The sequence below is a fragment of the Natator depressus genome, chromosome 8 (genome assembly GCF_965152275.1).
Source record: "Natator depressus isolate rNatDep1 chromosome 8, rNatDep2.hap1, whole genome shotgun sequence".
Classification (NCBI taxonomy): domain Eukaryota; kingdom Metazoa; phylum Chordata; order Testudines; family Cheloniidae; genus Natator; species Natator depressus.
This window is the reverse complement of record NC_134241.1, coordinates 100,840,406-100,909,501: the sequence shown is the minus strand read 5'-3', so window position 1 is coordinate 100,909,501 and position 69,096 is coordinate 100,840,406. Positions and strand designations below refer to the sequence as shown.

Genomic DNA, 69,096 nt, shown 5'->3' with positions numbered 1-69,096 from the left:
CACATTCAGAATGTCCCACAGCTTAGCGGTTGGAGCACCCACCTGAGAATTGGGAGACCCCTGCTCAAAGTTTTTCTCCCCGCCAGAAAGAGAGAGGAGGAATTGAAGTTGGGTCTTCCAAAGCCCAAGTGAGCGCTCTAACCACCTAAAAGCACCACCACAACCATGTCCTCCTCCTCCCAGATTCTGAATAGGACCTGATCCCGTCAGCAGCCTCTGAGCACGCCTACCAGATTGGACTCCATACACGGTTCGTGGACTGCTCAGGGGCTTAAGTGGGAGACAGGAATCTGGCCTAGAGGTAAGCCGCAATGCCCAGGCCCAGAGGCCAAAACGGAGGCACTGAGGGAATTTTACCCTGAACACTTAGGCGCCGAGTGCATTTAGGCACCTCCAGGGTTCGACGGGAGTTTTTTGGATCACCGTGTAGCCAAAACTGGGATGGAGGCACCTAAACTCCAGCCTTTGGTGCCTAAATCTGGGATTCAGGTGCCTAAGTACTTTGGTGAATCCTGCTCTAAGTCACACACCCACGGTGACACAGGAAGCCCAAGACAGAGTCATAAATCAAACCCAGGTCTCCTGAGTCTCCAGTTGCTGTTGAAGCCACTAGACCGTCCTTCCCCTCTTTTCACAGGGTCGCCATCTTGCATTAGCAGCTGGCCTTCTGCAAAGATCTGTACAGCCATGTACCTGCCACCCCCGTGCATCTCCTCACATTAGGAAAGCCAGCTTCCTTTCCAGTTTGCTCTGACTACACAATGGAGCACGCTTTGTGGTTGTGTCTGTGGCCCTGCCTGACCCAAATGTCCATTCAGTCATGGTGACCTTCCTGGAACACAGTGACATTCCTGATTAAATCCGTAATATCAGAGCTTCTGCAAACAAACACTAATTAGGCATTTGACATCAGGCCAAATCCCCAGTTTGACAGCAAGAACATAGATGAGTCACCACATCACTGGATCAGCCCTTCCAAAAGCTTCTTTATTGTTCTTAGATTGGGACTGGGCATCAAATGATCTTATTTCCCTTATGCAAAATGACATGCATCCTTCACGCCTGAATATTAAGGGTGGGGGAGTAAACCATGTAACAGTTTTGAACCATCTTGGCAAGTCTTCTTCTGCTTGCTGTGCTCTCTGTCTCAGCATACAGGCTGGAAAAGCACGAGCAACAGTTGCCTAGGGTTTCAGATTTCACACTTTTCCTTCTCGCATGCAGCACACAAGAAGTTTGTGTGGAGAAGCCAAGCAGTCTGTTTACAGGGGAGGAAATATTTGTCTAGTAATCAGAGCAGAGGAACGAGGTGTCAGGGACAACTAGGTTTTTTTATTCCCAGCTCTGCCACTGACTTGCTGTTTGAGCTAAGGAAGTCTGGTAACCTCTCTGCATCCCATCTGTAAAATGGAGGTAACAATACTCAGCTCCTCAGGACAGGGGTCCTCTTTTATTATAATACCTGTACTGCACTGGGTGCAACGGAGCTTCACCCTGGTTGGGCCTCCAGGGGATATCGCAAGATAAGTAGGTCATGCAGCTCCAGTGAGTTTTGCAAAGCGCTTTGTGATCCTCTGGGGGAAGGCGCATGGAAGTGAAAAGCAATTTTTTCCAGGTATTGCAAGAACTGTTCTTCACGTGTGGCTTTCAACAGTTAGATCTCCCACTCCTGGGAACACAGCCCCTGCTTCGGAAGACTGGAGAAAGCTCGTTTTTAGTGCCCAAACCCTCCGGAATGACTCTTAAATGGGAAACAGATTCCAGCGAAGGCGTGGGCAGGCCCCATTCTTGCCATTTCACCCTCGGCAGCTGTCAGCTGCTTCCGTGCAGAGGGAATCAAAACCTGCCACTGAGTCTGAAACTCACACAGCCTCAGCCTGAGTGAGCCAGGAATCTTCAAGAGGCTCGAGTCAATGGAAACATGCCAGTGACATACAGACAAACATTTTTCATCCAGCGACCGCACAGCACTCTACCAAGGTGGGTAAACAGCATAATCCCTGTTTTACAGAGGGGAAAAAATTGAGGCCCAGAGGTTACGTGATTTACATAGACCCTAGTCATACAGGGAGTCAGCATATGAGTTAGGAAGAGAACCCAGGCGTCCTGGCTCCAAGTGCTGTGCCCTGTTCATTGAATCATGCTACCTCCTTTACTTGCATTTCTCCTTGAGCACAGCACCCACCCACTCAGGTCTAGCCCCCTTTCCCCTAGCAACGCAGGCTCTTCGCATCGGTGTGCCTGCTATCTGAGAATTACACCGACAGCTGTTATCAATGTGTCTCCTCGCTCAGAGGGAATATTGATAAATGCAAGGGGTTCTTTAGAATAGAATTGTGACGGGACACGGGGGGAAATAGCACCCTAGGCAGACAAGTCTCCTGGGTTGTTTTCGCTCAAGAAAGCAACGCAAATAATGTCAACTCCGTATTTCTGGGAGTGCCTGCACCGTGCGAGACGGCGCACAAGCATAAAGTCTATCCCAGGTGTTATATGCTCCCCCAAACTCCCATAGTATCTGAGCACCTCACACTCTTTAACATCTTTACCTTCACAACACCCTTGTGAGGTAGGGCAGGGCTACTCTCCCCATTTTACAGAGCAGGAAGTGAGGCCAGGTAACTAAGGCCTGGTCTACACTAGAAAATGAGGTTGCTTTCGCTACGTTGGCCCCGGGTGTAAAAAATCCGCAGCGCGAGGGCAACGGAAGAATTCTTCCAGCAGCTCAGCGACTGCCTCTTGGGGAGGTGGCCGATGGGAGAATCCTTCCTGTCAGCGTAGGTCGCGTCTACATTGAAGCGCCACAGCGGTGCAGCTGTAGCGTTTTAAGTGTAGACAAGCCCTAACCCTCGGTCACACAGGAAGTCTGTAGAAGAGCACGGAATTGAACCGTGGTCTTCCAGGGCCCTGCCCTAACCACTGGACAATCCCTCCTCTCGGAAAACAAAGCACGGTCCTTGCCCATCTCAGTCCTGCAGTCAGCTCCACCCAAACAGGAAGATCTAGCCCTAAAGCAAGAGGGATCTTTTCACCTCTCGATGCAACAGCTCCTTCTTGCAGAGTCTTAAGTGCCAGGGAAGTTTCATCCATCTCCTCCCTCCTCTGATTAGCCACAGGACTGGTGACAGCTTGCTTTGTTAAGACAACTAGACTGTCCTTAATGGGGCAGATTTCCATGCATGCAAACATGGTCAAACTGGTGCCTACAGTTATAAAGCTAGATTCTGTCCTGAGATGCTGATCTTGGTGGGACCCTCTAGATCCCACTGTCATGCAAATAAAATTAAATAATAATAATAGTACACAGGCTTCAGCTGGTGTAGACCCTGCTGACCAGAGGACTGCTGGGAAAGGGAGGAAGAACAAAAGGGCTGCAACCTCCTTTTCACTGGTGGGCCTGCTGGCAGGTAGGGAGCCTGATAAGCAGCCATGTAGAAGGTCTGAGGGAGAGGTGATCATTCAGTGCACCATCTTCGGCAGTGCCTAGTCCTCAGTACACAGAGTTAACTCCACCTTCTCCGTGCCTCTCACTTGAATACCTTTACAACCAGAAGGGTTGTAAGAAGGGCTGCTGACGAGAGAGAGAACAGAATACCTTGGGTAGGGCCTTTTCAGCTCAGCTCCCTCTGCAAATTCATAGATTATCAAGCCAGAAGGGACTACTGTGACCACCTGGTCTGACCGCCTATATAACACAGGCCAGGCAACTTCCTGGAAATAATTCCTGTTTTACCAGAGCAGATCTTTTAGAAAAACGTCCATGCTGGATTTAAAAATTGCCTGTGATGGAGAATCCACCATGACCTTTGGCGAGTTGTCCCAATGGTTAATGACCCTCAATGTTAAAAATGTACACCTTATTTCCAGTCTGAGTTTGTCTAGTTTCCACTTCCAGCCACTGGCTTGTGATAGACCTTTCTCTGCTAGACTGAAGAGACTATTATCAAATATTTGTTCCCCTTTTAGGGGAACAAGCTGTGGTCAAGTCCCCACTTGACCATGTCTTTTGTTAAGCTGAATAGACAGAGTACTTTGTGTCTACCACTATAAAGTGTGTTTTCCGGTCCATTCAAGATACCGAAGAATGGTGTGACCTCCAGGCGAGGAAAATTTGCTGTGATAGAACCAAGAAAGGGGACATAAGGAACTATCTGTGGCTCTTCTGTGGCCACCATAACATAGCATCTGAGTACCTGGGAAGTACTATTAACCTGATTGTACAGATGGAGAATGGAGAGACAGACAGATTCAGGGACCTGCTCACGGTCACACAGGAAATCTGTGGAAGAGCAAGGAATTGAACCCCACTTCAGTGCCCTAACCACTGGGCCTTCCTTCTTTGTGCTGTGTTTCTAACTAGAGCCGGTCAAAACCTTCCCATCCAAAGGCTGACAGAATTTTCATTTCTGAACACCATGGAAGTTCTCCATGAGAAATGTGCTTCGTCAGAAGTTTTGTTTTTAAAAAAGAAACTCAAAATGAAAAATTTCCAAACACCTTTTGAATTTTTCTACAGATTTTCTCTCAGTGAGAAACTACCTCCTCTTTACCTCCCCCCCCCTTTTGCCAGTAAAAAAAGTGTATGTACCCCCTCGCCCCTCTGAAATAAACTTTTCATCAAAAAATGTTTTTGAATGAAATGAAAATTTCTCATTTCTCTCAAAAATTATGTATAAAATAGACTTATTTTCCCCCAACCCAGCTCTACTGATAAAGATTCTCTCCTGTTGAACAGACCCCAAGAGCTGTTATGTTTTGTGTCTGCTCAGTCATCTGGCCACCTTATAAATGTCTATGGACACCAGATATTGACAGTCTATGGACACTGACTATTCCTTTTCCCTGGGGGTGCTCAACCCCTGCTCTGCCCCAGGCCCCGTCCCTACCTCACCCCACCTCTTCCCGCTCCCACTCCACCCCAGGCCCTGCCCCCACTCCACCCCTTCTCTCTAGGCCACACCCTGCCCCACTTCTTCCCTCTCCCACTCCACCCCTCCCTGCCTCTTCCCATCCTCCTCCCACCAGTGCCTCCTGTACAGCGCGGAACAGCTAATCACGGCGGGCGGGGGAGGATCTGGCTGCCAGTGGGTGCTAAGCACCTGCTAATTTTTCCCGTGGGTGCTTCAGCCCTGGTGTACCCACAGAGTCGGCGCCTTATATCTATGGAACCTCAGATAGAGCTTAAAGCTACTCATGACCATGAGATTGAAAACCCGCAGGCAAGATGGCAGCTTTGCCACCATCCTGCGTCTGTCCCCTACTCTACTTGTGCTACATTGATGACATCTTCATCATCTGGACCCATGGAAAAGAAGCCCTTGAGGAATTCCACCATGATTTCAACAATTTCCATCCCACCATCAACCTCAGCCTAGACCAATCCACACAAGCGGTCCATTTCCTGGACACTACTGTGCTAATAAGCGATGGCCACATACACACGACAAACCTACTGACCGCTATACTTACCTACATGGCTCCAGCTTCCAACCAGGACACACCACATGATCCATTGTCTACAGCCAAGCTCTACGATACAACCACATTTGCTCCAACCCCTCAGACAGACACAAACACCTACAAGATCTCTATCAAGCATTCTTAAAACTACAATACCCACCTGCGGAAGTGTAAAAACAGATTGACAGAGCCAGAAGAGTACCCAGAAGTCACCTACTACAGGATAGGCCCAACAAAGAAAATAACAGAACGCCACGAGCCACCACCTTCAGCCCCCAACTAAAACCTCTCCAGCGCATCATCAAAGATTTACAACCTATCCTGAAAAATGATCCCTCACTCTCACAGATCTTGGGAGACAGACCAGTCCTCGCTTACAGACAGCCCCCCAACCTGAAGCAAATACTTACCAGCAATCACACACCACACAACAAAAATACTAACCCAGGAACCTATGCTTGCAACAAAGCCCAGTGCCAACTCTATCCACATATTTATTCAAGTGACACCATCATAGGACCTAATCACATTAACCACGCCATCAGGGGCTCGTTCACCTGCACATCTACCAATGTGATATATGCCATCATGTGCCAACAATGCCCCTCTGCCATGTACACTGGCCAAATCTGACAGTCTCTATGCAAAAGAATAAATGGACACACATCTGACATCAGGAATCCTAACATTCAAAAACCGGTAGGAGAACACTTCAACCTCTCTGGTTACTCAGTAACAGACTTAAAGGTGGCAATTTTGCAACAGAAAAGCTTCAAAAACAGACGCCACCGAGAAACTGCTGAGCTTGAATTACTGTGCAAACTAGATACCACTAACTTGGGTTTGAATAGAGACTGGGAGTGGCTGGGTCATTACACATATTGAATCTATTTCCTTAAGTTAAGTATCCCCACACCTTCTTGTCAACTGTCTAAATGGGCCATCTTGGTTATCACGACAAAAGTTTTTTCCTCCTGCTGATAATAGCTCATCTTAACTAATTAGCCTCTCACAGTTTGTATGGTAACTTCCAACTTATCTGTATGTATGTATATAGATAGATAGATAGATATCTCACTATATGTTCCATTCTATGCATCTGATGAAGTGAGCTGTAGGTCACGAAAGCTTATGCTCTAATAAATGGTGCCACAAGTCCTCCTTTTCTTTTTGTGGATACAGACTAACACGGTTGCTACTCAGAAACCTGTCCCCTTAAGGATACTGGGATGTATATGTTAGTATATAGATATTCAGGTCTGTCTGCAAAGGCCTGTACTCTAAGAATGCACCTAAATTCTTATCACTTGGCTAGTTCTAGAGGTATAAAAGAAAGAATCAAAATCACTGTCTGCTGGTGTAAGGGCCTTCTCTTACTGTGGCAGTCTGAGGCCCTGTGCTTAGGCTAAGGCCTTTGGCTAAGCAGCAGAGGCAGCCATAAGCTGGGAAGCGACCGGTCACCTCCTCACATTCCAAACTAGTCACATTGAAAGAAGGTGCTCTTGGGCTGTTAGGATACAATCCTGTCCTGATAGTGCCTGTCACCTCCAGAGAAAGGGAAGTGCCTAGAAGATGTAAAAGGAAACTTAATTTGATAGCATCCTGTCTGGCAAGAACTCACTTATCAATAGCTGGGATGTGAAATCCTCACTTCTGTATTGTTTTGTCATTATAGTTCCCACTTTGCTATGGTTTGTCTGTATAATCTCTGTCTGGTTCTGTGATTGTTCCTGTCCGCTGTATAATTAATTTTGCTGGGTGTAAACTAATTAAGGTGGTGGGATATAATTGGTTACATAATCATGTTACAATATGTTAGGATTGGTTAGTTAAATTTCAGGAAAATGATTGGTTAAGGTATAGCTAAGCAGCACTCAAGTTTTACTATATAGTCTGCAGTCAATCAGGAAGTGAGGGGGTGGGTGTGGGAGATGGGAACAGGGAATGGGGGTAAGGAAATTGGAATCATGTTTTGCTAAAGGGGGAAACAGGAACAGCGAATGGGAGTGGGGAAATTGGAATCATGTTTGGCTAAGGGCACGAATGGGAACAGGGACACAGGTGTAAGGCTCTGTGGTGTCAGAGCTGGGAAGGAGGATACTAAGGAAGGAAACTGGAATCATGCTTGCTGGAAGTTCACCCCAATAAACATCGAATTGTTTGCACCTTTGGACTTTGGGTATTGTTGCTCTCTGTTCATGCGAGAAGGACCAGGGCGGTAAGTGGGTGAAGGAATAAGCCCCCTTACAGTATAATTTGCCCCTCCATCCTGTGGCAGGGTTGAATCCAGCATAGAGACTGCCTGGTCCATCTATATGGCTTCTGTTTCTCACAGTTTATTCAGTTCATTTTGCGGTGGTTATTTTTAGCAACTTTTGAGCTCTACGTACTTAGCCCCCAAACCACCTGATTTTTGGACTTCTCTTTGTATATATGTAATGCCAACAGACCCCCAATGTTGCTGGGCAATATCGAACCTGGGACCTCTGAAATTTAGAGTATGAGCCTCTACTGCATAAGCTAAGAGCCACATGGCTCTTAGCTAAATCTGTAGCAGACTCATCAATCTGTAATCGGCCACTAGAGGGGGACAGAGCACCACACCAAGCAGGCAGGGTTTCCATATACATGTAGTACTGTTTCAAACAGCACTAATTAAAGCACACTAGGGAATCTTTAGAGCACACCAGCAGGGTCTACATGGCCCAATTAATGCGAAACACATTACTGCATTTTAGAAAGCATACCCCTGTAATCTGTATTATTGCTCCATGTAGACAAACCCTTAGATACAAGTGAAGGAGCAGTGACATTACTTATATAAACAAACTGCTCTGCAAAAGGGGTGACGTTAACATGAATTTAGTAACCATTTCTGCTGTTTGTCTAGTGTTTATTGCCTAAACATCAATTATTTTTATTGGGGGTATTTTATCTGGGTTTTTTAGTTAAACCCTAAAATCAGAAGCCTTCTTCATCTACCATAAAAGCAAGAATTAAGTATAATTTTATATACCACAATAAGAAAAATACAAGACAACCATGCAAGTGAAATAACACAGCAATAAAGAGCTTAAAAATTACAGGCAGCAATTTGCATCATAATATCCCCAAGAAGACACAGGCTCTTTATCTTGTAACAGTTTCTCTCTATCTTTAGTGCTAATGTAATTAGCCCTTCATTTCCCTGGAAGCCCTTTCTAAATTCCCACTGACTTCTGGTTTGCTCATCGGCAGGACTAAAGGTAATCAATCATCAGACACTCCCCCTCCCCCCTTCGCAGAGCTGAGCAGAAAGCTTGTAATGATTGCAGCAGATGTTATGGCTTTATAAGACAGGTTTCAGAGTAACAGCCGTGTTAGTCTGTATTCGCAAAAAGAAAAGGAGTACTTGTGGCACCTTAGAGACTAACCAATTTATTTGAGCATGAGCTTTCGTGAGCTACAGCTCACTTCATCGGATGCATACTGTGGAAATTGCACAAGACATTATATACACAGACACCATGAAACAATACCTCCTCCCACCCCACTCTCCTGCTGGTAACAGCTTATCTAAAGTGATCATCAAGTTGGGCCATTTCCAGCACAAATCCCGGTTTTCTCACCCTCCGCTCCCCCACAGACAAACTCACTCTCTTGCTGGTAATAGCCCATCCAAAGTGACCACTCTCTTCACAATGTGTATGATAATCAAGGTGGGCCATTTCCTGCAGAAATCCAGGTTCTCTCACCCCCTCACCCCCCTCCAAATACCACACACACAAACTCACTCTCCTGCTGGTAATAGCCTATCCAAAGTGACCACTCTCCTTACAACCTGCATGAAAATCAAGGTGGGCCATTTCCAGCACAAATACAGGTTTTCTCACCTCCCCCCCCCCCCCCATACACACACAAACTCACTCTCCTGCTGGCAGTAGCTCATCCAAACTGACCACTCTCCCCACAATGTGCATGACAATCAAGGTGGACCACTTCCAGCATAAATCCAAGTTTAACCAGAACGTCTGGGGGGGGGGGGGGGGGTAGGAAAAAACAAGGGGAAATAGGCTACCTTGCATAATGACCTAGCCACTCCCAGTCTCTATTTAAGCCTAAATTAATAGTATCCAATTTGCAAATGAATTCCAATTCAGCAGTTTCTCGCTGGAGTCTGGATTTGAAGTTTTTTTGTTGTAAGATAGCGACCTTCATGTCTCTGATTGCATGACCAGAGAGATTGAAATGTTCTCCGACTGGCTTATGAATGTTATAATTCTTGACATCTGATTTGTGTCCATTTATTCTTTTACGTAGAGACTGTCCAGTTTGACCAATGTACATGGCAGAGGGGCATTGCTGGCACATGATGGCATATATCACATTGGTGGATGTGCAGGTGAACGAGCCTCTGATAGTGTGGCTGATGTTATTAGGCCCTGTGATGGTGTCCCCTGAATAGATATGTGGGCTTTATAAGACTGGTTTTTCTATTCTGCCCTGAAGGGAATGAATGCCACAAACTTCAGGGCTGGAATTTTAACTCTTGGTAACCAAAGGTTAAATAAATAAATGGTCGCCAAGATTATTTTAATAATGGACCTCTACAATTGTCTTAAATCCTGGTCCTAGCTGAGTAACTTGTAGCAGGGTGCTGACCTTTTAAGGCCAGAGGAGGCGACCTGGGAGGCCAGTTACCCTGTTCCAGGTGTCCCAGGAAGGCAAATGAAGGCCAAAGGAACAACTGAAACAGACAATGAGTAAGAGGAAGATGGTCGCAGGGAGCAGTTAGTGTCTGAAAGGGGGAGGAACAAGAAAACCCAGGTTATGGTGCTGTAAAGGACCAGGACGGGGAGGCAGGCTCCTTCTACTCTCAGACAGGGTTTGGGGTAATTTACCCTCCTGAGGTGAGTTTAAGGTGTGGTCAGGTGACTGGGAGGGTGAATCAAACAGAGTAAGAGGAAGGACTTAGCCAGGTCAGTCCCCAGAAAGAGGCCTGTGAAAACTTTGAACTTAAGAGGAGAGAGTTTGGGGGCTGGGGAGGCCATGGACAGCCCCGAGAAGGACAACTGTTGAGCCCCCAGCGTAAGTGGGGGACAAAACGGGGCTCTTTTTGGGAGCCAGGGATACTTAATAAGCTAGACCCCAGGAGAGAGGCAGTATTCTAAAGTCTCTGGATGTGAGTGCAGTACTCCTGAAACTCATAGGGGAAATGAAGGCAGGGGACGGCAGTGGCATGCCACACCACGAGGCGGGCATGCTCAAAGACTGCCTCTCTCCGAGACTAACATATCGTGGTCTTTCCTAGGATAGTAGTTAGTGAACACAATGCAGCTGAATCCAGATAGCACCCCAGCAGAGGAATAAATGGCTGACCACTTGAACAGCTGCTCTCCCGGTGGGGGTCAGTGGGGTGTGGGCAGTGATGCCTAGTGGTTGGACTAGTCAGGAACCAGGCAGGTTGCCAAGGGTCAGAGCCAGTGTCAGGAACTAAGAGGTGAGGAGCAAGGCTGGAGCAGGACTGGGAGGCAAGGCCGGTGCAGGAGCAATCACAACTGCAGGCATAAGCATTGAGCAGCTGTTGAGCTTAAAAGCTGGCTGACAGGATCCAGCTGGCCAATCAGGCAGTCTGGCCAGCAGGGCAGTTCTGGTGTAGCTCAGCTGTGTTCATTAGTCTGCCTGCAGACCGGGCTAACTAGTCCCAGGCTCAGCTGCAGGCCCTCATTCCTGCCACCTGGGCCTAACACTAACCACTAGGGGTGACGTTCATGCCCCACCAACACAAAACCCAAGTCAATGGGGTTTGAGTGTCAGGAGTTCTGCAGTGGTAGCGGGGGGTGGGAGGGATGGACTCCAGTCCCTAATCTGCAGGCAGGGCACAGGGTAAATTTCCAGTTCCCCTGCAGCTTCTCCTGACTTTTGTACACACCCGACACGAGGGCCCAGCATAACTGAAGACCCAGCAGCCACGTCCTCAGCCCACCCTTAACAGCCCTTCCATGCTACGTGACTTCCTTGGACAGCACCCGGCTAACACGGCGTCCTGCCACACAGCCACTCCCCAGCGCACAACTGCTCTCAGATTCCTCTGTCAGTCCCAAGCTCGGGACAGGTTCAGAGAAAGGGTTGCCAAGGTTCACGAACCCTTATGTCAAGCCCGGGCCGCACTCCAAGCTCACCGAGGCCAATTTGTAGCTTTGGGTGGAAGCCATGAAGAACTCAGCCTTTCCACCAGCTTTCCACTCGTGCTGCGTTCCGGGATTCCCGACTCCATGCGAAGCTCAAGGAAGGGCTGTGAAGGAAGCCAACCCGTAAAGACCTGAACCAAACAGGTCCCAGGCTTCACCCAACACCCTGCTGTGGAATCCCGCTTCCCCAGGAGCCAAAACCAAACCAGTTTTATACAACCCTGTGGTGAATTCATCCGTCAGGGGAAAAATCAGATTCCCACAGGAGTGCATGAGAGGCTGAATTCCGTCACAGCGAGGAGCAGGAGGCCCAAAAATAAGCGGGACTTGCCCCATACATCATTGTGGCTGCCATTAGCACACCAGTATTCACCAGGCATTACCACACTCTGGTGTCTGAGATCCCCTAGCCAAGCAGGGCAGTGTGGACCTGATGATAAGCCACTTAGCGAGCTAAGTTCTAGTCATAACCTGTTGTGTGACCTTAAGCCAGTCATGACCTCTTTCTCTGCCTCCCTTTCCCCCATTCTGTACGGTGGAGATAGCTACTCTTCCTAAAGTTGCTTTATAAGGTAATTTGAACCTTTTTCCAGGCCTTCAGAGAACAAGTTAGGTCTATTTACCAATGTGTAACTCAGCCCCATTTCCATATCACCTGTGAATTTGCCCCAAATAGCCAACTTACTTGAGCAATGGCTGCGGCCTTAGGATAATACTAAAGAATATAACAGCGGCACAAACCAAACACCACCAGTTCTCCTTTCCAGCAGGAGAACATGCTAAACTCTTGATAGAAAGGTATCCCTGTGGGCAGGGCCCAGAGGTCGGACAACAAGGGAAACCAAGCTGATGAATCATTCAGAGGGTCAAGACTCACACTCGGAGGCTAGAGGGTTGTCGATCTCTTCACACCATGTTGCAAGTGAAATTGTAGTGACGGGGACCTAATCTAAGACTCGCACAGCTGTTGTGCTGGGACGGGGATAAACTCTCAGGGCCTGTTTGCTGTCTTGCAAAGGGTAAAAGAAGATACAAATGTCAACAACACTGTCTGTTCCATAAACCACTCCTCTGTCAGAGGGCTTTTTATGGCTAAATGTCTTAAAGAAGGTGAGATGCTCAGATACTCTGGGAATGGGGGACATATAAGTACCTCAGAGAGAAGATATTTATATATATATATATTTATGTAGCCTATAGGACTAACCTGCTTGCTTGTATTTATCTATCTATCTTTTCTTATAGTTTAAGTATTTATTGTAATAGGTTTATAGATTTGTAAATTCTGTGGAGCCTGATTCGGGACAAGAACTTTCATCTTCTGATCAAACAGATTGGCAAGCCTAGGACCCATACGAATTAATATTCATAATTAATTATTATTAATACGATTAATTACTTAAATTAAAATCGATAAATTAAATTAATATTATTATTAACACCCTAAATCAGGCTACACAGCGGAGGTACTTCCAGGAAGCGCAGCTGCTTTGCCGGTGGTGATAAAGAGCGGGGCAATTCCAAGCGGCAGTCTGTGAATTCCACGCTGAAGTCACGATCAAATCTGGGAACCTCAGCGGCAAAATCGTAGGTCTCTAGCATCAGCGCTAGAGAAAGCCACCACGAGCTATGTGGTCGTGGTAGACTTAAGTCGCTGGAAGCTGCCACGGGAGCGAGACCATCACAAGCAATCACAGTATATTAAACAACACCCCTGGGAGCAAGCGTGAAGGGGGTCACGCACCGCTGGCGGCCCCCCAGAGGTCAGGCAGGCCTTGGCAGGCCCTCGTCGTTTCTAGCACCCCTGTTGACAGCCACGGTCTTCCCCTTCCACTACTCAGCCCGCCAGCCAGGTCACGTGTTTTATGTCTGGCCCTTTCCAGGTACATAAAGAGTCCCACACTGGGGTAACTCTCTGGGTTAGGTGGGTGTCTCCAGTCTCCCACTGGGTTGAGGCCTCAGGTCTTGCCCTTTCAGTCCTCAGGGCCTTTTCTGCCCTAGACTCCCCACATTAAGTGTCTGTTCCTACCTTCAGCGCCCCCCAGGAGTTGGCGGGGGAACCCAGGACCACCCTCTCCACCGGGCCCAGTGTAAGCAGCTAAGACCTGTCCCACCAAAATGCTATACTGCTGCCTGCCTGGATCGCTTCCTACATCCCCTCTTTCCCCACAGGTAAAGTAAAGCCCATAAATACCTGGAAATCAAAGAAAAAGTCTCAGACCTTCTGAGAATCCCAAGTCTCTTTCCTTTGGGTTTGGTCCCCCTCGCTGTAGCCAGGCAGGCAGGAGGACTGCTTGCAAGGCTCCAGTTCACCTCCACTGTCTGCTGGCCTGTTCTCCTTTTGAATTTCTCCTCCAAGCCATGCTTGCTTTGCAGGTGTGGGGTGCCTGGGACCACCTGCTTAACCCTTTCCTTACTGGTGCAGGGTTGGGTATACCCCATCACAGGGAGGTGCATCAAATCCCTATTTTGGGATGGGGAAAATAAAAAGAGAGGTTACGACTGGTCCAGTGCCTTTGAGGGAATCCAGGTCGCTGGAGGGATTAGAACTCCAGAATGACTGGTAGATAGCGATAGGTTTATAATACCAGATCTCCCTCACCTATCTGTGTTAGGATATAGATATTCAGGCCTGTCTGTAAAGGCCTATACTCTAAGAATTTAGGTGTATTCTTATCACTTGGCTAGTTATAGAGGTATAAAAGAAAGAATCAAAGTCACTGTCTGCCGGTGTAAGAGCCTTCTCTTACTGTAAAAAGAAAAGGAGGACTTGTGGCACCTTAGAGACTAACCAATTTATTTTTATTTATTTCATCGGTTGCATCCGATGAAGTGAGCTGTAGCTCACGAAAGCTCATGCTCAAATAAATTGGTTAGTCTCTAAGGTGCCACAAGTCCTCCTTTTCTTTTTGCGAATAGACTAACATGGCTGCTACTCTGAAACTTCTCTTACTGTGACAGTCTGAGGCCCTGTTCTTAGGCTAAGGCCTTTGGCTAAGCAACAGAAGCAGCCATAAGCTGGGAAACGACCGGTCACCTCCTCACATTCCAAACTAGTCACATTGAAATAAGGTGCTCTTGGGCTGTTAGGATACAATCCTGTCCTGATAGTGCCTATCACCTCCAGAGAAAGGGAAGTGCCTAGAAAATGTAAAAGGAAACTTAGTTTGATAGCATCCTGTCTGGCAAGAACTCACTTATCAATAGCTGGGATGTGAAATCCTCACTTCTGTATTGTTTTGTCCTTATAGTTCCCATAGTTGCATCCGATGAAGTGAGCTGTAGCTCACGAAAGCTTACGCTCAAATAAACTGGTTAGGCTCTAAGGTTCCACAAGTCCTCCTTTTCACTTTGCTATCGTTAGTCTGTATAATCTCTGTCTGGTTCTGTGATTGTTCCTGTCCGCTGTATAATTAATTTTGTTGGGTGTAAACTATTTAAGGTGGTGGGATATAATTGGTTACATAATCATGTTACAATATGTTAGGATTGGTTAGTTAAATTTCAGGAAAATGATTGGTTAAGGTATAGCTAAGCAGCACTCAAGTTTTACTATATAGTCTGCAGTCAATCAGGAAGTGGGTGGGTGAGGGAAATGGGAACAGGGAATGGGGGTGGGAAAATTGGAATCATGTTTGGCTAAGGGCAGGAATGGGAACAGGACACAGGTAAGGCTCTGTGGTGTCAGAGCTGGGAAGGGGGACACTAAGGAAGGAAACTGGAATCATGCTTGCTGGAAGTTCACCCCAATAAACATCGAATTGTTTGCACCTTTGGACTTTGGGTATTGTTGCTCTCTGTTCATGCGAGAAGGACCAGGGCAGTAAGTGGGTGAAGGAATAAGCCCCCTAACAATGTGTATTTACAGACTACATAGCTCTTCACTGGGACCCAACCACGCAGCTTCTCCTGTGTTACTCCAGGGTAACCTGTGCTCTCTTGATGTCAGTGCTGATACTCCAGATTTACACCAGTGTAACTGAGCGGAGAATTTGTCTAACGGGTTTTTGTGGCTAAATAAAATAATAATGCAACTGTTCTCCACACCCAGAAAAACTGCTCCCCAAGATTTGCATAGGGCCCGATTTCCAGAAATTCTGAGCGTCTTCGAAATCCGCTGACGTCAACAGGCAGTGCACGTGCTCAGCGTGCCTTTGCAAGTCAGGCTAACACAGCGTTCGCCCCCCGATCCTGCAAAGCCTTATGCGCTGTCTTCATGTTACCAGCGGAGTCGTCCCACAGAACCCCATGGCACCATGCACGGGCTGCAAAGCTAAGCCCAAGCAGGGCCTAAGTTTTGTACGTTGGAAAAAGTAACACCAATTCTTTCCAGCTTTTTCTTTTAAAAGGACATTTTCCCCAGTGTTTTGATGCATGCATGAGCTCACTGGGACACGGGGTGCATCCATTGTGAGGCACCTAACACATTCTCCCATCAAGTAGAGCAATCAGTGATAAATAATACAGCTAACAAGTAATGTAAAAAAATTCACCACCGGCCATAATCCAAGGGCTAACTTCCGATGGCATGTTAGCTTGACGGGCTCAATATCAAAATTTGCCTCTATTTCCAATTCACATAAGCGAAATAGAACACAGTAAACTTAAAGGCCTGGGTACACTATGTTGATTTTAGAAAAAACACAGAGGGCTTCATGCGACCCAGTTACAATGCTTTTGTCTCCTAACCTAGTTCCAACATTGTTAACATATGCCATCTGAATGGAACCTAGCTGTGCTGTAACTGGGTCAAGCCAATGGGCTATATTCGTGGAATTAAATGATACTTAACTCCTTTATTGCCCTTTTCATTCATAGATCTCAAAGTGCTTTACAAAAGATAGGTAAGTAAAAGTCTGGATAATTCCAAGAAACACAAAATAGGCTTGACTCTGCTCTGCTACCCCTATGTAAACGCCAACGAGTTGCTCTGGATTTACACTGAGGTAACAGAAATCCAGATCCAGCCTTGTCTCTTACATTCATTTTAAATAATACATCGGGCCAGAAACCCTTACCCTTGTTAAACTCGGGTTTAAATCAAAATCAAAACAGGTGAGGTTCCCAGTCTGCAACCTTGTAAAAGCTTATGCACATGAGTAACTAAGCACATGAGTAGTTCCCCTGAGAACAACGGGATTATCACATGCTTAAAATTGAGCATGTACCTTAGCATTTGCAGGACTGGAGCCTTAATCTTCCCTTTCTCAGCCAGTCCCTCATGTGATTTGTTTGCATCGTGCACTAATTTTCCATCAGTTATACTCCAAGCCGATTATCAGCCGTGGTTTGGGAGTCTTTTTTACCATACCGCTTTTCTGACCCAGAGAGTTGCCAGGTTCACTGAAATCAGTGGGAGTCAGGACCTCTGGATCAGGTCCATTGTTTGAATTATCCCAGTTTCTGATAACCCTACTACTACAAGTTAACCAGTGAAAATTGGAAAACACCAGTTTGTTCGTGTTTCTTTAATTCGTAACAAAATGAGAACATTTGACATTTTATCAGTTATTTTACGCATAAAATATTGGAGTGGCACTTTCCCCCCTTTTTGCTCCTTTTTTCTTTCTTGTTTCTATGTAAAAAATACACATCTGGTATACAAGATTTAAAAAATAAAGTAAGTGCTTTGAGCACACAAATCTGCCGGTGCACTTGAATACTGGCTTTAACATTTCAGTTTCATAAGCAAAAAAACAGTACAGCACACGCTATAAATATTGACGCCATGTAATGTATAAAACCTCTACAGAGAAAGGCCGGAAGACACAAACTTAACTATACTGTGGCTCAGATCATTCAATATATAACAAACAAAAAAACCCAAGAAATCACTTCACCTCTTGCCCAAAGGCCAGTGTAACACAGCACTCATTAGTAGGTATTACAAGCATGATATGGGGAATTTCTAACGTGTGATTTTACCAGCCCATCTGAGTTTAAATGGTAAGATCCTCCAAGGTGCAAGATTTGATTCCGATAAGGAGACCACATCCAGTAGCAGTGTCTGAGGATTTCAAAGCCGAGAGAGCTTGTCCGAAAATATTGATGGTTTTTCCCTTTGTGATTTCCCACCTTCACTTTGTATCACGACATGCGCTACTTGTCATGCAACGAGCGTCTCCAAAGCAAAGAACATTCCTCTGATGGAACATTCCCAGAGAGTTAGAAACAACACAGAACGTATATTTCTCTGGTGAAATATTCCCCCCCGCCCCCGCACACGCAACATGGGGAAACCTGCTTGCTGTTAGCCTTCCAGAAGCAGTATGCATCCGATGAAGTGAGCTGTAGCTCATGAAAGCTCATGCTCAAATAAATTGGTTAGTCTCTAAGGTGCCACAAGTCCTCCTTTTCTTTTTGCGAATACAGACTAACACGGCTGCTACTCTGAAACCAGTAACAGGAAGATGACTCATCATTCAGTGCCACACTGCTCTGTTCCTTTCTGTAAATCGTTTGTCCTTCATTTTTGCCCTAAGTCCTTCATAGAGCATTTCAAAGGAAGGGTTTATTTATATACACAAAGGGAGAAGAAACCATGACAATACTTGCAAAAATGACACTGGCCGGATTGGAATGCATCTGTCACCAAGGCCATCTATACCTGATGCTCCAAGACCCATTTAGAATAGCTCAGACTGATGAAGTTATCTTCACTGAGGGAGAAGAGGGGAAATATTGCTCCTTGAAAAAATGGTCCCTGTGGGGAGGCAGCAACTGGTGGGTTGGTTAGTGTGGAAGAAGGGTGATGCATGACTATAATGACTATGTGTAAAAATGCTGCATGGGGTTTTAACCACATGAAGTCCGTGGGAATTGCATGGCCCTGAAAATGTAGGGATGGGGATGGTGGTGCGATATTTTATTGCAACTGTAAACACATTAACGATCCTTTACCCAAAAAGGGCCACGTTCAGCGAGTTCAGTGGAGTTGCCCCCGCAGTGAATTTGGCCCTGAAACCAGAAGCTACTGGATTGTAAACTCCTAGATAAGAGCAGTGTGAAACTTCATGCAAATCTTGCCATCACCTGCAGCTGCCTGGTTGTTGGAGTTTTGATAAAGACTTGGAGCCTGAACACGAGGTGGGTCAGCCCTCAATGCTCACAGACGTCACAGATTGGCCTGGGGATGCTCATCTCGCAGCATCAGACCCTTGAAATGCAGCCCTGGCTTACCAGAGATTTGCAAAGCTTTCTGGGGAAAGCAGGCCTGGTCTTGAGGGAGCTGGGGCTTACTTTAGGGGCTGCAGGAGGACTCGCAGTTTCATATGGTTTCACATCCAAATTGAATGAAAAACTCAGCAGTTTTGAGTGAGTTTTGATGTCAGTTTGGGGGCTCTGCTCAACCCCCAGACTCACGGATTCTGAACCCCCAAAACAGAGCCAGAACTAGTGGGGACGGTTTTTGTTCCCATGAAAAATCCTGTTTTCATCTCCATTTTCCTTTAAAAGTTTTGGGGGTTTTGTAAAAAAAAAAAAAACCAACAACCCACCCCCCAAATAGAGGCCAGAAGGGACCACTGTGATCAGCTAGTCTGACTTCCTGTATAACACAGGCCAGAGAACGTCCCTGAAATAATTCCTGTTTGAACCAGAGCAGATCTTTTAGGAAGACAACCGATCTTGATTTAGAATTGCTAGTGATGTAGAACCAACTGCAACCCTTAGTAAGCCGGTCCGATGGCTAATGATGCTCACCGTTAAAAATATATGCTTTCTTTCCAGTCTGAACATGTCCAGCATCAACTTCCAGCCGTTGGATCTTGTTACACCTCTGCTACATTAAAGAGCCAACAAACTGAAAAATCTTCAATTGAAAACTGAAGATATGGGGGGATTTGGCCAAAGCGTTTCAGTTTTTGGATACTGGGGGAGGAAGTGGGGGAGAAATCAATCCCATGGAAATTTCCATTTTGAGGAACAAGCCATTGTTCGGTGCAAAACTGTTTCAACCGTCAGTTTTGACCAGCTCTAGTCAGATTGACTCCGGTTCCCACAATCCCCTTCGCCTTCCCTACTGCAAACCACATCAGCTGAACTTCACCCAGCCCTGTTACACGGTTGTATTTGTAGCCAACCTTCCGGGTTTGGAAGGAAGAGCTCTCAGTGACCCATCACCGAACAGACCAGGATGAGCGTGGGTGTAATTCATCCCTGGTGTAACACTACTGACTTCACTGGAATGTCAAACAGGGTCCCAGAAGTTTTCATTAAGCACAAGATTCACAGCCCAACTAAGGGAATCCACGAGAACTGGGATTAGACCCAGCTCTGTATTCAGATAATGAGCACCTCCATTTGACCTTTGGAGATCACAGAGGAAATCAGTTCTCTTGGTGCTAGTCATTATGTGCGCCCCTGCTCTGCAGCTCCCCTTTGCCTGGCTGAAGCCGGGGGGGGGGGGCGGTGCAGGGCGAATGTGATTCTTGGTGCTTTTTCCCATGTGCTTCTCTACCCTTTTAGGAACGTTTCTAAAGCGAGCTAGTCAACTCCTTCCCAGTGTCTGTGTCCTGGCTGCTAGTGCACAGATGTGCAATGGTGCAAGAGGAGCTTTCTTCACATACCTGCACACAGGGCAGCCAGAATCCTGGTATAGTAAACTCCTGGTTATCCAAAACCCTATATTATCTGAACCCCTGCCTTATCCAAACCCCTTCCTTGTCCCCACCCTCAAAATAACTACTTGCTTAGAGGTCTATTGTCATTAAAATAGGGTCACAATCCAGTGAGCAGATGTAATCACTGGAGCATTTAGCTAGGGATTTCACCCTCCAGCCATCAGTGCCATAATTAAAGAAGAACCATATAATTTAGGACACACCAGGTGTGTAGGGGATGGGATTGAGGGGGAATAAAGAAGCAAGTGATTAGGGCTCACGGGGATGAGAATGAAATCTGTGGGTATGTATTTAAACCACCCCTCACACACACACACTTGTCCTATCCCCGTTCTGGCCAATGGTTTCTAAAAATAAAGTATCCACGTAACAGAGACTGGGATAATATAAACACTGTTCCCTCCACAGCAAGAGCTCGGAGTCAGATTGTCCAGCATTCTGCGTTTCCATCCCATTGCAAGTGGGCTCCAAGGGAGACGGACAGACTTCTCGGCAGACATCACCTCAGTGGCAAATTCTCTCTGTCATTTCTTTCTGTGTGGAAAAAAAAGAACAGACAAAACAATGTGTTTAATCAAGGTGGAATTTCAGCCAGCTTGGCAGTTCCGCAATGACGACGCACCATGGGGAAACTGACACCACTCTCCCATGCTGTCTCACGGGCATTTTTTCACCAGAGGATCATACTGAACCTGGTCCCTCTAGCTTGCCAATGGGACTATGTTTCAAGGAGACAACAACTAAAGCCAGCTTGCAAAACAAACCCCATTCCGACAAGTTCATTTGGGCTTCTCCTGGCTCCTATTTCTGATTTATTTATTCACCAAATCACCTTACTCGGTTTTGAAATAAAAGAGTTCTGAGGAGGAAAAAAATCTCAGTCTGTACCGTTCTGGTTGTTTTTGCTGCATTCTCTTCTCATACCCTTCCTCCCTTTAAATAACGCCTTTCGCCTCACCTTTCTTACCTGTGGATTACAGTGCTTCTCAGCATGAGAAAGGCTGTCAGAATCTGGCCCTAAAAAGAGAACAGTGACCCCTAATTTCTTCTACTCCCTGAGACTTGCTCCCATGGCAGTGTACTAAGAATTTCTGATTACCACCTTAACATAGTTAGCAAAGCACTTCAGTCCCCTAACTAAGCACGGGCTTAGCTAGGGGAAGCTTAATTGCATCACTGAATCACAGCTGTAATGTTTAGGATCTTTCTAGCCTTGCAGTTGTTCATGATGTGCAGAATATGCTGAACAAATAACCAAGCCCCTGCTCCAAACAGCATAAGCCCTGATCTAAATTCCACCAAAGTCAATGAGAATCTTTTCATGGATGTCAATGGGCTTTGGATCAAGCCCTTCGAGACCAGCTGTACCCAGTGCTGAGTCTGTCTGACAAGGGGGTGGATGCCTTCCAGACCAGCTGGAGTGGAAATGTTTAGACAGGAGCATGCAGTTCACACGGAGAGTCCCTTGGATGATACCTCAAACACTGTCTAGATCAGCAGGCACTGAAGATCCCATAACACTTTTCCATAAGAGAAGGGGTTTGCCCTGCTGTCCGTATCCAACACTTTCCTTTCCCTCCACTTTGGTGTAGCTCATGGAGGGCGTGATCCAACTCCAGTTGAAGTCAACAAGAGTGTTTCCATTAACTTTAATCAGAACTGGATGGGCCCTGTGCACTGGTTGGCTACTATACTCCACCTCAGAAGCAACTGGACTGCAGTGGTGCTGGAGGTTCTTTTGGGATGGTTAGAAATGTGAATTACTGTTAACTGTGGCTGCTGCTTCCAAAGCATTGTTGCATTGTGATGCATTGTTTTTGTCTAGGTCCTATACACACAGTCGTTTAATCTCAGTTATGGATGGGTGAACTTTTATAAGCAAATGGGCATTGATCTTCTAACCCTTGGAGTGTGGGATGACACCTGTAAATGGAGGATTGAGGGCTGGGAGCAGATAGGACAGGGCTGCGAGCAGATAGGACAGGGCTGCTCGTTCAGATTTGGTGGGAGAATTTCCAGGAGCTGGGGGGTAGTTCTGGTCCCAACTCCCTGGGGGAAGGAAAAGGGTTTGATGGCTGGGACAGAGGACTGGACACAACTAGATACTAAGGAGGGAATGAGCAGCTTTGTCTCATGACCAAATCCAGTCGTTAAAACGATCATAAAACACATATTTATCAAGCTAATGATTTGCCTTCTTTAAGAAGAAGCCCAAGAGCGTACCACTGCTAAGACAGAACTCTTAGCTGGGCTGCTAATTAGCTCTGCAAAATAAATTACTTGGGGGAAAAGTAAAATCAGTATGCAGAGATGCCTCTTTTAGGAAATAAATGCTGAGCATGGAGAGCTAATTACTTGCTAGAGGTCTATTGTCATTAAAATAGGGTCATTACTAAGCTAGAAGAAGAAAGGTTATTTATATGGTGGGCACACACAAAGACATTAAATTATCATTTAAGAATGGTATTTAATAATCACAGACGTGAACACATTCTCAGAATTAAGGCTCTCAATTCATCCTTAAAGGGGCCGTGTCAACGCAAAAAAAAATAAAAATATGCCAAATTATAGAGAAAGCCTAAGATTAGTTTCAGAGTAACAGCCGTGTTAGTCTGTATTCGCAAAAAGAAAAGGAGTACTTGTGGCACCTTAGAGACTAACCAATTTATCTGAGCATAAGCTTTCATGAGCTACAGCTCACTTCATCGGATCCAATGAAGTGAGCTGTAGCTCACGAAAGCTTATGCTCAAATAAATTGGTAAGTCTCTAAGGTGCCACAAGTCCTCCTTTTCTTTTTCCTAAGATTAGTATAGCTGAAAGATTAGAGAAAAAGATACTTTATTTCTTCCATTTTACCAATAAATCCGTTTCAGTTTCCCCTGTACAGTCAGATAGGCCAACAACAAAAGAAATTGGCTATCATACAACAAGAGGGGAGGAAAAATACATTAAAAAGGAAAAAGTGTGATTGTAAAAAACACAAGGACTGAGAGAGGGACTGAGGGGCAAGTGTGGAACCCGAGGCTACTTTTTGAAACTCACTCAATTCCACAGGGACAGTGTCACTCCGTGTTGCTAAATATTACGGCAGGAAGATCAGTGCATGATTTATGTACCATCTGTGCTGCAGTGCCTCAGTGTGGCCAACCCCTGTGGTACAAAAGTCATGAGCCAGCCCACCCCCCAGCCCCCGCCAAATGATGAGATTGTCTTACAAGTCATGAGATTCTTAAAAAATAATACTGGGGTTTTTATTTGCCTTTTGAGCCTTTAGAAGTCATGTTTTCAATTTTTTCTTCACAACTGTGAGGGCTAGAAACCTAAGCTTATGCCCAAATAAATGTGTTCGTCTCTAAGGTGCCACAAGTCCTCCTGTTCTTTTTGCGGATACAGACTAACACGGCTGCTACTCTGAAACCTCACATAATCACATGATTCCAGGAGCTGGGGCTTTAAGAAAAAATAAAAAGTACCATGACTAGCTAACACATGGTGGAGTGGGGAGGCAGCTGGTTAATCTAGCTATTTATAATTAAATAGCTATTTTCATGGTAGGCTGAATGGGCATCCTGCGGAGAGCTTGGAAATACACCCCCCCCCTCCGGGGGAGTTGTTTAAAGAAATAAAAATGTTTAAAAGATCACACGTGTGGGAGAAGGTGCCATCTCCTCTCAGAAAGGGAAGACACACCAGATGCTTACCAGCTGCAAGGCAAAGAGGCTGCCAGTTGCACAATGGTTAGGGTTTGTGCCATATTTAAAGGGCCAGCTCCAGAAAAGCACAATGAGTTGGAATTTTTCCCTAAGAGGGTAAATGCTGCAGTGTTTGTAGGGACCAGGAAGACGCTGCCTCTGCATTATGCATGCCCCCTTATATCAGGTCTCCAAAGGCACACAACAGAAGTTAAGGACTCTTTGCGGGGCCAACACAGAACCTCTGGATCTAAACATAAGAGCCTTTACAGCTTCAGCTAAACAGCCAAGGCAATTAGCTCAGAGGCAGTTGCAAACTCAAACCTCTTTACGTGGTCTAACCGCTAGGCAGGGAGAAAGAGAGCTGCACATACACACTCTTAGCACCAGCTTAGTCCCCCAAACCAGTAGCCTGACTGCCCTATATGCCATCTCCTCTCAACAACAAGCAGAATATGTTTTTTTCACAGCCTTCATATAGAAATACTGGCCCTTAGCCACAGGAGTTGTACACGGCAAAGGACAAGACAGAGGCCCCTACAGAAAGCAAGCTCTGTTCAGGCAAATCGAATGTTTTCCTTGCAGTGCATCAGTCTCTCAACGCCAGCTACATTAGCTGGGCGAGATTCTCGGCTGCTGGAAATCAGCATCACCTGTTGACTTCACGGGAGCAAAGCCAATCGCAGGTTTGTACCAGCTGAGGGTCTGGCCCAATAATTCGGCAAAATCATTTTGCCTCAGGAAAGCAAGTTTCTGGTTTTCCCTTGGTTCACAATCAGCGGGGTGTGTATGTGAGAGGAATTTATAAAACTGCCAGAGAAAGGTTGGTCGGAGTGGTTTATTTCATTTCTCAACTGAATCTAACTTAAGACACCCTGAAAGTTTCAGGAATGAAAGGAGGATAGCGCTGAAGCAAGACATGGGGAGCAAAACAGGAGAGCTTCTCGGTGGCCCTTTAAGAGTTGCCTTGGTGATGTTGCCAAGGAGGTCATAAGAAGCTAGAATCCATAAAGGCTTGAGCTGTAAAATCTAATTTCAGCCTTTTTTTCCCAGTGCTTTTTTTTTTTAAATGTAGCAGAAAAACTATCAGCGAAGAGGATGGAGTTGATATGTAGAAACACATCAGAAATCAGCGAGGTGATTAACATTGTCCATTTTCCACACAAACGGTGCAGGAGGGGGGGGGTGGAGGGGGGCGGAAATCCCAACTTCCCATTTCAACAGAACACAGTCCGCCCATAAATACAGCCTCGGGTTTGATGCCTTGTTTTCGGTACACAATCATAATGCATTCTGCTCATGCTGTCCCCAAGAGATACTGCCCCAAAGATCTCCCTGGGAGACTGGAGACCCTGCCTGCACTGGGAAAGTTTGTCAGCAGGAGGACTCTGGGGCTCTGAAGGGAGAAAGGGCAACAGGGGAATTGCTCTCTGACTATGCTCCGTGGACTACTAGAGATCTAAGGAGCACTCTATGGTTGTCTGCAGCGAGTTGGATGGGTATGGGTGGCAGGAAGGTGACACTACAGAACTAGCTGGTACAGAGCAACTACGATGTGATGGCCATAGCCTCTAGCCCTCTTGTATGGGCCATGCGGGGTGTCCAGAAGGCCCGTGTAGCCCTTCAAGAATGGGGGCTCCCTTCCAAGACTGGTTTGCAGAGTACGAAGCCTCACAAGTGGTAGGCCAGATGCAAGTTACAGCTGCGGGGGGCTACATGGGCAAAGTTAAGGCCTAGTGTAGGCCAGTGCGACCCCAGTGAAGTCAGAAGTCTCGCTTACAGAACGGCTGGATACAGTCAATGTCTTTTCACTTAGCTTCAGGAAGAAAGTATCTAGAAACCGGACCCCCTTTCTACTAGGACCCTCCCCACAACTAAATAGTCCATACCTCCTGAGCTCAAGTTACATGCATGCCTCTCTGCATCAATCTGCTCTTTGAGGGAGCTCTGGGATGCAACAGGTTTCGCAATTCTTAGGTGGTGACGAGACTTTCCAGAGGTCACCCAGCAACAGAGCCAGGAATGGACTCAGACACCTAGGTTCTCCATCCATTACTCTGCCTACAAGTCCACACTGCCCGTTATGCCTGTTGTCTCCAGTTTGCCCATGGGAGCCACGTCATGGGGGATGCCAGATATTCTCAGCCTTTAGAAACAAATCCAATTTTTTTATCATCCACAAGGGCTTTGGGGTTTTCAACTTTTGCCTCCCAGATCTCTAAATTGTTCTATCATTCCCCCCACCCCCCACGCACATCCCCACACACTTTTAAAGCTAAGAAACAAGCTTGAGACAAGCCACTAATTTGTTACTTCTCAGCAATAAACACCCATTCCGTTTTCTTAGCAAGACCGAGAGAGGAAAATACTAAAGAACCACAATGGCAACAGACAGAAGCCAAGGAAACAACACAGGTGGGTGATGCTAGTGACCAATTTGCTCCAGGTTTGGTGCTAGTGATTTCACGGCATTGGCTGTAAACAATAAGCCTGACGGTAAGCTCGGTGTCGTATCTTTGCTCTCAACACAAGAATAATGCAAAAAAAAAAAAGAGACAGAGTGGGGTTCCAAAGAACTGGGTTTCCTATTTTCAAAGACCTAGCTACAGATTATATATATATATATATATATATATATATATATATATATATAGTTGCTATGTTAGGATCTGGGGGCTTCTGCAAGAGGAGACAAGGAGGCAGCTCTCAAACTGTTTAAAGGGGTACCCCCCAATTCCTGTACACGACGCTCAGAAAGGATGAAATGGCAAGGGATCATTCAGCATGTTGCCAGGACTGACCTGCCCGAGTCTCAATCAATCCAACTTTCCTCATGTCTTCTTGGGCTTTCTTTAAAAAGGAGATGTTACAGATTTTTTTTCAAAAAGTTTGCTTAAACTTTGACTATTTGCAAAAAACAAAACAACCTCCCCATAACAACAGTTAAACAAAAAAGTTTTCACAAATTCTTCTGATCATACCCTTGACATACAAACCTTTCTTCCATTGGTCACCAGGATGAATCCCGCCCAGGTCAGCTGTGAGATAAAGTCATTATCACTTGAAAAAAGAAAAAGAGGACTTGTGGCACCTTAGAGACTAACAAATTTATTTGAGCATAAGCTTTCGTGAGCTACAGCTCACTTCATCGGATGCATGAAGTGGAAAATACAGTGGGGAGATTTATATACATAGAGAACATGAAACAATGGGTGTTACCATACACACTGTAACGAGAGTGATCAGGTAAGGTGAGCTATTACCAGCAAGAGAGCCGGGGGTGGGGGGCGGGGGGAGGAACCTTTTGTAGTGATAATCAAGGTGGGCCATTTCCAGCAGTTGACAAGAACGTGTGAGGAACAGTAGGGGGGAAAATAAACATGGGGAAATAGTTAACGAGAGACTGCTGAATTGGAATTCTGATCACTCGATTACAGACCTAAAAGTGGCAATACTTCAACAAAAAAACTTCAAAAACAGACTCCAACGAGAGACTGCTGAATTGGAATTAATTTGCAAACTGGATACAATTAACTTAGGCTTGAATAAAGACTGGGAGTGGATGGGTCATTACACAAAGTAAAACTATTTCCCCATGTTTATCGCCCCCCACCTCCCACTGTTCCTCAGACGTTCTTGTCAACTGCTGGAAATGGCCCACCTTGATTATCATACAAAAGGTTCCCCCACCCCCACTCTCCTGCTGGTAATAGCTCACCTTACCTGATCACTCTCCTTACAGTCTGTATGGTAACACCCATTGTTTCATGTTCTCTGTGTATATAAATCTCCCCACTGTATTTTCCACTGCATGCATCCGATGAAGTGAGCTGTAGCTCACGAAAGCTTATGCTCAAATAAATTGGTTCATCTCTAAGGTGCCACAAGTACTCCTTTCCTTTTTGCGGATACAGACTAACACGGCTGCTACTCTGAAACCTGTCATTATCACTTGAGAGGCTGTTTGTTAACTTACATGAAACGAGCCTGTAAGATGCAGTCCAGTTCCCAAGTGCCCACAATACCGCAGTCATGATCTACTACCCTAGAAACTACACGATCCTTCCTACACAATGGTGGCATCTCCTCTGCTGGCGTCCATGTCTCTGCCAGGAAACAGCAAGTGCAAATGACCGCTGACACAATTTTGCCCCACAGTTTAAGTCACTTTGGTATCAAAATACCCAGTTAGTTGGACCAATTAAGTGGTTTGACATTAAGTTGCGTCAACTACATCTGCAATTATTTGCATCTGCAAAATTCCACTTGCAAAATTGGAGGTTTGATTAAGACCAGCCTCTCTCTGAATAGTTTACATGACTTTTCATCCATACATCAACAGCCTCTCCGTTCATTCTATTGTCCTAAATTGCCCAATCTTCCTGTATTTGATCCCTCGCTTTCCTCTGCCCTCTGGGCTGCATTTTCGCTTCAGCTTTGTGTCACTACCTGTAATTCCATCCCTATTGTGATCGCCGCCCCCTTCCCCCCATGCACAGTGTAACACATCTTGGTGCCAAAAGACATCCATTACACTCAGAATATCCCCACAGCAGTGCCTTGCTAAGTAATAATCCAGAGCTTGGCCAATGTCATTTCCCATCCCTACGACCCGACTTCACTTGCCCCAGGAAAACAAATGTTTCTGAAGACCCACATTTCTTGAGCTGGTCTTGGGCCAAGAGACGTAACCAATTAATATTGCTTAGCACTGTGTAAGCATACAGGGATGAATCCAGCTCCTCCTGAAAACCACAGAGTTTGATGGGGCCAGATTTTGGGACTATGCTCCAGGAAGTAGAGAAGTTATTAGACTCATTTTCCCCAAGGCCAAGCAGTGAGTCAGGATTAGAAATCACAAGCTCCTTCTTCCCGAACACCGGTGATCATTTTTCTAAAGCAGGGGTTCCCGATCTGTTGCCTGCGGGACATTTGCCAGTGGCTCGTCCCACGGTGCTGGCTCCTCCTTCTCATTTCCAGCTGCTACATCCCATAACAAGGCAGCTAAATGGTGCTCGGCACTTTCCAAATATCACTCAGCCATGGGCGGCGGGTATCGAAGGCCAGGGGAGGCTAAGCCACCCCTAACCCAGGCCGTGGCTCTGCCCACACTCTGCCCCAAGGCCCCGCCGTCCCTCCTCTGTATGATGAGATAACAACACTTCCTCCCGCACAGTGGGGTGGTGCCAACAGGTTTATGAAGCACTCAGATGCTGCAGTGTTGGGGAGCAGATTACCTTAGACTGACAGGTTTTATTTGCCTTACAGTAGCATCTACAGGTCCAGGGCCCACTATAATACGAATGCCTAGATCTTATATAGTGCTTTTCAACCATGGATCTCGAAGTATGTCACAGTCTTTACCCCATTTATCCTCACGGAACCCCCGGGAGGTAGGGCAGTGCTGTTTTCTCCATTGTACAGAGGCACAGAGAGGCTAGGTGACTTGCCAAAGGCCACACAGGGTGGTGGAAACCCATATTTCCCAAAACCTAAGCTTGTCCCCTAATCACTGGACCATCCTTTCTCTCCTGTTGTGCTAGGCATCGTATAAACTAACATGTATTAGTTTGGGGAAGGTCTCTGGCCTGTGTTTTATAGGGGGCCAGATGAGAAAATCACAATGGTCCCTTCTGGCCTTGGGATCTACGACTATAACAGAGACAGGCCCTTGCCCAGGGACGTTATGGGATTGTGAGCAGGACGGGAGGCAGAGCCCAGAGCGGGGAAGGAGACGCTCAGGAGACAGACTCTATGACGAGTTGGTTCACACTAGGGAAAAGTTGGAGAAGCTCTGTGCTAGGCTCCCCTGCCTCTCAGAATTAGCCAAATCCTCTCTGGTGGCTGGGCTTAGTTAGTGTGTCCTACAGATCACTGCAGCAATGCTTAGCCAAGGGTCCTGCTGGCCAGCAATAAGATAATACTTGGCACTTCTCTAGTATTTGAGGCTTTCAATGCACTCTATGGAGGCAGGGAAGCATTGAAACCAATCCCTGGTCATTGGTGAATGCCACAGTTTGTTGTTATGTAGCATGCTGGGGCCATTCAAAACTTCAACAGCAGGAACAGAACTTGCACCCTCCTACTCTGTCAAAGTACAGGAGCGATCTGCCATATAGGTCCAATGACACACAGCTGAGTCATTCTGATTTCATCCACTGGAGGGTATTGGTGTGTGTTACATGCCAATTCACTGCACTACTGCAGAGAAGGATGCTCCGGTGGTGAGGATGCTCGCCTGCAACTTCAGAGCCCCAGGTTCAATTCCCTGCTCCTCCAGAGTGCCTGGGTGACTTTGGGCAACTCTGGGCCTCAGTTCCCCTTCTGTGCAAAGGAGATAACACTGCCCTGACTCACAGGAGTGCGGTGACAACAACCACCTTAAGGACCGCCAAGCACTCAGATACTATGACAAGTGGGGGGATGAGATAAGCACTAGAACTAGATAGATCCTCCCCGCTTCCTAGCTACAGAAAGTGAGCTCTGGGGAGGTTGTGTGAGTCACACAAGCGAGTGAGCAGCAGAGCCAAAAATAAAGCGCCACTTCTCCAGACTCCCAGGCTCTGTTATAGCCACTACACCATGCTTCCACCTGGTAAGAGGAAGAGGTGGCTAGGGAGGGGGCGGTATAGCTCAGTGGTTTGAGCATTGGCTTGCTAAACCCAGGGTTGTGAGTTCAATCCCTGAGAGGGCCATTTAGGGATCTGGGGCAAAAATTGGGGATTGGCCCTGCTTTGAGCAGGGGGTTGGACTAGATGACCTCCTGAGGTCCCTTCCAACCCTGATATTCTATGACAGAAAGGGAGTTTGGCTGAGAGAGCAGGAGGAAAGACAGAAGCTCTCTGATGCAGCTGCTCTCTGCATATCTTACATTCCCCAATTCGCCAATGAAAAGGGCTGACTGAGTCCATGACCCGAAACACAGTCAGCAGTTGTCAAGGCTGCACACAAATCGGCCCGTTGCTTTAGAGGATTGGAGGAAGTTGTCATAGGTGTATATTCCAAATGAGCAACAACAAATATCTAGATACGAATTTCATGAAAGGGCGCATGAAAAAAATCCATATCACCATGGCTAGGTTTAAGAATCTGCCCTCTGTTATATGAGTCAGACCAGACGACTAATGGTCTCCTGTGTGGAGCAGGGGCATTGTAGACTAGTGGGTAGAGTGGGACCCTGAAAGTTCTGTTCCAGGCCCTGCCACTGACTTGCAGTTTGACCTCAAGCAAGTCACTTAGTCTACCTCTGCCTCAGTTTACCCCTTCTGAAAAGCAAGATAAGTTCATTCATCTTGCTAAAGTGCATTAAGTTCCTTTGCTGAAAGGGGCGATTTAGGTGCAAAATATTATTTTCTCATTCTTACAATTCACACCGGGACACAGCCAACAAAAAAACCCCTATCAAATAAACAAAGACCCGGGACTTATTGAAAGGGTGCAAGGATGTTAGCACTGAAACTTCCACTTATTGTATCTTAAAGGAAAGCGCATTAGGGAGGGGGAAGTGGTTTATTATAGCAACATTCTTTTCCCTCTCATCCTCTTCAGCTTCCTGGTCTTTAATAGTGTTTGGGGCCAGAGGCGGAAAAGAGCAGCTCCCAGATGAGACAAGCTTAGCACAGCTCCTGCTGTCTCAGCCAGAGGGGGGCTGTTTTTTGGGGGGGCGGGGGAGGGGCGCTCAGCTACTACCTCCAGCCCATGGGATCCGGTTGGAGTCTTGGCTGCACTAATAAGCCATATTTTCACGTGTATAGCAGAGAAAAGCACTTTACAAAAACTACTAGCTAGATCTTACTGAGTGATTTGGCCCTCTACACACCACCCTGGCAAAATTCAGCCATCTCTGGGGCAGACTAGAGCGGCGGCCAGCCAGCACATGGTCAAGGGGAGGGCAGTTTTGGAGAAGGAACTCAGAGCAAATCCCCCTGCTCACAGGAGAAGTGCCCTGAGCTATTTATGGACTGCACAAAGCAGATGGGACCTTGATTTTCCATCACTTCTGAAAGTGAACGAATTGTACAGGGGTCCTGGGTGCCTTTCGCAGTCAGCGCCCTCTCGCAGCTGTGCGTGATGCCATGGCAACTGCCTCAGTTTCTCTCCCTCCACCGTCAGTTGTTTGGCCCTGTGCAGGGTGGCTTCCTCTTAGGAGTCCAGCTGAGTCGTCTATAGCCACTCCCCTTGAGGGGCAGTAAAAAGTCCAACAGCCCAGTGAACCCTAGCAAAGAAGCAATAATCCCAGCCCCCATAGACTCCAGACCCCTTGGCTCCAGGTCCCTTTGCTAATAGACGGTAGGAGACCCCAGCAAGGCCTGCTCTCTCCTCTGGGATCCAAGAGACCCTTCATTAAGCAGCAGGGACTGGCTCCTCGCAATCCCTTGGCGCTTCCTGGTCCACCGCTCCTGTAACCCTCTTCCAGACTCACAGTTTCTGATTCTCTTTCTCTGGAAGTCAGACTTGCGGCCGCTCTTCTGCTGAAGGAGTCTGTGCTTAGCTGAGAGAGCTGGTCTACCTGTTAACCCCTTCATGGTCATGGCAGCCTGGGGTCTATGCACCCCACGACCCCAGGACTTACTTTCTCCGACTCAGAAGAAGTTACCTCGCTGGGGTTTGAATCACTGAGTCAGAGTATTTGACCTAAGACTTAGCCATTCCCTTAGCCCCCAGGTGGTCACCCACAGAGCAAGCCATCTGCTGAGCACGCAAGCTATCACGAATGGTTGGGTCTGTTAGACGCCAATTTAGAGATGCACCAAGAGCCAAGGAAGATGAAGTTACACCAAGGATGAATGCGGCCTGTTGCCCTTCAGATGATCACTGGCATCATCGCACCAAGCAGCTCAGTTCCTCGTGGCCTCAGTGGAACCCATCAGTCACCCCTTCTGGCAAATAAGCTATCTGCTTTGAAAACCTTTTAGCATCTTCAACCTCCCATTCCAACCATGTGACACTCACGCTTTTGAGTAGCTGGGAATCAATCCAGCAAGAACCACAATGGGACGGAATAGTTATTGAGCCACAGCTCATCAATACTGAACAAGTTTGTCATGATTAGCGTCATTAGAAAGAGGAGCTAATCAGGATGATTAGACAAATTGGAGGATTGGGCCAAAAGAAACCTGATGAGGTTCAATAAGGATAAGTGCAGGGTCCTGCACTTAGGACGGAAGAACCCAATGCACCGCTACAGACTAGGGACCGAATGGCTCAGCAGCAGTTCTGCGGAAAAGGACCTAGGGGTTACAGTGGACGAGAAGCTGGATATGAGTCAGCAGTGTGCCCTTGTTGCCAAGAAGGCCAATGGCATTTTGGGATGTATAAGTAGGGGCATAGAGAGCAGATCGAGGGACGTGATCGTTCCCCTCTATTCGACATTGGTGAGGCCTCATCTGGAGTACTGTGTCCAGTTTTGGGCCCCACACTACAAGAAGGATGTGGATAAATTGGAGAGAGTCCAGCGAAGGGCAACAAAAATGATTAGGGGTCTGGAACACATGACTTATGAGGAGAGGCTGAGGGAACTGGGATTGTTTAGTCTACGGAAGAGAAGAATGAGGGGGGATTTGATAGCTGCTTTCAACTACCTGAGAGGTGGTTCCAGAGAGGATGGTTCTAGACTATTCTCAGTGGTAGAAGAGGACAGGACAAGGAGTAATGGTCTCAAGTTGCAGTGGGGGAGGTTTAGGTTGGATATTAGGAAAAACTTTTTCACTAGGAGGGTGGTGAAACACTGGAATGCGTTACCTAGGGAGGTGGTAGAATCTCCTTCCTTGGAAGTTTTTAAGGTCAGGCTTGACAAAGCCCTGGCTGGGATGATTTGATTGGGGATTGGTCCTGCTTTGAGCAGGGGGTTGGACTAGATGACCTCCTGAGGTCCCTTCCAACCCTGATATTCTATGATTCTATGATTCTATGAGGTGCTACTTGCCAGGGCTCCAGGCCATTAGATCAGAATTAGTTCATCTTAAACTATTGATAGGCACGTCATATGAACCTGAGTGCTCTTTGGCCAGCTGAGCTATCATAACCTGAGTCAGAATCAAAGTGATGAGGCAGGATAATTAATTAGGCACCTGGATAGGTTTCTTCCCAAACTTCCAGCAGACCTAGATTTTCCATAACTCCCCTGCGTCAGCCATGTGGCACTACACAGAGTGTACAGTGCTCAAAGGGAGGAGGAACCCTGATCGGGTCAGGAAATAATGTCTCTCACAGCCGGGCAATGGGGGAGGACAGTGGAGTTAAAGGCATGGATATAGGCCCCGACCCTGCAATCAGATCTGTGAAGGAGGAACTCTGTGCTCATGTAAAGCCCTCTCCATTCAAATGACCCTTCATGTCATCACAATTCTCTGCAGCCACAAAATCATAGACGCGTCAGGCTGGAAGGGACTCCGAGAGGTCATCAAGTCTGGTGCCCTGCACTACGGCAGGACCAAATAAAGCTAGACCATCCCTGACAGGTGTACTTAAAAATCTCCAGTGATGGGGATTCCACCATCTCCCTTGGAAGCCTGTTCCACAGCTTACCTCCCCTTAGAGTTAGAAAGTTTTTTCCTAATATCCAACCTAAATCTCTCTTGCTGCAGATTAAGCCCATTACTTCTTATCCTACCTTCAGTGGACATAGAAAACAATTGACCTCCTTATATCGGCCCTTAACATATCTGAAGACTTTCATCAGGTCCCCCATCAGTCTTCTTTCCACAAGAAGCAACATGCCCAGGTTTTCTAACCTTTCCTCATAGATCTCAGGTTTTCTAACCCACTGATGATTTCGGTTGCTCTCCTGTGGACTCTCTCCAAGTCGTCCACATCTTTCCTAGAGTGTAGCGCCCAGAATTGGACACAGTCCTGCAGCCGAGGTCTCACTAGTGCTGAGTAGAGCAGGACAATTACCTCCAGTGCCATACATGCAACACGCCAGCTAATATACCCTAGAATCATAGAATGTCAGGGATGGAAGGGACCTCAGGAGGTCATCTAGTCCAACCCCCTGCTCAAAGCAGGACCACATCAGAATGATACACATCAGCCATTTTTTGCAACTGCATCACACTGTTGATTCATATTCAATTTCTGATCCACTGTAACCCCCAGATCCTTTTTGACAGCACTACTACCTAACCACTTATTCCACATTTTGTAGCTGCACATTTGATTTTTTTCTTCATAAGTGCTTTGCACTCATCTTTCCGTCACCTTGGCTGGAATCCAACCAGGTGGGCTGACCTAAATTACTGTTGTGATAGCACGTAAGGACCCCAGCCAGGGATCAGGGCCCTGTTAAATGAGGCATAGTACAATCAGAGACCCTGTCCCAGGAGGGCTCACAAGCTTAGATATAGACAACAGGTGAATGAAGACATGCAAGCGTGGGCGAGGGCAAGGCAACAGTACAGAGAGGTGTGTTTGCCCAGATTAGGAGCCAGGGTGGTCTTGGTGGCCACGTGGTCACCAGCCCAACCGATATCACGAGGTATTTCTGGGTGCTGTGGCAGAGGCAGGGTTTAAGGAATGACTTAAAAAGAAGATCAGGTGGTGGTTTTGTGAATTTTGATGGGGAGTTCTTCCTAAGCGTAAGGGAGAAAGCATGGAGGTGCTCATAGGAAAGAGTGGAGAAGAGGGTGATCAAGGCAGATACTGCTGGCAGTACGTCAATGTGAAAATAACAGAATGGGAACGAAGGGCAGGGTTCAATGGCGAAGGGCCATTAAGATGAGGACAAAGACTTTGGTGGGGAACAGGCCTTGTGTTCTCTCTCTGCAGAGAGGTGAATTTCACCCCCACGTGAAGTAGGCAACTTCTTACCAAAGGCTCCAGCTCCCGGTGGTCAATGAGGCTGAACTCTCTGCTGAAGTAGTAAAAGTGCTTGTAGCAGGTGTTGACATGGGCCTCGGCACCCATGCTGATGATACTATCGAAGTGATGGATGTAGACATGGACGAAGACTCGGAAAAGGCGGGTGAGGATCTTGGTACACACCTGCTGGAAATTCTTGGGGAAGGGGACTCCTGCAAGGCAGAAACAAAAGCCATTTTCAGAGTTTAAGCATTTGACAATTTCCAAACAAGTAACATTTAAAAGGCTTGGTACATCATCACTGTAACAATATGGAGGATTCCACCTCACTATTTATTACACTGACGATCATCATTTTACTGTTTCCTGGCACTTCTCCCATCTGCTTGTAGTGTCTAACTGTTGTCTCTCGTCTTACCATGAAGCATGTTTGTGAGTCTTTACAAGAACAGGTTTCAGAGTAGCAGCCATGTTAGTCTGTATTCGCAAAGAAAAAAGGAGTACTTGTGGCATCTTAGAGACTAACAAATTTATTTGAGCATAAGCTCACGAGTACTCCTTTTCTCTTTACAAGAACAGGGTCTAGTTTTATGCACTGTGAGTATCTCCACTAAAGTCACTGGAAAGAGCTGCAGTGAGTTTTGGATCTGGACCACAGTTCAGAACTGTTCAAGAAACAGAATATTTCTTTTGTGGGAAGTTTTGAAATGACTGTCCGTTCTCATTGAGAATTAAATGTCAAAGAAGCCAAAAATTCTGCTACGTGAAAAAAGACCAAAAAAGTGTTTTTAATTGGAAAGATCAACATGGGAAATTACCACATTTCAGACACAAACAAAAATTTTACAAAACGTCAACGTGAAATGTTTTGGTTTAGTTTTGAAGCGGCCATTCAAAATGCAGGTTTTTGTTTTGATTCTCCCAACTGGGGAAATTTCATCCAATCAACACCTTTCCGGCAGAAAATTCCAATCTTGGCAAAGCCACGTTTTCCAATGGGAAAGCTTTTTAGTTAAAAAAATTCTGCCAGCTCTACCCATTGGGCATAAAGTTAAGCATGTGCTTAAGTGTTTGCAGGATCGGGGGCTTAGACTGTAATTTCTTTAGCCCGGTGGCTGTCTTTTCACAGAAGGGGTGAAATATCTAGCACAATGGAACCTTGAGCCCTGATTGGACCCCACAGGTGCTACAAATAATTATCAGTAACAATAACAACCATCAAAGCTCTTAATAGACATTAGCTAATGAACTCTCCCAAACTCCTGTGACACGGGCGTGCATTATTAAAGCTGGTTGAATGCTTTAAAATGACAATATTTTGTTGTACGGCCACCTTTTCACCAAAAATTGAAAACACGCCTGTCTTTTGACTATTTACATTATTGGCTCTTTCGGTCAGGGGCTGTGTCTCACCTGGAGTACATCTCCACTGCAGCCGGGAGCACGCTTCGCAGCGCGGGTACACAGACACGCGGTAGCGCTGCTCAAGCTAGCACAACCAAATCGCAGTGTAGTCCGGGGTAGCACAGGCAGTGGTTCAGGCTAGCCACCCGAATACGCACGCAGAGGTTCCAGGCAGGTTTGTACTCAGGTGATTAGCTCAAGCCACCACCCACGCTACCCTGGCTACGTGGCTCTTTTTAGCGTGCTAGCTTGAGCCGAGCTAGTGCACGTCTGTCTACCTCCGCTGAGCAGCACGCTCCCAGCTGCAGCGTAAATGTACGTGCAGCACAATGGGGCCCTGATCTCAGCTGGGGCCTCTAGGTGCTAGGGGAATACAAATAATAATGCCTCCACGGGCATACAGACACAGTTCTTATGTCTCCTTGATGGAGCTATAATACCTGCGAACACCGGCAGGTGCCCTATCCAGCTATTCCTCCCAAATGCACCTTGCCCGGATGGGGTGCTAACTCCAGGAGTCTGGCTGCCCATGCACAGTGGGCTGGGAGAAAGGATCCCACTTCCCCCACCATACAAGCCTGCAGAGACACAGCTAGACTCAAGCTCAGAGAAGATTCATCTAAACTTGTCCGAGCCGAGCCAGCAAGTCAGTGGCCGTTGTGGGTTTATGCCACAGAAGTTCCTGGATTCTGATGCTACGTTTAGTCCGTCAGATTTTGCCAGGCCTTTGCCAGTTTCAATGGAAGTTACATGGGAACATGGAGAAGAGGATCTGGAGCGGCAGCTGCTTCGCAGAATGGAAATCTCAAGGTGGCAGGTTTGCAGATGGGCGGTGCAACTAAAGCCATTCCAGTTCCAGCCCCAGCCCCCTCACCCTATTACGTATATTTAGCTATGTCTGAAAACAAGCTCCACACCAAACATTGATCTGTCTAATCAGGCTTTATAAGATATATGCATAAGAGCCCCATTAACGGTGCTCTTTCACCTCCGTTCACTATTAGGCACCACTTTCAAAGACTAGCTGAGGAAGTGCCAGCAGCCATGCATTGGTTTTCTGCACCATGCTTTCAAGTGGGCTATGCTGGGTCACCCCCCTTTGAAGTCATGCCTCCCTGGAAATGTAGCAAGAGGCTGTTTAATCATTGAAGCTGCCCAGCCTAATGACGCACAGATTAGCATTTAAAGACATCTCAGCGGAGTTGCATCTGCACAATGCAGCTTCTTCCGATGATTTTCCGATGAACCCCTGGTGCGCCGATGAAGATGAGCGAGCATGTGTAAATTACAGCCACGTTCACCACAGTCCAGCCACGCTCTGTGTATTAGTGCATAAAGCACTACTATTTAACCATGGTAAAAGTGTCAGGGCTGGATCTTGGTGAGTCCAATGACCACGGTAGGCCCAAGCCATGAAGTTTGGACCTGGATGCAGAGTTCAAGGGGGTTTGGTCTGGGTTTCGTTTTGACCGGCTCTCGCAGCCAAAGAGTGCTAGATAGAGGAAATGGGACTAGGCAGTGTTAAATAGGGACCAGCTGAAAAATTTGGCTCCATCTGAAGATTAGAGGAGGTGTTTTGTAAATCCAGATCTACCCTTTCTCCCTGACCTACAACTCAACCTCCTCTCAGAGGCTCAGGGGACCTAGTGAATTTCACCTACAGGATTCCGGGTCAAATCCAGCCTACCTTGGTAGTTGCTAAATGTTTACCAGGTAAAACAGGTTGGCTGATCTCAGCCTTGTTCCCACCTGACAAGTCTCTGCCTCACTCAGAGATACCATCGCAAGCCTCGGAAGAGGAGGACATGGATAGAGTTAGGGTTAGGGCTAGGGTTAGGGTTAGGCGAGTCTCGGAAGAGGAGGACATGGATAGACATTTTCCCCCAACTGGAATTTTTCAGAAATTCTGTTTGGTGGGAAGTTGTGAAAATATTTGTTTGGAATGAAAACAAATTTTGAAATGGCAAAATGTCCCATGAAATGGAAATCTTGAGTTTTGACCAGGTCTGCTCACAATAACCTCTGCTTGACTGTAGCTATTACAGGCACTGTGTTCTGTGACAGCCACTTGTACCTCTCTTTCCACACTAAAATCACTGTTCTCTTTTTTTAAGCAGTTTCCTAAGATTTGACAGAGGATTAGGCAAGTTCTTCATAAAGGAATTCTTAAGCTCTGTTTTCAAGCAGCACTGACTGCTTGCTCTCCTCCTGGGCAACTGCTGGGTTCTTCAGCAAGAGAGATTTAAAAAAAGACAAAAGATGTTTCCATAATCCTCCATTCACAAAAGTCAGCACTTCAAAGGCCAAAACTCAGAGTGCGGCCAATGCCACCACGGGGCTAAATCCGAGATGTACTTAAGAGGAGAGACACAGACTACAGCCTGTTTCCAAAAACATAGTTATCCCTAAGCTCTGAAAACTATCGGAAACATGATGACAAAGCACAACACATCAGGGGTTCCCCTTCCCATACATTGATTTAAAAAGCTGCATAGATTTCATGTTATTTATAGATCCAACGGACCAGATTCTGCTCTCACTTATGCGGGAGAGACTCCGCTGGGTTTAATGGAATTACACCCGATTTTCACAGATACCGGGCTAAATTCTGCTCTGTTCTTCAACTAAAACACACTCAGCCCTCTGGTTTGTTGTTTGTTTTTTACCCTTTTACTATGAGACAGGATTTCCACGGCCGATTATCAATAAGAAAAGGTGCGGTTAGGATTTTGCATCAAGTCTTTTATTGTTTTCGTGGAAGGTGGGTGAACCATGAATACCTAACTGAGAAAACGAACCTATCATGTGGACAGTAAAGAGTTAAATTGACTGTAGAGGATAATAGGACTGGTCTGTGGTTAAGGTCCTGGATGGGAACTCCAGAGCTTTGGGTTCTGTTCCTGGCTCGGTCACAGACTGTGTGTAAACAGCAGCAGGTCCCTTCATCTTTCCATTCCCCAGCTCTAAAACGGGGCTAAGAATCCTGCCTTACCGAGCATGTAAGATCTTTGGGGCAGGGACTGTCCCTCATTATGTGTTTGTACAGCCCCTAGCACAGTGAGGCCCCGATTTTGCCTGGAGACTGAGGCGCTAATAATGTAGCTGAGATATATGAAATTCTGCCTCTAAGGAAACCAAACCACACCCCGAGGTCTATTTCACAATAATACAAACCTTGCACTGGGGACAACAGGATCTGGTCAGAGGCAAAAAAACAACTCAGTGAAGGTATCAGGATCTGGCCCATTATTCATTTGGTGGTTAAGGAGCCAGATCAAAGGCATTAGTTTCCATCTTTAGTTCTTTAAAGGGAAGATGTGGCTAGGGCCAGGCCCTGCCCCAGGCTAGCAATCTGTATGTGTTGCTAGGAGTCTGTTCTCTTTGTCCTGCACCTTTAACTGTCAAGACAGGGCCCCTCTGCCTGTCTGTTGGGGGACAAGGCTGTGAGGTGATTCCATGGGATGAGCAATTTTGCCCTCTATAATAGCAAAGCAAGCAAGCAGCTTGTTCAGTTTCCCTGCAGCCTGGAGGGTCTAGGTTAACTGGGGCTCTCTTTCGGCCTTATCCAAAGCCCACTGCAGGCTGCTGGAGTCTTCCACTGACTTCAGCAGGCTTTGGATCAAGCTCTTGATTGGATCAAGTAAAAGCCCTAAATATTTGAGATCAGCAGCTCACCTGGAGACAGAGCTGCTGTTACTGCGTAGAGAAGGAAGGCAGAACATCATGGCCCCAGCAGAGTAAGATGAGGCTGGAAAATGATGAAGCCGCAGCCAGCAACGCTCCCCTTAATAAAGAGGATCCATCACAGTTAGTGACTTTTAACGAGTGTGTGTTTTCAGCATTGCCACTGGGAAATCCCTGTGCTCTCCAGAGGGGCTTCTGAGACGCTGTTCATAACACTACCCGGGATTCAGCAAGGGGCTGTTGTGAAGGAAGCAGCGAATGCCGCAGCTCTGTGTTTGTGACCTAGTGTTGCTTACGCATCCTGCTTCCCTGATCCCTTTTCCGACCAAAACAAAAAGCAAGGAAGAAACTTGATCCAACTTGCCAGTTTTAGTGTATGCTGCAAACAACCCGTGGGGCGGTGCTTATAAAATCAGATCACATGGTAAAACCAGGTCAGGGGGCTGGGGTGGGAAATAAAGTCTGTTTCCCAGAGCTAGTATTGTCAGAGGACTAGATTCTTTGCTCTGGCTGAGTTTACACTTAGAGCAGGACCAAGGGGAGTGGGAAAGGTAGCTTTACACCACTCTGGGTTCCAGGGCTGGCCAGGAACCAGTCCAGACTTCTGAGTGCCTCAGAGCAGCCTCAGGGCTGCTCTAACTTACATCTGGCTGCCAACTGCTCTGAGGGGACATTTCAGCAGCTGGGGACCACTGGGGTGTAAAGACACTCTGGCCACACCCTCTTCTTCATGAGAATAGCCAATGCACTGGGGCAAGGGAGGTGCCACCCAGGGACGTCACTGAAGAATTCTCTTTGGGCAAGGGGCAATTTAGAGAGGGCAGAGTCTCAAGTGCTTTGTGACACCAAACCAATGATGGGTAGGGAATGGAAGTTCCCTGTTCAGACCAGGAGATGGAGAAGTCCACTACTGAGAACGCAGAGACGATGTCTTCCCAGCCAGAGTCACCTCCTATGTGCACACTCCCAACCTTCTCTTTAAAAGATCAACAATCACAGGGCCAAGAATTTATATTGCTCTGCCATCACCTTCTGCAAGAATGTTCTTCCGCTGATGGCTAGGTCTGTGCTAGTTCTGTGGAGCTCAATGCCCAGCCCTCTGGAGGGATGAACTCCCAACGAGACAAAAACCGGGGAAAAAAATGTTTGCATGAACTCCCATGCACCAAACTCATCAGCTCCAGTTACCACGGCCCAAGACTGATAGGCTAGTCCCCATTTCTGCCACATGGTGCCACAGTGTTATGATTCCCTATGAACACACACACAAGCCCACACATGCCCATGTGGCACTGGAGTTGGTATTGCCTTTGATTTGGAGTGTGCAGGGGATGTTGACAGGCAGCTGTGGGTGAATAAGGCAGAAAGGTTTCCAAGCAATCAGACACGGTGACATCAGGCAGATCGGACAAACTGGATTTGGCAAAGTCACCCCTGAGCACGTGCTTGATGTTCAGCTGTAACTGAACGTGAATTCTCCACACCATGCTCTCCTCTGACATGTCAGCACGTTGTCCCTTCTCATCCACCCCTACATCCCATCACATGGCTGCATAAGCTGCCACATCAGCCTTTTATAAGAACTGAAGAACTATGCCCCGTCCTAGGGAGAGGGCTCATCATAATAATACAAAATTTGTTATCCCAGCCCATCGAGTCCAGATTCCTGCTGCCACCCTGCTTCGGATGAAACGGGAAAATAAGCACAACACACCTGTGTATGGGAAGTAGTAATTCCTTCCTGACCCCTGAGATGGCCAGGAAACGACCTGAAGCATGGATATGTCATTCTAGAATCTTAGCTTCTACCGGGCAATTGCAGCAGATACAGGAGAATGTATATCCCCATCATGCTCAGAAGCAAGTCTTAACCCAGACCGTGCCAAAGTATTTAAAAAGGAAGAGGCAAGCTGTCTGTTTGTGGTACACAGGATCCACTCAGCATGGTGGCCTGCAAGATGATTAAAAAGCCTTCCTCTGGGCAGGAAGTGGGGTGGAAAGCTGATAAGCTTCCACCCCCCTCTATTTATGTGCTGCTGTGAATTTTCAAAGCCCTGAAGGCTTCTTACCACTCTGCTGCTCCTACCCGCAGTTCAGCATCGGAAAGTGGCAAGTTCCAAAGCAACGGGTGCCAGCCTCGCCTCTTTTCTCACATCAGCAAGGAGCTAGGGAAACTGAACTTCCCCTTGCCCTGAATCTAAATTCAATGGATGTTCTTTCGGGTACCGAGCCATCTCCCTGGCAGCCACCGCACCCCTGCAAGAACAAAACACCCACACCAGGCATGTTCCACATCTCATCTGTCCCTTATGGAGTGGCATAAATAACTCGCCCTTCTGCTCCTCAAGCCATCCCATCTTGGCTCTTAACCGAGCTGCTCCCTAGAATGATGGAGCATCGTTTGCCACGGGGGCAGGGACATCCGGAGCTAAACGAGCCTCCCTCTCTCTCCATCCTCATTAGAAGAAAGAGGAGCCTTCCTGGTAGAAGACAAGGGGAAGATTTCTCGAGCCAGAGGCACACAGGGCCATTCAGCTGTAACGGATCTGGTGTCAGGCAGGCTTGCGTGATGCTTAACATGCTTTCCCTTCAGCTGATCTTTGCTGCATCGATAAAATTGCCTCACTGATGGCTCATTAGCCATCGCTGAGAAATTAAACTCCTTCCCCAGCCCCAATCAGACCCTTCTGAAAAAGAGCTAACCTGACTTCCAGAGATTCCCAGCAGCACCGACCCTGCACTTCCAGATGCTCAGCTTTAAATCACGACCGAGGACACCGGGGGGAAATGAGGTTGGTTATCGATGTGGAACAGGGTTACTTTTTGGAGAGGCATCATGTTGTGGAGCAGAGCGGAAATGGGCCCCCTCTGCTCTAGCCCAGTGAGGCCCCAATCTTGGTTGTGACCTCTAGGTGCTAATGTAAATAATAATAATCCATTATTATAATTCCAGCCACAAAGACGGTGCCTAATTCTAAAATCCAGGCCTGCTGCTTTTATCACTGTGTTAACCAAAGTCCTAATATAGAACAAAACCATATGAAAGGTTTCCCATATCACATGATACACGATGGTGCTGCCATAATCCTACATTATAGGATTGTTTTGACTAGAGTGAGCAACTCAGGGCTAGTCTACCCAGGAAAATGAATCCAAATGAACTTTTAAAAGGGATTTGTTAAACCACAATAAATCCCTGCGTGGACACAGACACAGAATTAAGGTGGCCTTAATTCAGTTGAGTTTAATTCGCTTTGGAGGACAAGCCCTCATACATAGTGACTTTGATTCCAAAACACTTCCCAAACTTCAAAACCTGATTGGACAATCTACACCGAGAAGAATCATTTTCCCCTCTACAGAAATGCAGCCACATCTGAGGTGACACAGAGCAACTGCTTAACAGCACTCAGGAACAACAACAACAACAAGTGAGGCCATCGAGTGAAGAGAACTGTATCCATCTGAAACCCTCGGAAGGATACAAGTACTCAAAATTTAATTACCTTAATTGATATTTGGCCAGGACCCTGGTCTTAGGGGTGACTTGCAGCTGTACAATGGTTTAGCACCTTAATTTTAACTTTACTGGGACGTTTTACTTGAAACCTACCTAGGGTTGTGCTTTAAATGCTCAAGGAGATATGTTTTCCACACACTGCACTGATTGCTTCAAAACACGGAAACCATGTGGGACCATGGGTAGAAAGACATTAAAATGAGAGAAATCCAAAAGTATACACAATTATGGAAACACAATTCTAAGCAGTCTTTGTATCTTCCCTGCCAGGAGTCTGCCTACGTACCACTAGTGCCAGCTAATTGCATTCTTTCATTATTAATCAGTCCCATGAAACTGTAGAAAGGAATAATTCAAGTCAGCAGTATTAATACAATGAATTATTAATTATTATTATTATTAAATCCCATTTTGGCAGCTTATTGTTAACAGAATGGCCCCTTCCTCTTTAAACACCATTTTAAAAACTTTTTTTTAAAACACCAATTAAAATTAATGGCAGGACAGCAGCTGCAAATTATACATGGTGTTAATTTTGGAAGGAGATGGGAAAAGACAAAAAAAAAAACCCTTGTTTTCTCAGCTGGCTGGTTTTACAATCGCATCATGCTGCTTCCAAATGTTTCCCCCCTTTATTATTGGGAAAGTATCAGATTGTTTTGTTTTGTTTTGTTAATTGTGTTCTTTGGGAAAGGGCATGGAAGGCCCAGATTGTGTTTAGAAAGAAAGCACTTCACATAGTTGCTTAACTATGAACAAAGTTTGCTAATTTCACGGACAGAATTTAAAAGGGTGCTCAGCGCTCTTTTACAATCTGTAGACCTGATCTACGCAGGTTTTGTACCGGAGTCACTATGTCGGTTAAGGGTCTGATTTCCTGTGGATATAGTTTTATCAGTACAATCCCTCATATGGTTGCAGTTAGACCAATATAAAAGTCCTTCTTCCCTTATAGCTTATTCCTCTTCCCATAAAGGAATAAGCCATCCCAGCATGAGGATCTTTATACTGGTATAACTGCATCCACATTAGGGTAGTTGTACTGGTTTAATAACATTGGCACAGTAAATCAGAACAATGTGGGTGTGTGAAGCTAAGCCTTTAGCCTTTAACCTTATCTTCCATTGTTGACTCATACCACCACTGTCCTTAGTAATCCTATGCCCAAGCTTCTACATAAAATAATTCCGTGGGGCCTACAAACACCTCAACAAGGGTTAGGCAGCTGGCATGTGGCTACCCCGGCCCATACTGTCTCATTGTTCCTGTCCATCTGCATCCATCTGTTGCCTCTTGTCTTACTCTTGGATTATAAACTCTTTGGGGGTTGTCTTTTTGTTCAGTTTGTACAGCTCCTAGCACAATTGGATCCTGTCCATGAGCTGGTCCATAGGTGCTACCACAATGCAAATTATAATAATTCCTGTGTGTGCGTGTCCCATAGCACTGTGTGACAGCAACCATATCTGGGAAAGGAAGCCATCCCATGAGCGGGCACAGCAGCTCAGTCAGGCCTCAGCCGTGTCTAGCAACACCCCAGCTGTGCTCAGCATTCCCCTCAGGCCCACAGAAAAGCTCCCCCGCTGGGATAAGATAGGAGCTGAGCGGGGGGGCGGTAAAGTCCTTCCCAGCTACCAGATGCGCAAGGCCTCCTCACTGAAGAGAAGGGAACGGTCACATGCCCAGATCACCGCCCCATAGCAGCCTCGCTCCTTTGACATTGCTGCTGAGGGGCAAACCCTGCCTGGGCTTCTGCAGCCCCTGAGGGTACCCCGGCAGCAGAAGGGCTGTGAGGCTCCTGCCCGAGTGGATCTCAGCCACCAACAGCAGTGGGTCCCCCTGGCTTTGCCCCCTGCTTATGTGGATTTTCCGTTCCGCCCCTCTCCAAGCGGCCAGTGGAGGTAGCATCTGTGGAGCTGCTCCCCTGGCCTGGTGAGGGGAGTGGGGGGAAGGCTGTTTCCCTGATTCGGTCTACACATTCACCCCACCCAATCAGAATAGCCCCTGGAGGCTGGGCTCTCCCCGTGTTCCCTCCCCCCACCCCCCCGGGACTCCAATCAGTGTGGTACCTGCATCCCTAATTACAGAGGTCACCTGCCTCCCCCAGGATGGTGGCACCAACCATTCTGCATTCACTTTAGGTGGAAGTGCTGGCCCAGGGCACAGCTGCTGGGCAACCCACGGCCAGGTGTCCCTTGTCCCCCTCGTCAAGATCTTGCTCATGGTTGGGAAGCTTGGCCCGATGGGAGCTTTCCCTGGGCGCTCAGCGGGCTGGGCTGGACCTGTACCATCCTGTCCCGAGCACGGGGCAGCGCGGCGATGCAGAGCAGAGAAGGAGTTGGGAGTCCAAGTCACAATTCCTCCCCTGCTGCCCCTTGGAGAGGGAGTAAGTTACTTCCTCCCTTTTAATGGAGCAGCTCATCCCCCCGCCATGCACCCTGGCCAGGGACGAAGGGCCAGTGGTGGGGCTTGGGCCCTTCACAATCCATGCCCGCCATCCCAGTCACTCACAGGGACCTGTATGAGATACATAACTCCTGCTCCCCACTCTCAAGGCTGGAGTCTCAGTCTCAGCAGAGCCGAGCTGGGGTGGGGAAGGGGAAAAGACCTTAGTTCCCTGCCTGGCCAAGGGAGGGCTGCGACCGTCTAACCCAATGTATTTGCACCTGCAAATCCAGGGCCAGGTTCGGCTACCCTCACTGATGCTGAACAGACCCGTTCCTTCATGGGAGCCAGTGGGACGGCTCAGAGTGAGGGCCTAAGGGTATCAAAATCTGGCCCTTTGAAACTATGGGGCTGCAACAGAGACTCAGAGTCCGAGCTCCCCAACGACCCGTCCTATCTGCTACAGTGCTAACAAACATTAACGGCCAGATCCTGCACTAGGGTATATCCTCCGCAGAAGCCAAAGCAGCTCTGCAGATGTACATCAGCTGAGTACCCAGCCCTAAAAACCAAAGGAGTCAATGACACCATGAGCCAACCATCCGCGCTAATTTCCATCTGATTTCCCAGAGCCAGGAGGAGCGATTTTCCACCCCCAGCTGCACAAAGTGCCTTGGTTTGTGGAGTAGCAAATCTCTTTCCCTGCCTGTCAATACAGCTGGCCGACTAACCCTGCTGAACTGTGCCCCGGCTCTGCGTTTGTGATTTTTGGAGGACTCAGACGGCCGAGGAGAACCGCAAACAACATAAGGGAGTTCAGGCAACGCTTGGCTTTTCTCAGTAAAGGTTGGTTTGTCAGCAGTCAGTCAGCCCTTGCCAGAGAGCAGAAGAGATTGCTTGCCCTTGGGGAGTTCGATTGCACATGGCAATATCACGCGAGGGGGGAAGCACGCGAGACCCACATGAGAGAGAATGAGACACCAACACCCACCTCCTCTAGGCAGTATCAGATTCAGGTCAGAGTGTTGCCTGAGTGAGTAAAATACATAAGGACAGGGCCCCGACCATAACACTGCCACAGGAATCGTATGACATGTCAAATATTCGTGGGACTCCACTGTTCGGCTGCCCTGGGGCGGAGTCCAGAGAGGAATTTCTGGAGCGGGACTTAATTCTCTGTAGCCAGCAATTCATGGGATGAGTTTTGCCCTTCTGTCTGCACGTGATTTACCCTCAAACAGACGCTGCTCTACACCTTCCTTGTCCTGAATCACAGGAACATTTTACAGTCTGGGGGCCATTTGCAAACTATTCACTCTATGTGTTAAGAAGCAAGAAGAAGAAGGGGGGAAGGAGGGGGAAGTGCACCCAGTTCTGGGAAGGTGAGCGGAGAATGGGGGACCCTGGTATTGCGGAATGGGGCATATCGAACCCCTGGTATGGAGAGAGGGAGGAAGGTAGACACAAACAGCCCCTCTCAGTGGAGGAAAGAGGGTAATAAGGGCTCACTCAGCACCCCTGCTGGGAAAGGGACTGGAGACCATGGTTATGCACACACAGCCGCTGGTATGGGGGGGTGGGGAGAATGGAGGTACCTCCACAAGGAGCGGGAGTCCTATAATAGACAGCTCATTAACGCAGCAGAAAAAAAACCACCTGTAACCAGACCCACTGGTGGAGAGCTGATGCTAGATGAATTCAGACTAGGAATCAGGTGCAAATGTTTAAGAGTGAGGGGAATTAACCATTGTAACCACTCACCTAGGGCTGTGAGGGGTTCTCCCTCACTTGAATTCTTTAAATCAAAACTGGATTTCTTTCTGGAAGCTCTGCTATAGCTCTGTCAGGCCCCAGGTGTCTCAACTCCCAACATGGACCCGGATTTCATCACACTCCAGCCCTCCACTGGCAGCTGAGATAGCAGCTGGGACTGGGGCCCATGAAGCCCAACCAGAGCACAAGCCCCACCCCTCTGATTGGGCAAGCTCCTGAGTGGGCTGCAGCCCCTATTTAAGCCAGAGGAGGAAATAGGTAGTCATCTGTACCATTGGGCTTCACTCTGCCATGGACCACTGGTCTGGTGTTTGCCTGATCTTGCCTTCTGATCAGACCTCCTGGTGTCTGGAGTCTTGGTAACTGACTCATGATCCCTGCCCTCTGGTTCGTCTCTCAGTTCTGATCTCCTGGTGTTCCAACCAGGCCTGATTTCTGGTAATCGGCTCCTGGACCCTCAGCCCGCATCTAATGCTGACCCCGAAGCCAGACTGCCAACCCCCTGGCCCTGATATGCTCCAACAGAAGTGATGGGCTTGATGCAGGCATTTTTTCAGATTTTATGGCCTGTGTGATAGAGGAGGCCAAGGTAGACGATCATAATTGTCCCTCCTGGCTTTTAACACCTCTGAATTCTGCAGATTTCCCCTGCCCCACGTCTTCCCTTCACACCACCTTGATCCATTCCCAGTGTATCCCTCAGGCTGCCCTACAAGGTCTGGTTCTTTGTAGACCACATTGAGCATCTTCTTTTGCTTATGTGCTTTCATTCCCTCGACTGGCTCCAATGCCTTGTCGCTCTCACCCAAACTCGTTCTATTGTTGAGTTCATAAAATGAAAGAGCCCTCATCAGAAACAAATAAATGTGGCATTTCCCTTTTGGCCAGGCAGCTCCATCTTCTGCAATGCCAAAGCTACAAAGTAATTAACCTCAGCTTGTCAGAGTCATTAATTGGGGAAGTATTGACAATGGCGTGTGACGAAAGGCTCCAGCCTTTCAACGTATGTCTACTCTGCAATTAGACACCTGCTGCTGGCCCATGCTAGCTGACTCAGGCTTGCGGGGCTTGAGCTAAGGGGCTGTTTAATTGCAGTGTAGACAGCATAGATCCACCTCGCAGGGCTCAATGGATACGGACCCATATTCTCTTACTATCAGCCAGAAAGAACGCCCACAAACCGCCACCCGTCAGTTCCACGTTGCTGTTTGTGAGACTCAGGAGCGGGGTTCTGAGCATGAGAACATTCTGCTTGTTCCTGGAGGTCCATCAATAATGGCTTTCTCTGAACCCCAGTGGGTTTCTGCAGAATGGCATGTGTTTCTATGGCAATGACTAGGACACAGTGGTGCAGGTGAAAAATAGCTGGCAACTGGACAACTGAAAAAAACCCAGAAACAGCCCAGTACAGAGGGGTTCTAGGATGACTGTCATGGGAAAAGTTTTTTTTTTTTTTTGCTTCCCAAAAGAAGTGGTCATCAAATGTTTCATTAGGGTTTTCTCGACCAGCTATTGTCAGAATTGGCCAATTCATCTAGATCGAACTGTTTTGTGGAGACAGTTTGACAAAGCTGGGGCAGAACGTAGACAGGGCTCCTCCAGAGCCCCATCTGCCAGGCAGGGTTCTGTCGGTTGACCCATCTGGCTCCTCAGTAGCCCGCCTGATAGAACGACAGGGAGCTAAGACCACAGGAGCCTGGCCACTCAGGTTCATTGCTCCCCCTACGTTTCCAGCATCTGTGGCTGTAGGGAAGCAGCCAGGTGGGCTGCCCTAGGATTGGGAACTCCAGGGCTGGGAACCCCAGGGCTTTGCCTTTCCACTGAGAATTTTTACATTTTTGACTTTCATTCTGAATCAGAACAAAACCGAATTTTTAAACTATCAAGATCACCCACAAAACTAAATGACCAGCTGTAACCTGCCTTGCAAGAGACCCCCTCTGGCCCAACCCCCTCCTGCACTCCCGAAATAAAAAACAAGAACCTGAAACTACCCTGCCGCCCCACAACCAAGCAGAGTTTTAGCCCCAGAAAGAGAGATGTGCAAGAGACTCCATGTAGTCCATTAGAGACTTCACTGCTGCTACCAATCTCACGTGGAAGGCACTCAGTTACTGTGGTGATGACAAACAAAAGCTAGCATGATATTTTGTGATTAAAGAAGAGCTAGAGAGCCCAGCTGAAGGTTTGCAATAATGCAGGCCTAAAGTTAGCCTCCTAAATCCATATTTAGGCATCTAAATAAGCAGCCTGGTTTTTCAAAGGGCACAGCACATCCCAGGGCTGGAAGGAACTGCTGGCTGATCTGCACTTCTGAAAGTCAGGTTACCTGTTTATGCCAGAGACTGGGATGTAAGGAGTCAGGCTCACGGCTGGAGAAGAAGTCAGTAGCCAGGATTAGGAGACCAGTGTCAGAGCCAGGTTACCTGGAGTAAGGCAAGGCTGGATCCAGAGCGGGAGCAAGGCTGAGAACAAGCAGACATGGTAGCTACCACCACAGTGGGGGAATGCTTCGAGCAGCCATTAGCCTAATGTTGCTGTTGGGCTTAAGAACACACCTGTTGGCATGTGTGGCAGGTATCAAAGGGCAGGCCGTGGCCCTGCCCATGCTCCGCCCAGAGGCCCTGCCCCCTCCCCCCCCCACAAGCCTCAGCTCTGGCCAGGAGCTGGGGCTTGGCTGGCAGCCAGGGGCGGCTCGGGTGAGCCAGTGGCCCAGGCTGCTGCTCCAGCTGGCCAGCTGCTCAGGGGGTCGTGCTGCTGCTCATGCCAGCTGATGGCCTGGCTGGTGGTAGGGTTGCCAACCCTCCTGGTTTTGCCAAGAGTCTCCCGGAATCAGGCCCTATCTCTCAGAGGCTACTGAAGCCAAACTGGGAGATTTTAGGCCGCTAACTGTCTGGCGGTGCAGCGGGGCTAAGATAGGTTCCTTGCCTGCCCTGGCCCCACACCACTTGCAGAACGTCCCTGCAGCCCCTGCAGGGAGGCTAAGAGTCTATGCGCGCTGCCCACACCCCGAGTGCCAACTCCGCTGTTCCCATTGGCTGGAAACTGCGGCCAATGGGAGCTGTGGGGGCGGTGCCTGAAGGCAGGGGCAGCACGTAGAGCTCCATGGCCCCCCCCAGGGGCCACAGGGCCGGGAGCAGCGTGTGGAGGGGGCAGCGTGTGGAGCCCCCTGGCCCTGCTTACCTCGGGCAGCTCCCGGGCAGGGGCGCAGTGGGGCTAAGGCAGCTCCTGGCCAATGGGAGCTGTGGAGTCGGCACTCGGAGTGTGGGCAGCACACAAGGCATGGATGTGCCAGCCACTTCTAGGAGCAGCGTGGGGCCAGGGCAGGCAGGGAGCTCAATAATCCTGCACTGGTCTTTTCCATCCCAGATTCCTATGGCTTTCCCACCAAGATAACTAAAATAGGAACCCTCAACTGCAGTGACTTGATTCAGATTCACAAGCCCATGCCCCTCTGGAAAGCAGTAATGTCAAGGAAGACTCGCCAAGGGCTGTGTTTCACTGGAAGGATGATCACTATGTCTTAAGATTCTTAAAACTTCCTTTGAGGAGGACCAAAAAAATAAAAAAAAATAAATAAAAAAAAGAAATAAAAAAAATCACGCATTGCTCATTTCATCAGAAAAGGAACCGCTTGCAAGAGCGCCATGTGGGCTTAGCAGCTGGGTTCAGTACAACTGCACCATGAAGAGGACCGACTGCTATCTAGGGGGAAGTTTATGGAATCCGGGTGCTCCATGAAGACACTGAAAACAGCGAGAGCCATCTGTATGGAAACAGGATTGCTGGTATGTGTCTGTCAGACCGAATAACGAATCGCCGACACCAATTGGCAAACCCAGTAGACTCCAATCCCTGATCTCCCCAAAGAAGGCAAATGAACCTGATTAGCATATGTGATATTATCACCATAGTTACCCACAGGGGTAACGAGGATTAAATCTGCAGGATGGGCAATAAAGAGGCTTAGTTTAAAAACTTTTCCCCTCTGGGAACTGGGTTAGGTTATAAGAACAACTGTTTGTGGTGGGCCACATCCTATTCTCCTGGTGGAGATTTGTCCTCATTGAAAAAGCCACATGTCCTTGTAGGCCACAGGTAGGCCTAGGAGTGGAATAGCAGGGCATGCCATAGGTCTGGGGTGGAGTGCATTGCCACAGCTATGTACAGGATACTTGAGTAGCACCAGTCCACACATCCTGCCTGGCTCTAACGAGTGCTAAGAGTCCCCCACTTCCACAAAGCACCATATGTAGGGGGGAAAGAACTCCGATTGGAAGTTCATAGTGTCACTTCATTAAGCTGGTTGCAGGACAAAGCTGGCGTATTTTCCTCGCCTTTCCAATGAGTGTTAAAAAGAAAATGCAAAACTTCAATAGAGAAAATAATTATCCATGGAAACATGCTACTGGTGATGTGCTGGATTCTCCATCCCCTGGAGTTTATACAACATCATGGCAGGATGATTGGCTAAAAGATATGTTGCGGTTTAAGACTGAGCTTGATAAGTTTATGGAGGGGATGGTATGATGAGGTTGCCTACAAAACCAGATAGCCTATACTGTATCTCCAATAGCTGATGAGGGGGAAGAATTCTTTCCCAGGTATCTCACTGGTGGGTCTTGCCCACATGCTCAGGGTCTACCTGATCACCAAAGTTGGGACCAGGAAGGAATTTTCTCTCAGGTCTGATTGGCAGAGATGCTGGGGGGTTTTCGCTTTCCTCTGCAGCATGGGGCACGGGTCACTTTCAGGTTTAAACTAGTGTAAATGGTGGATTCTCTGTAGCTTGAAGTCTTTAAATCATGAGTTGAGGAGTTCAGTAACTCAGCCAGAGATGGGGTCTATTACAGGAATGGGTGGGTGAGGTTCTGTGGCCTGTGATGTGCAGGAGGTCAGACTAGATGATCATGATGGTCCCTTCTGGCCTTAAAATCTATGAGGCACCACAAGCTGTTGGGGGTGGATGTGGGAATCCCTGGGTAAAGTTCTCTGGCCTGTGTTACGCAGAAGGCTAGACGAGTTGATCACAGTAGTTGCTGTCTGAATGTAAGAACTACAGTCCACTTACCTATCCTGGTAGGAAAGATGTCCTCATTGTTAATGAGCATCTCGATCCATTCCATCAGCATACACATGTACTGGGGTGCTGAGAGCTTGGTCGGCCTCTTGTATTTGTGATCATCCTGCCACCTGTATTCATATTTGAGCCCACCAGACATGATCGGGCAGCTCTTCTCGGTGCAGAACTCCGACATCGTCCCATAGATAAGGTTTATCCTGTTGAAGAAGTCAACCACGTGCACCGCTATCCAGTCATTGATATTCTCCCCAGGAGGCAGTTGGACCACAGTCTTCAAATCCAGCCCAGATTTGAGAGAGGCCTGGGCTTTCTTGTACAGCTCAAACCGCTGGGTGCCAGGTTCGAATTTCTTACGGGGACGAAAGGTTTTGTCTTTGTTGAAAACTTGATTGAGGCACAAAGCCATTCTGGGCTGGGGTGGCCAGGTTTAAAAAGGCAGCGGCACGTCCCAAGGCAGACTCCTAGCCTGGAAGCGTCAGGGTGGACATCGTGGGTTTCTGAAAGGAAAATAGACAGAAATATTGAACCCGTTATTTATGACACCAACTGTAACTGGCTCTCCCTTACTAAAGCTGCTCATGATGAATTGGTGGCACGTTCAAGAGACTAGATGGTCTTGTAGCTAAGGTACTGGATGTAAACTGAGGGAATCTGGGTTCAATTCCTGGCTCTACCCAGACTCCTTGTGTGACCATGACCTCAGTTTCTCTATCTGCAAAACGGAGATAACGGAAGGATTATTGTTTTGTCTATTTAGATGGCGAGGTCTTGGAGGCAGGGATGTATTTATAGCGCATAGGGCAACGGGAACCCTGAGGCGTCTCGGTGCTGCCATAATGCAAATGGTGATAAATGTTTTGCTGGTGCTACCACGGCTGGCCGGGTGGGAAGCCTTGCGTGTGAAAGATGGAGGCACCTTATGTTGAAAGCCTCTTCATAAAGCAATATCCCTTGAGTAACAGCATGATCGTTACAGGGAAAGGCTCTGCTCACACCAGTATCTCAAGGGCAGCTGCTCTAAAGCAAAATAAAAAGCAGTATCAGAAGCGTTCAAGGCAGCTTTCCTCCCTCCCCCTCCCCTGTCCAGTCATCGCTCAAATGGCTTGGTGTTGATTTCCTTTTTGGGCACACGGGAAGTCGTCCCCCTCCCCCCCAGCCCCTAGAGCTTCCCAGCTCATAAAAGTGCTCCCTGTGACCTGCCCCTGCAGCCAGCCTGGCAATTGCCCCAGGGCACTGAAGTGAGTACGGGTACCTGGCCAGTCACACTGCTCTATTATTTAGCAGGAGTTTGTGTTCTGTTTCTTAAAGCCCCTTAGGCCCAAATCCCATGTACAATTGTGTCCTGAGGGAAGTACCGTTTGGGTGTCACACGGTAGAAAAGGATTAACTCCCCTATCCATACAGCCGAAACACAATGCAAACTAGTCACACACAGTCTATCTCCTCTCGCCACCTTGCTGGATTGCATCAGCCGCCATCTGCACCTTGCTTTAAAATAATAAAGCCGTGTCAGGTCTGACACTAGCTTTGGCAGCTAGTTCTGCACCCTTGAATCAGTGACTCCTGATCTATCCAGGATAACCCCCTGGCCATCCCATCCAGGAGTCATCTGGAGGTCACCCTGATCACTACCGTGAATTGTGGGATTACTGGCCATTCAATAAACTGCTAATTATGCCCCGAGTTGCCTTCCTGAATTTACTACCACAGAAGCAGAGGGTCTGTGTATCTCCTGGACTCAGACTATGAACTGAAATCTCTGCATTGTTTTCAAAGAGCCAAAGGGCTCGCCAAACATCACCGATCAGCTAAAATACATTTTGCATCGTCCTACAGTTCCCAGCATTAATGCTTTTAAGCACATGAGATCGGGGCTCCATTGTACTGGATGCTGCATGTCATGGAATATCAGGGCTGGAAAGGACCTCGGGTCATCTAATCCAACCCCCTGCTCAAAGCAGGACCAGTCCCCAGTTTTTGCCCCAGATCCCTAAATGGCTCCCTCAAGGCTTGAACTCACAACCCTAGGTTTAGCAGGCCAATGCTCAAACCACTGAGCTATCCCTCCCACCCCCGAAAAAAAATTTTTTTCCTCTTTTTTTGGTGGTCTAATATTTTAATAATTCATGTCCACCAAGTGAGAGACCGTCTTTACCCTGAAAAGCTTGCCAACTACTTTGATAAGTCAGAGCAAGGGTGGGAGAGGAACGAGGGGCAACAGAAAGGGGAAGTAACTTGCCCAAGGTCTCAAGCAGAAGGGACGAGAGCCCAGGCCACCTGAACTCCAATCCAGTACCCTGTTCACCTGTCACAACAACAACGGCCACAGACAGACACACAGGTCCTTCCATCCCACAGGGTCCGATACGGTGCTTTGCAGACTCAATTACAAGGTACACTGGACTCACTTCAGCCGCTAGAGAAGAGAAAATGCCTCTTGGGTGGAGCTCCGCGGGTACTTTAGAGCACACAGCAGCAATAGACAGAGTATGGCAAGAAGTCAATAGAGTCGGGGTGGTGAGGGCAAATTATCCAGACATCAGAGTATTAAATTTTGTCCCTCAGGAACAACTGGAGACAAGAGCTGGTTGTTGTGGCTGCTCATCTTTTCATTGTGGATGCCCTGTGCCTCCCTGTCTGAACAGCTGCCTGCTGTTGCATGAAAGCAAGGGTGAAATTCACCCCGCACAGAGGGCAGCGCAAGATCCTCAGTTCCCACTGGGGCACAGGGATTTTCTTGCCCCTCTGGCCAGGGGTGGCTTTTGCTCCAAATGAGAGGGCAAACACTGCTCTCAGCCTAGCGGGGCGTCTTCCACTGATGCCAGCGAGAACTGCACCTGTGGGCTAAGGGTGCTGGAACAAGGGGGACCAGGAGCCATAGCTCCATCACTTTTTACCAGCTCTGAAGGTAAGCAACGGGGGGGGAGGGGCAGAGATAAGCGAGCAGGGGGTGGGGTCGTGGGGGAAGAGGTGGTGCGAGGGCAGGGCTTCGGGGGAAAAGGGACGTGGGGGGTGGGGCCACGGTTCAGGTGCCCTACCCCCCTTTTAGGGAGCTTTGGTCACTCCTGCTGTGGACTAGAGAGCAGACGTTGCCACTTAGCATGGGAAACAGGGCTCAAGCCCTCTGAGGCTGTATTCAGTGCCACTCTAGGGCAGTGCTGGGGCGGGGGGAAGCGGGGGCATCTGGGAGCGGTAGCAGGCCTTCTTGTTGGCTACGGCTCCAAGTCACTCTAGCAGCATCACGGCTTCCTGCCTAGCAGCACAGAAGGGCCTGAGAGGGAGGTTGGTGGTTCGTAACGCAAAGCATCCACCCAGTTACTGAGCCTGGAACTACTGCCGGATAAAGAATGAGCCTTATCTTGTATCTTCCTGCCTGGCTGTCACATTTTCAAGGCCCACCCTGCTGATACCGATAAGCTTTCCATGACTGCAAGTTTTCTGGACATTTAGGATTACATCTACTTCCAAAATAGACCGCCTGGGGCCCCCCCATCCAGCAAAGTGCTGAAGCTCGCACTTAACTTGAAGCATGCAACTTACTGGACTCCTATTGACTTCAACAGAGCTATTCACATGTTTAAAGTGAAGTAGGTCCTTCAATACTTTCACTAGATCAGTGCCTTAAATATAATTGGCACACACACACACACACACACTACTATTCGGGCATTGGTAGTGACTCCGTAGTTAAGGTTGCATCGAGATTTGCACTTAAAATAGGACTCAAAGTCCCTCATGCTACATAACATGCACCCGTGTCTGGAGCTTGGTCACCATTGCATAACACCTTGGGCCAGAGCCTCGGCTTGGTTAAATTAGCATCTCTCCACTAAAAGTCACATACTCATTGAGTTTAAGGCCAGAAGGGATCCTGAAGATCAGATAGTCCAGCGGTTTTCAACCTTTTTTTCATTTGCGGACTCCTGAAAAATTTCAAGCGGAGGTGCAGACCCCTTTGGAAATCTTAGACGCAGGCTGTGGACCCTCAGGGGGCTGCGGACCACCGGTTGAAAACCACTGCTCTAGCCTGACTTCTTGTAGGACACAGCCCAGAAAATTTCACCCCAGACCTATTTTATCTATCTTAGAGTTTTACCCTGCCGCATGTCACCATAGCATTTGAGCAACTTCCATGTAAAATCCAATAGCAATAACAAAGTCCCTAGTGGGCTTCCTGGAGCCTCTGGCACGTCTCCCACGCCAGGTAAAGACTCTGCTTGTGGTAGGGTTTTTTCCCTGCGTGGAGTGAAGGGCTGGGATATCAGGGGTGTTCGACTTGGGAGCGTCCCTTGTGGTGGGAAGGCTTTCTTTCAAGTCCATGAGTAGGTCCGTCTACACGGCGAACAGGAGGGGTAAATTCCAGCTCGAGGAGTCATACTCACGCTAGGCCTGATTGAGCTAGCGTGCTAAAAAAATAGAAGTGTAGCTGCAGCAGTGTAAGCAGCCTCGTTGCTCGGAGTACATCCTTGTGGTCTCAGATCGGCTTGTACTCGGCGCGGCCAGCCCCTTCCACCACTCGCCCCGCCGTGGCTACGCTCTTGTTTTCAGCACGAGCCAGGAAGCGCCGAAGGGGGGCTCGGCAAGAGCGTTTTGGAACCTCTGCCATAAAGCCTGGCACATAAAAAGTGAAAACCTGTGATCCATGAATAGAGGCTTTTAAATCCCTGTTCTGCCAATTGTTAACGGGTTTATTTGTACATCTATATTCTACGGCTCTTTCCAACTCATTTGTACTCAATGGGAAGTGACTCTCTTCTCCAATAACCAGCTCCCAGGACATATTTCATCATACAAACTTATTCTACTGTATCACTTTCTTGTTATCATACACACTGATCTCTTCAATCATTAGGCAAATGGAGGCGGATTTCCTTTTTGGATATTTATTGTCTTACTAAAACCCAATTAAAATCAATGAAGCTATTAAGCATCTGCTCTGTGTTTTCTTACAGTGTCTCTGTGAAAGATATACATGAACTGGTGCACCGGAACAATCTGATTTCCTGTGCTCAAGTCCTTTAGTTAATCTGCTACAAAGGCAGCACGTACCTGCCTGGTCATTACATTCCAGTCTACCCCGAATGCACTCAGCACCTACATGAGCTGTTTGCCATGGTTTTGCTTCGTGAGCCGTTGTCGGCACTGCTGCCAAATTGCACAGGCCTTGTAAATCCTTACAGGAATTTGGAAGAAAACAGATCTTCAGAAAAAGTAGAGGCAGAACGTTCCCCGTCAAAGCCAAGTCAGTCTGAAGAGCCACAAACCCACAAAAAAAGCCAGGTCACTCCTCAATCTCCCTCAAGAGTCGGCAGTTTAGGATCAGCACAAATCTTGGATGGGGAGGGTAAAACACAAAGCTAAGAGCCCAGGGGGTGAAATCCTGGCCCCACTGAACTGAGGGGAGTTTTGCCCTCCACAGCAATGAGGCCAGGGATTGCTGCCTTGCAGTCTAATCACCACTCTGGTTCTTGTGGGTAAGGCACTGAAATGGGACTTTAATTCCTGGCTCTGATACAGACTCCCTGCATGACCCTGGGCAAGTCACTTTGCCCCTCTGTGCCTCAGTTTCCCTGATTACAGAATGGAGATGGTGATCCTTTTGGACCTCACAGGGGCGTTAGGAGTGCTTGCAGTGGAAGCTGCAATACAAGTACAAAGTATTATTATTCATAGGGGGCTGACACTCTCAGCTATGGTTTCACACAAAGGCCTGGAAATCAATTGCATTACTTCAACAGACTGAGGGGAGGAAACCTGCAGTTAAAAGTGTAGGTTAAAAAAGTGTGGATGATGTTCCAGCCCTGCCCATGTGCTCAGGACTTCTCCATATAAACAGCAGGAAGATGGCCAAGTCTCAGGGCATTCTAGGAGGGCTCAGGGAGGAAGAGTCTGGCCTCCAAATATCAGTACATGCTGCAGCAGCTTCTTACGTGGCTAGCAGGAGCTGCAATGCAGTAAGCTCAGACAGCCGCCTCACACCGTTAGACACACTCCCCCGATCTCTCCCACCTCTTCATTTAATGCATCCTGGAGCAACACAGTGGCCTATGGGGGCACATTTTTGCTTTTAATTTTCACATTACAAAACAACCTCCTTCCCAAAGCATCAAATCTGCAGGGGGAAGAACAAGCAGCAGCTACAGTCTGTTCCATTACAGCAGGTGCCTACAAACCCTATCAAGGATACAGCTGAAATAAATCTCAGCCTCTGGAAGTCTAAAGCCCAGGCCTACAGGAAAGGGGACTTGGGGTCATTCTCTTGCTTTCTAGTCCCGATTTGCTGCTGCATTTGGGCAAGTCACTCTGCCGGCCTTAGTTTAATTCTTCTCTATCTTTCCAGGGTGCTTGGTGATGCACCACTGATCTGCGATCCTGTATAGGGGCACTCACCTCTTGAGCACCGCCAAGTGGCAGGGTGCAGTACTGCCTTCCTTTTCTCACCCCTGGTGCCACCTGCAGGCTGCTGGCCGCCCTCAAGGCCTTCAGTGGCTTGGCCCTCCAGCTGAATCACAAAGTCTGAATGACCCTTCCAGGGTATTAAAGAGTCTAGTAAATAAACAGCCTATTTGCCCTCGCTGAGGTCCTCAGCTGCAGCTCTGGGCCCTTTAAATTTAGCCCTTTGTTCAGAGTCCCAAATAAGCCCCATCCCCTTTGTGGGGTTTATGCCAGTGGGTGGTGGCAGAACCTGGCTCATTCACTGCTCTGGGTTCCAGTCCAGGGACCCTATGCACAGTAGCCACATACTGCCCTCTCCAATCTGTCACTGCTGTTTCCTTGGGCTTCTTCCAACCAGGGCCTTTATCTCCAGCCCTAGGTCAGGGCCAGCATCTTCAGATTCCTCTCTCTGCAATCCCAGCTGGGCAGGTTCAGCCAGCCATGAACTCCATCTATTGTCAGGCTCCTGCGGTCAGAGAGAGACTCCCTCCTTCTCTCCTCCAATCCTAGCCAGTGACTGCTCCACTAACCCCCAGGCAGCTCCTTTTATCCGGGTCAGCAGGGCCCTGATTGGCTGTTGCTAGCCCCTCTAGCCCTGGAAGGACCAGGTCTCTGTGGTTTTCCAAGTGGCTGCTCCGGAGAGTCCTATCTAGGCAAGCCTCAAGGACCCACCTTCGCTGCTCTTTTCTTCTCAGCTCACTGCTTCTTGGGGAATCATGTGGTAGGACCTTGGGGCTCCCAGCAGGGAACCACAAAGGGCTAACACACTCCACCACAGATCTGTAGACAGGCAGGTGAAAAGCACTATACAAGTATTCTTTTCTTTATAAGAATGTACTTAGGTATTTCTCTGGGAGGCCCAGAACTCATCCCTGCTGAGCAATGTCAGCCCTGCCAATTGCACATGGTATAAGCTGTGATGCCACCCAGGGGTTGAATCACGGCACGAACGGGGAACTGATCGGAAACCACGGGCTTTCGTTAATTTGTCCTAGTGACCAGGAGACCCATTGCAAAACAAAGATGCTGAGTCATGAATCAGTTCTCTCTCAGCTGTTGTTTAATCACTGGTGATATTCCCGGGCATACAAGGACATGCACTGGAGTAGACCAATAACCCTTCAACCTTTGGCCCAGTTATAGCACTGGCAGAGAGGAACCAATGCACCCCATGGTGCAGACGGACAGAGCTGCTGTTTGTCCCAATCGGTCTTTCCCTTGCTTGAAACCGTGGCTTTTTACAATGTAGCCAGTCTGCATAGGGATTTGCCCGGTCTAACGTACTTATATGGCCCCTGTTACCACAGTATCGGAGCACCTCATGATCTGCAATGCATTTATCCTCACAACACGCCGGTGCAGTAAGGAAGTGCATTATGCCCATTTTATGGATGGAAAACAGAGGCACAGGGTGTCTAAGTGAGTTGCCCAAGAAGCCTGTGGCCAACCAGGAGACTGAACCCAGGTCTAGCACCCTAACCCCTGCACAGTGCCCCTCCATACATAAGAAGTGTCACACTGTGTCAGACCATGGTCCATCTAGCCTGTACCAGCTGACAGCAGCCTGTACCAGCACTTCAGGGGGAGTGTACAGAAAGGGCATGTATGCAGTGATCCACTTGTGGCTTCCGGTAGTCAGAGGGTTCGATCGTCTCGACCATTCCTTCCGCTGGTGAGACCTTACTACAGCACTTGCTATTAGTTCCTTGCTGAGGGGTTGGGAGAAACCACCCATTTTGTGTTGCGTGGCTTAGCCAGGTTCCATGGTCCAATGGTTGTTTCATTTCATGGAAATCAGTCCACTAGAGGCACCGAAAGGCCACAGAGCCACTCAAATCAACCCCGAGAACCTAAACTTCAGGATGGCATCATCCTCCCTCCTGTAGAGACCAGGGACACTTGCACCCTGGATTTTGGGCCCGTTGCTAACTGGATTGCAGTGAATTAGAACTAGCATTGCAATAGCATCTAGAGGCCCCATCGTGCCAGGCACTGTACGTACACATAGTGAGAGAGTGTCCCTGCCCCCAGAGAGCTTACAATCTATATAGCCAGCAGACAGGAAGGAAAACTGAGGCACGGGGCAGGAACGTGACTTGTCTGAGGTCACCCAGCAGGCCCGTGGTAAAGCCAGGAATAGAACCCAGGTCTCCTGACTCCCAGCCCAGTGCCTGACCAATCAGCCTGTCCTGTAGTCTCCCAGGCATTCATAGCACCAGCTCCGTCCAGTTTCCCAGCCCTCACGAGCAGCACAGCTGCAGCGTCCTCGCCCCAGCATCAGGATGGACGGAAGCAGATGTGGGATGCCAACAAGTGGCCGTCCCTGCCGGAGCTCCGGCTGCCTTTCCTGCTGCGCTGCCCCCATTGTGAGCGGGGCCCTTCCTGTCCCGGGTGGGCCTGTCCCGGCAGCCGCATCTCACAATCGCCTCTGGAGGCAGGAAGTTGGAGAGCGACGGCTCCCTCCCCCTCCCCACAGTGGTCCATTCACCAGCCAGGGTCCCGGATTCATTTGCCAGCGAGCTGCAGGAGAAAGGCTTCATTATTGGAGACGAAGGAAGCAAGGGGGAGCCCTGTTCCTGTACCTGCTGGGTCAGGCACGAATATAAGCTCCAGCATTGACTTGGCTGCCAATTTCAGCACCAGCTGCACTGTGCTCGTTCCTCTGGGCACATGGCCTTGTCTACACTGAGAGGAGGCACCGGATTAGCTTAAACTGGTTTAATTAAACCAGGGAAAATCCAGGTCGGTTTAACACTGGTTTAATTGGTCCAGTCTGTGCCTGTAAATTTACCACCTAAGCCAATGCTCAAGCCAGGGCTAAGCCAAAATAGCTGTCCACATGCAGAGCTGTAACTCACAGCCTGTCTCCACGAGCAAGTTAAAGAGAGAGTTATACTGAGAGAAAAGTGCTTTACACTGGTATCGCCCTGCCTGTTCGGAAAGGGGAATAAGCCACGCTAGCAGAAGCACCTTTATAGCGGTATAACGGTGTCCACACTAGGGGTTGTACTGGTATAACTATCTTGGTTAAAATAATCATGCCCCTGTCTGCTATAGTTATATGCATACAACACTGAAGAAACGTAGGGCTTCTCTTAATAGTTTTCCAAGAACAGGTTCCTTTGTGCCTCAGAAAGACAAGCATTACTGGTGCGAGGGTTAGCGCTTTTCAGATGCAGACTGCCAATGCTCCAGGCCAGTCCCGTCAGCTCCATTGCACAGATGGGGAAACTGAGGCACAGGTGGGGGTTGCATGAGTTGTCCAAAGTCACACAGCACCTCAGCAGCAGGGAGTCAGGAGACCTGGACTGGTGTTCCTGGCTGTGTTTCTCTGTGATCCGGGGCAGTCACTGCACCTCTTGATGCCTGTTTCCTCTCCCATTCTTTGTCTGTCTTGTCTATTTAGATTGTAAACTCTTTGAGGCATGGGCTTTCTCTTACTATGTGTATGTACAGCACCCAACACAATGGGGTCCTGGCTGATTTACCTTGGAATAGAACCCAGCTCTCTCCTGACTCCCAGTTCAGCACCTACTCACTAGATCACACTGCCACAGCCAAACACAAAATGAATATTTCTCCAGGGTCAGATGCGGAAGGAAGCCACAACTAAAACGGCACCCACAGCCCATCTGGCTAAGTTTCAGTTCCCCTAGTCATCAGTCCGGCTTCAGAGACCTCCCAATATGCACAGAAATCTTTAAACGTGAGAAGTCCAGCCAGCGTATGGTATAAGGTGCAGGGCACAGGGGTAATCAAACAATCAAACAATCGAGCGTCACCTCCACTTTGTTACACAGGTACACTTAAAAGAGGAAAGGAAAGTCGCACGAATAGGGAAAGTGATAAACTGAGGGCTGTGGCAAGAGATAGGCTGGGGAGCTCCTGAGTTCTCATCCAAGTGCCCAGATACCAAGGTGATGGGCACAGTATGAGAACAGAACAGAATCCCAGCTCCGACTCTGATTTTCTCAGGCACTTGGGCAAGTCACACCCTCCCTGGCTCAGTTTCCCCATTTTTAGAACTAGGGTATATATGGTGCATCCGTCTCCTTGCTCAGTTTTGCTGTGCTTAGATTGAAAGCTCCTCAAGACAAGGACTGGGCTTCCTTGTCTGTTGAAAAGCGTTTAGGCCCAGATCCTCAAATATACTGTAGTTCTAGAAATGGGGAAACTGAGCCAGGGAGGGTGTGACTTGCCCAGATGCCTGGAAGTTAGCCACATAAATATCTTTTAGGATCTGGGCCTTCATACATTGTGGGTGCTACCAGAAAGAATTAATAAGTAAGTATTATTTATAGACCATGAGAAAGAAAACTCAGAGCACTGAGTGACCAAAACTAAAAGATCAGCCAGGAAAATGTATCCATCTGCTCATCGGCTGAGAACACAGCGTGGTACTTGATCTACAATTAAATGCAGTGCTGAGAGGCTGTTTGAAACCTTTAATTAATTAAGTCCCCTCTCGCATGCCAGTGGTCAGACGCTTACACAAGCATCTGGCTCCGGTAACCTCAAACAGCCACTGAGCAGCACGATCCAAATTTTAAAGCAGCAGAACAGCTGCTCTCACACTGGGATGGAGCGAGGCATTTAACATCCTAACACCATCCTAATGGATGGCTCTGACATGCCGCCAGCTCCTAAGGAGATGCTCAGCCAGGGGCGGGTCACAGATCGCAGGCCTTCAAATCCATGCACGACTTTTTGGTGGGGGTAAAAATCCATCTTTAGGAAATGCAGGGCCCCAGTTTGAAGCAAGGGGCCCCATGCCCGCTTGCATTTTTGAACCCGGGGTTGGAAGGCAAGCAACCAACGTTTGCGGGCCTCTCTGCAAAATGTGAGTGTCCCTCCAAACATCAAGGCCTGGATCAACCTGTCTGTTGGAGGCTGCCTGAATCTGCGCAGAGCCTGAGTTTACAACAAACTGGTTTGCATGCCCCTGCAATGCTGCCCTCTAGTGGACAGACTTGGTCCTACCCCCTTCCCAACTCTACACCCCTGCCCAGCTCATGAGTGTACCAGATCTCTCTACCAGCCTTGTGAAGAGTTACCTTTTTAGTTCACTGACGTTTGGGTTTTGGGAGTTGACAGTCACCAATTTCCTCTCTCATGTCACATGCATGTGGTTTGTGGGTGACCTTGGGGCCTGTGTAGCTGCAAAAACATCCAAACATGGCAATGCCTCTCAGAGCCTGAGTCAACTGACTTGGGTTTGCATGGCTTGTCCTATGGGGTTAAAAATAACAGAGCAGACGTTCCCGCTTGAGTTTCAGAGCCCGGGCTCCAGCCATAGGTGCTGACTCCGTGGGTGCGCCACAGCTCAAGCATCCATGGAAAAAAAACAGGGGGCCCTCAGCACCCACCATCCACAGCTGTTTGGCGGGGCCCCGGGACTGGCTACCCATCAGCGAGCGGCTTGGATGATGGGGAGGGGGAGCGGAGAGGAGCGAGCGGTGGGCGGGCGGGGGGAGGGGGTGGAGCGAGGGTGGGGCCTCGGGGCAGAGCGGGGGTGGAGCCCCCACAGAGAAAAAGAAAAGAAAAGTCAGTGCCCTTGACTCCAGCCCAAACATTGCTATTTTTAGCCCCGTAGCGCGAGACCCGCGAGCCTGAGTCCGTCGACCGAGGCTCTGAGACTCGCTGGGGTGGGTTTTGTTTTTTCTCCCATGTGAGCATACCCGAAGCGGCTGCGCACTGCAACCTCCAGCTAGGCAGACTCTGCGTGACAAAATAAAGAGGCCCGTAGTACTACTCCGAGCTGTCTCAGTGGCTGACTGAAGTTTGACTGCAAGAGTCTTCGGTTCAATCTCACCCTTGAGGGAACTCCTCTCTTCCCTCACCAGTAAAAGAGGAAAGTCCCCCTGCTGACGCATTACTTCGATAGCAGACAAGCACTGGCGAAGCCAGCGAGGAAGCTGCTAGCTGAAGCTTAAAAGGGATAATCGCGAGATATTTCGATGGGATATTAACCTCTCCAGCCAGCTGCCCCGTCAGCCACCTGCACCTGTATTAATGATTATTAGCTGGGTTCTGATCCCGCATGCACGTTTGCACACGCCACTGCAGTCAATGGGACAAGGAGACTTAAAGTTAAGCATGCACATAAGCATTTGCAGGCTGGGAGCCTCGTTACTGGTGTAGTGCAACCCTGATCCAAAGAGCCGTATGTTTGGAAATAGATCGGAAGTCCCCTAGGGCTCTGCAACATCATGCCCAAGTCAGCCATTTGCGCCCTGTCCTTGTACAGCCTTTGAGTTTAACCAAATCTAAGGGGACTTGAAAGTATTCTATTTAAAAATGGTCACTTGACCACAATGGTCCCCAAACAGGGCTGGTTTCTCTTCACTTCCTGCTGAAGCCAGACTCCGGCTGCATTGCCTTGGAGGAACGGGGTTATTGGCCGCAGATCCCAGATGCCGTCGCAAATGATGGAAAATTCCAGGAGACGTTCCAAGACAATTGCTGGGAGCGGGAGCTTGCTGGCCGGGGCATGAAGGCCAAAGCGAACTAGCCTGGGAGAGGAAGATCCAAAGAGGAGCCCCAGCTGATACATCCGATGAAGTGAGCTGTAGCTCACGAAAGCTTATGCTCAAATAAATTTGTTATTCTCTAAGGTGCCACAAGTCCTCCTTTTCTTTTTGCGAATACAGACTAACACGGCTGCTACTCTGAAAGCTGAGAGAAGATGATCTCCAAGGAGCGCAGAGCAACATTTACCTGCTCGATGTCATGGGAATCTGCCTGTGGGTCCCAGGAAGGGAACTTCCCGCACAAACAGGAAGAACGGGGCTGGAACAGACGCAGCCGTTCAGAGGCAGCACCAATCAACATAGCAACTAGGCACCAAAACCCAAGTCGGGAATCACCCTTCTGGCTGCTGCAATCAGGACACACACTGGGAAGTTGCAGCCAGGAGAGCGGTGCCCAGGTTACTCCTGTGGCTGTTCCCCGCTCAGGACTTGGAACCCCCCTTCTGTCCCCTAGTGCACAACCCTACAACCGAGCCAAGCAGATTTCTGCTTCCAGACCGTTGCCCCCTACCTGGTTTTGTTCACTGCCCGCTTCACCCTGCGCACTGCCAGGCAGTCCCCATCTGCTGCTTCCACGCCCACTGCCTGGTACCACCCAGCCCTCCTGCCACTCCCTCCACTGTCACATCTGCCTGCCCCACAATCCCCCTGCCCCAAGCTGGTGTTACCGGCTGGCCCATCACTCTGCCCAGTGCTAGCCCACTGAGTGCCTGGCATCACGTACCTTGGCTACTGCTACTCCAACACCCTCTTAGAATTCGCCTCTGATCATGCCTCCTTTTAGTGTTTGTTCCCCAAGGAACACGGAGACAGCTTCAGTCTATTTAGCCCACCCATCATAGTACAATCCACATCTTTCTCCTCCCCACACTTCTGTGAGGTAGGGTGGCACTGTTATCCGGGAACAGAGGCACAGAGAGGCTAAGTGACTGGCCCAAGGTCACATGGGGAGTCTGTGGCAGAGGAGGGAACTGAACCCAGGTCAGAGGCCAATGCCTTCACCACCGGGCCAGCCTTCCTCCCACTAGACCGATCCTCTTACTTGGAAAGCAGAAGGGAGGTGTAGCTCCCTGGCCAGTGTGTGTTACACATCCCACTCTGTGTCTGATCCACAGAGGACATGGGTCTTCCACAGCTGCCAGCTAGGAGATTTGGGGTCTGATCCAACACCTGTGTAAATCAGTAGAGACTCATGCTCCTAGCTCTAGAGGGACCAGGTTCAGTCCTGAGTAACAGTCGCTACAGAGGCACAACCCCAAAAGGCCTGGGCTCAGTGGCTCCTGCTGCCTGTTCGGAGCATGGGAGCCACACAGCTCCCATGTGAGGGTCAGACATGATACCAAAAACACCACACACCAACCCGCTACAACTCATCTTCTGATCAAACCCAGGCTCCTCCCGAACTCCATGCTCTCACTCCAACATGTATGGGGACCAGATTCCAGGACATGCAATGGCCTCACTCAAGCCACTAGCTATGGGACATTTAACTGCAAAACACGACAAACCATACTCCCAGACCCTGGTCAGTTTCCTCAGCATAGTCTTACAGTGGCAATTGGCCACCATCCAAACTCTGCTAAGCACAGAATACTGCTTCCAAACTTTGGCTGGTTTGGCTCCTCATCTGCTCCAGGAAGTGACATTTACTCCGCTCATCGGCTCAAAAGCCACATTCATTCCCCCTCTGCTATGGCTGGCCCCTCACGCTCGCCCCGGATGTCACAAAATATGGGGTCACTAAATATTTACAAAAGCGGCGAAGAGTCCTGTGCCACAGATCCAGACTAACACGGCTACCCCTCTGATACTAAACATTTACAAGCGCACCAGCTGAGCCAACCCTAGTTTGCAGCATCCAGCTCCTGAAATGCCCCCTCCCCCGCCCCCTAAAATGTACCCTCTGCAACTTCATTGCTGGGGTCTGAAGTTGGGGAAATCAATCCACTTGGCTGCATTTGCTTTTGTTCCCAGTGGGACTGTGACACACAACAGGCTAGCAGGGAAAGCATGAGGTTGGAGTTGGAGGGGGCTTTACTGGGAGACAGTTATTCTCAGAGCAAGCCAGAAACTTCTTAAGGAAAGTTTAAAAACAAAACAAAACCAGACACTCACCTAACTCCAGAACTGATCTGAATTAGAGACCAAATCCCTCTCGAGTGTATGGAAAGGTCAGCTAGCTAGATCCTGCGGCTTCCTTCTGGGCTCCCTCGGTTTAGCTATGAGATCCCAGGGTCAGGGAAAAACTCACACACGCACCAACCCTTGCTGGGGTTTTCATTAAAGAAACTCTGCCTGATCTTTCCTGCCCCCCCCAACCCAGTGATGTCATATCCTGAGTGTGTCCAGAAGTACAGCTGCCTTAGCAATAACTGACTCAAAAAAGAACCCGTAGCTCACCCTGCCCCCTACGCCTCAATCTCTCTGTCTCCTGCTTCCACTCTGTGGTATGCAGCGTAGCTGTAGCCAAGTTGGTCCCAGGATATTAGACAGACAAATGGATGAGGTAGTAACTTCTTTTGGACCAACTTCTGTTGAT

At 48.3% G+C, this 69,096-nt stretch overlaps 1 protein-coding gene across 1 annotated transcript; it reads right to left on the bottom strand.

The window, feature by feature from the left end:
- Positions 1-16,611: 16,611 nt before the first annotated feature.
- MOB3C (MOB kinase activator 3C) lies at positions 16,612-68,858 on the bottom strand. Its single transcript, XM_074961795.1, has 4 exons — positions 68,673-68,858; positions 53,581-54,089; positions 35,753-35,955; positions 16,612-20,785 (listed from the first exon to the last, which is right to left on the bottom strand). The coding sequence occupies exons 2-4, from the start codon at positions 53,996-53,998 to the stop codon at positions 20,756-20,758; spliced, it is 651 nt and encodes a 216-aa protein (XP_074817896.1). The 5' UTR covers positions 53,999-54,089; positions 68,673-68,858; the 3' UTR covers positions 16,612-20,755.
- Positions 68,859-69,096: the final 238 nt, after the last annotated feature.

Coding starts and splice junctions, on each gene's coding strand:
- MOB3C (XM_074961795.1), bottom strand. CDS start 53,998: ATGGCTTTGTGCCTCAATCAAGTTTTCAACAAAGACAAAACCTTTCGT. Junction 35,956..53,580: donor CATCTTTCCTACCAGGATAG/GTAAGTGGACTG, acceptor TCTGCCTTGCAG/GAGTCCCCTTCCCCAAGAAT. Junction 20,786..35,752: donor ACCGGGAGCTGGAGCCTTTG/GTAAGAAGTTGC, acceptor TTTTCCACACAG/AAAGAAATGACAGAGAGAAT.